Here is a 60,613-nt window from a genome sequence, read left to right as displayed (position 1 = left end):
GTGTATAATTGTCATTCATATTAATGCTAATTTACTCATATTTTTATGGTTGAGATATTAAATTAGTTATGATTTTGTCAATTTATTGATATTATATGCCTATATATGGAAAAGAATACCTTATAATTTTTTTCTTTGGTTTTGCAAAACTCTTTAGACACGTATTTATCTTAATAAGGATTGCAAAATTTCGTCATAAATTGAAGTATCATCCGTAAAGCTACACAGTAGGAGAAAATTTATTTTGTGATTTATACTCTTTGTTGAAAAATGTTAATGTCTGTGACATGCAACGTGTTTAAATACTTACTATGCCGTCTGCTGTAGAGACGCAAGTATTTACTACCTATGAGCTAACCTACTAATACTAAATGTTATACTCCACGTGTTTACAGGGAAGACCACCGAGCACTCGTTCAAGGAAAGCAAATAAAAAATGCTCTAGTCGAATGCAAGCAAATAGTACTATGCTTCTCCTCTTGACGGACGACAATAAATGTTGGTACTACAGAGATACCGAGCAATCCTCTCTGGTTCAACTAGAATTAAAGTCAGTCAAAAGTCAAATTAATTAATTAGCAGTACAGTAGTATTATTTATATTTATACTCCCTCCGTCCCACTTTGATAGTCCTGTTTCTTTTTTCACACAGTTTAAGAAAAAGTAGTTAACTTTGTTGGAAAAGTAAATTTAGATTGCTATTTTCTTAAAATACCCTCATATTAAATATGGTACAACTTTATGGGAACTTGAATTGATGATAAAAAAAAGAATCAACTCTCATTAAATGGGGTAGGTTTATAGTAACAACTACTTACATTGAATAAGGGTATTTTAGAAAAATTAAAATACAACTACATTTTTCAATTAGAAAGTGAACTATAATTTGGGACAGATGAAAAAGGAATACAGGACTATCAAAGTGGGACGGAGGGAGTATAATAAACGGAAGCCGATGTGACGAAAGGAAGATGATGCTCCCTTGGAACCATGACGATGACGCACTGCATTTGCTGCTTCTCGTTTAATTTCTTCAGCACAAGTCCAATCCAACTAATTTAAAACTAGCAGTGGTAGCGTTTCAATTTCACGGGCTTCGAGGCGCTGTCTGTAACATATCTTTAGCAAAAGGCTGTGCAGACTTTTCTTTTCTTTTTTTTTGGTGGCTTGAAAAGTCGTGCAGATTTGTTATGTGGATTCACACGTGAAAACGTAAGGATTTAGGACTTTGGGTAATTCTGTCGATTATCAAGAGCACAAATAGTAGAGTAATACTACTCATGATCTTCTTTTCTTGATTCTATTCCTTCTCCCTTTTTGTATTGTATTGATTGCCCTCTTTATTCCTTTGATCGATTGGTGACAGAGTCTAGGACCTGCTTTGCTGGAAACTGGCGGTGGATAGATCGTAGAAGAGGGGAGGGGAGGGAGCTTCTTGCCGTCTTGGTGGTGGTGGTGGGAATGGGATGACTACTGTTTGAGTCTTCTTCTTTCTTTATTCGCTTTCCGTCGAAGCTTCGTACTGCGTTAATGGACATGAAAGCGAGTTACGCACTGAGTTTTGGGCACGTAGCTGTCTAACAAAAGTAAAAAGGGACCCGGATCAATTACAGTACAATGGGTTGTGGGGTCAAATGGTAGGGGGTGTTCAAGAGGCTTCTTGTAGATGTAGACGGAGAAGATAACGTCAGAGAAGAGCCGCGTCTGTAAAGGTGAAGAATTCAATTCAATGACTCGTCGAGGCCCGTCGCAGCCGCCAGTCAGAGAGAGAGAGAGAGAGAGAGCTTTACAGTTTACTTTACACCCCAAAGATAAAAAAGAACAGGAGGAATATTCCGGCTGCATGATGATCAGTCCTGTGAGATGTGCGTTATCAGTAAATATGCTTTTCCACAAAGCAAATTTGTGTCTAGATCTGCTTTTGGTTGCACCCATCAACGTTTGTTCTCACTACAACTTTCAAAACCCAAACGCGGAATATCGCACCTAACGCGATTTCATCTTATCGATTGACAACCTATAAATAATTCATAAATTCGTTTCTTCTTCGTCGATAAAAAAAAGGGATAATTTCAGAAACCTCAGGGGAGGTTTCTGACAATTTCACTGACCTCCCCTGAGGTTTCCACAATTACACTGACCTCCCCTGGCAGAACTTGGGACCCAATTGCTGACATCATATAATGCAAAATTACTATTATACCCAAGACATTTTGTGTTATTATAGGACTAAAATATGATAAGGCAGATGGTGTTTTGGATAGTATTGGATTGCATTTCTATTTATTTAATGTATGGTTATGAAATTTGTAATGATATTACTCTTGGATTGCAGTTTTGGTTTGCACCTTATTACTGTTAAGGTTTTATAAATGACTGTTTTAGTTCTTGGATTACACCTTACCTCCAAAATTTGGGAATTTACCCAAATTTTCCATTTTCTAATATTCCTACAAATATGCAAAATTATGCATATCCCTCAAATCTACCTAATATTAATGTTTTGTTAAACTCTAAATAACAAAAATATGAAATATAATATTTAAATATATTTTAATACACACAAGTTGGACGGGTAACTAGTGTGTCAGAGAGTTGCCATAATCTCCTTAAACCCGCATGCGGGTTTAAAGAGTATTCGGATATTCTCATATGCACCTATGCAAATCGAACCAACCGGATATCTTATCCGTATCCCATTTTTTAAAATAAAAATCTTATAAATTTGAAAAATAAAATCAAATTTAGATGTATTAGGGTTTTAAAAATATTATATAAGTGATAAAAATTTTATAAATTGTAAAAATAAAATCAAATTTAAATAATTAAATGTTATATTTGCATAAGGAATAATACAATAATCATAATAATGATAATACAATAATATTGGTGTAATAAAACTGCCATTAATTTAAATATTTACTTATAATGCCCAAAGAGCCTAATTACCAATTTTTTCTTCTCGCGCTCAAATATAACATTAACCCGCATGCGAGCTAACCTTGAAATAGAAAAAACACAGAATCCCGCTTGCGGGTTTCAACGTTATTATGCAGGCGGGATTTTAACCTGCTTGCTTGTGAACATGTACCACATTGCTTTGAATTTTTGTGACAAGAGGAAAGCTTTGTCTGATGAATGTATTTGTGAAATGACCTGAGTGGTGGTAGATGGGTTAATTGGGTCGGTTGCGTTACCCAATTGTTTATATCCATAAGTAAAATTTTATGATTCCCATACCCATCCCTTCACTTTTTCTTATTTATTTCTGATTTTTATTAGTTTTCATTAATTCACTAATATAACTTGTACACCTGCCTTAAGGGCATTTATGGGAACAAAATTTCCTCTCTTTCCTGAAAACACTTTTTTATGTTTACTTTTGTGGTCATGGGCTGATTTTGTTACAAAATCAGAAACCTCAAGGGAGGTTAGTGTAATTGTGGAAACCTCAGGGGAGGTCAGTGAAATTGTCAGAAACCTCAGGGGAGGTTTCTGAAATTATCCCTAAAAAAAACAAAAACTTACTTGGCCCAGGCCAGAAATTATATCGGCGCAAATGGTGCATCAATTCGCCGCCAAGGTATGGTTGTCACAGCATTAACTCTTTGGTTGGGATAAATTCGTGGATTTCCAACAGTCTTCCAGCCTACCACGCATATATATATATATATATATATCTACCTTGTATATAAAAAAAAAGTCAAGTTACTGTAGCCAACCATTTTTTTGACACATGTATTGTATATATCTTTGACAAGTGGACTTTGATTATTTTACCAGAATTTTTCCTTCCCTTTTTTGATTCAATTGGGCTAAAGGATTAAAATATTTTTTCTCCTTGAGAAAATCAACTCCATCTCTTCTTTTTCTTCTTGCAGTAACTACTGTCATCCATTACCTTTTTTATTTTTTATTTTTTTAAAACTAATCTAACTAAAATTGTTGCCATGTTCTTTTTTTTTTTTTTTTGTCAAGTTGATAACTACTTAGCAAAAAGAATTCTTTATTATTTTTTATCCCATTTTACATTTTCTTTTCTTTCTTTTTTTTTCATCTCTAATCTCGCATGTTTGCTCTATTTTTTATCATAATGTTATAGCCAACTAGCATTTGTTTGGTAAATTTATAGGATGATGTTTTATTTGGTAGTTCTTCGTGGATAAAAGGTAAAATTTAAAATATGTAAAAAAAATTTAGAATTCATTTTATACCAATGATCATTTTCTATGAATAATAGAACAAAAATTCATTCTTTTATTTTCTTCTCCTACGATTTGATTTCTTACTTCACATTTTGTTTCCTTTTCTTTGTTTTTTGGTTACATTTTGTAATTATCTACAATTTTGTGTATTTATTTAGAATAAAGATATATCATGTGACGTTTTCACTAAGATAAATCTAGTTAGACATTCTTGTACCTCCGTTTTTCTCCATTTCTTTCTTTTTGCAATTACTTTATGGCCTATTAAATTTAATTGAAGGATCCAATAATATTTTGTATATATTTAAACTAAAGCTAATTTTTTTGTTTTTTAATTACTCAAGTGTTGTAGTATGCATTGGGTTGGTATACAAGAATTGCAGTCGATGGTGGAAGTCACAATTGAGGCTTTCGGCCTAGAGTGTGACTTGACAAAAAATTGTTAGAAATTTCAATTTTGATTAGGAAGATGTTTTTGCAATAAAAAAATAGTTCAATTCTAATTTGTATATGTAGACCAGGAAACATGGCAATTCATATTTTTATCTAACTTTGCTATTTATATCCAGGAACTGCAAGATAATGTTGTCACCTTTAAACAGAATTTAAATAGATGAACTGGATTCTTCTATCAAAAGAAAGAAAAATATGAAAGTTTATAGTAAGTTATATTGATGTTGAAGATTGTGCTATGTTTTAGTAGCTTTCTAAACATTTTCTCATTATTAAAGTACTAAAAGTATTACGACTGCTTTTGATTTAGTTTTAACTAAAACTATACTACTATTAATACACCAATGCACTTATAGTGTATTAAGTTTCTCTCCTTTTTGGGTATCATCATCATAGTGGTTCAAAAATATTTATTCAAATCACAATAAATAGAGAGGTTGACTTCATAGATGGAATTTTTCTTCACAACAAATTTTGAGAGAAATTTTATTTATACTCCATATTGTGTTAATTGTGTTCCTACAATAAACAAAAACTATACGATAAAAATAATAACGAAAGTATGATTAACAAAAATGAGAGTTCAAATAATATTTGTCAAATTTAATTGCTTTAATGCTCAAATTTTCTCCTATATTTCTATTCATTCATCATGTGTTAAAATAATTTGATGCTATGCATTCGACGGACAGTGGGCATTTTGGTCATTTTACACAGCGCGTAACTTTGATTGCACACGGCGTAACTTTGTTTGCACAGCGTGTAACTTTAGTACAAAAATTTACGGGCCCCACACACGTTGTGAAAATTGATATACAACTTGTATCTGGACCGCACATTTTTTTGGCCAAAATTTGGCCGTTGACTGTTCAGGTCCCTGCCCCTTGTCCGCATTCGACTAAATTTCTAGGGGGCCCAAACTGTGCTTTGCACAGTTCAAGTACCTCTAGTATATATATAATAATGCTGATAACGAAGGACTTTCTTTTTTTTTTTCATATAGTAATTGGAATCGATAGCTATGTGGTGTGGAATTAGCAGGTCATCGGGCACTTGAGATTCTCGGTGACATGTTTTCTATGTCAATCCAATGCCACCAATAATATTGCGCCAAGTGTCATGTATTGGGTGCCTGTCGACCCTACATACATCTGTTCTACAAACATGAAACGTTTTTCGAAATATATAGACTGGAAACTAGATGAATCCGTGAAGAAATATGACATGGGTTTTGGCTTCTAGAAGTAGAACTGACTTGTACAAGAATCGATGGTACTCACGATTTCTTCTGAAAATGGCAAATTCATACTAAAGGCAAATAACTAATTATTCAAAGTCTTTTTTTATTAATTTTATTTTTTTCCCCGGGGATCACTGAATTAACAGTATCGATTATTAAATTAGCAATACAAATAGCCTTCCTATCACTTCTTGTTTGCGTCGCCAGTTAATTTTTAGCATCAAACTTAACAAGTATTATCAGTTTGCAAATTAAATTAAAATTACTAATTTAAGGATTTAACACACACACACACACACTCACATACTTTATTAGTGTTGCGCCTTCTATTACACGAACTGGCTAAATGCACCTCATGTGCATATGACAAAATCCTACGAAGAACCACCTGTATGAATATATTTTAAATCATCCAATATGACGGACCTTTATAATTAAAGAACTCCTTATGGAGGAGTATGTACAATTTAAATATGCTTGATTAACTACAAGTAGTTTTTCTTTTTTTGGTCTTTGAACGAATGTTGCTGTTGGCGTTTCATTTCATTAGGACGTCATGCAGAGGACGGTTTAAGATAAGGATATGGGGCACTACCGCCCTTCTTTATTACGGACATCAAAAGCAAAAGGAGACATGAAAGATTCTGCTTTCCTCTTCATTCCTAATTGCCTTTTATGTTCCTCATCCCCATGTTATCATCTTCGGGCCTTTCAACAAACACTACTGACTATGAAATTTATGTGCACTACTCGTGCATGCATATATATATATATGTACACCATTTAGCTACTAGGCCCATTCAGGGAGTAGTTTTCTGAGCTTTGAATTTCTTGAGGAAGGTGCCAGCAGGGGCAGTGCTTTTCAAGTTGATGTGTTCCTTTAGAGGCATTTGACTGGAGGACCTATGAATTCTTAGTATTGATAATTTTTTAGAGCGTTCTTTAAGTCAATTTCTTGTCCATCCTAAAATGACAATACTTAGAACATCAACATTACTTTCATGTGTCCGTGAAATTTTGATAAATTTAATTTCTGACATTGCATTTGACAAAAATTGAAATCATTTTATGTGTAGGGCATTATTAGAAGAACCGAAGAAAGGCAAAATAAAAAAAAATAAAAAAAAAGGAGAAGGAAGAAGAAGAATGTAACATCGAATACAAGATCAATGTCTTCCTACCATCATAAGATATGAATTTATGCATTAAAAATTTACATTCAGTAGCCTCGTGGCATGCGCCTAAGATACTTGCTAGGTTTTGACATAAAATCCACCATCTCAGTCGGATAATGATTATGCGTAGATACTAGAGAAGAAGATTTGAGGGTGTAAAATGATGGACGCAGGCATTAAGTTAATCAGAATTCATAAGACGTTATCATTGCGGGAGTACATGAATAGATTAAAAGTCTTGGGGCTTCGCGAAAGTTTTTTGGTTTCCAGCCAAAAAACGAGATTAAAAATAGTGGGATCTTCCATTTTCTACCAAAACTTGCAGGAGATTTTTTCTTTTCAATTTTTTTTTTTTTTTTTTTTTTTTTTTGGTTGCAGGAGGATCAAACAAACGATAGCGATCGCAATGGTCTAATGTCTGCAATGATGTGGCATGGCAGGCAGCCAGGCAACGTTGAACAAGAGTTACCTATTTATTAGTTACTTGCATCTATTTAACAAATAAATAGGTAAAGTCAGTGAAATTTTACACAATTTCAGATGAATCTGTTTGCCTATAGTTACTCAAGGAGTATAACTATGATTGAGCGATTGAAAACTACAAATTAAAAAAGAGAAATTCTAAAATCAAATACCAATATTTAACGTTTATTCTACCTCTTGTTTTTTTTGGCACTAGTTTTATTAGTAAGTGTGGTCGATGTTGCTTTTGTCTAAATCCATGACTTTCTTATAAGATTTGGATCCACGTAAGATTTGTTCTTAAAATTTAGACGCAAATTTTGTGAAACTATCATCATGGGTGTGGATAAAATCGAGATAAAGTGAAAGGTTTAATTTAAAACTTGGACTCAAATTGTAAACAATATCATGGGTACGGTCTAGATTACATTCGGTTGACAACTTGGCATGCCTGCTTGATGATTGCGTAGGCATTGCTCAGAAAAGGCTTCACCTATCAAATTTTGGGTTTAAACAATAATAGTATGAAAATAACAAAAAAGTTAGTTTATAACTGCAATTAATCCTATCAAAATGTAACACAACAAAGAGTTTCGATAATGAAAGGTAAGCAAAGGGGAGGCAGCGACCGCGAAGTAGACTCAACAGTGCATAAATGTTAAAAGGATAGAAACAAACTAGAGGTTGTTTAGAATGCTAAGAGTACGCAATAGTACGTACTGCTTACCAAACTTGTGGATGAGACATGGATAGCATAAGATATGTAGTATTAATCTATATATATATATATATATATATATATATGTAGTGTATATATTATTATGACTAGATGCATGACAAATATATAAAATTTGAGCATCAAATTTAAGTTTAAATTAATTAGCATGCATTCAACAATAATAGTGTATACAATGTATTAATTCATGTTTTTTGGCATAAACTCATAATATTTGGTGATTGTATTTGGCCTGACTAATTTGCAGTCGAGCATTGTTGGATGGCTTTTAGCTCCGTGAACGTTATTTTCTCTGTTTATAAGATTCGAATTCAAAACCCTACTTAAAAAATAGGGTTAATTTTAAAAACCTTCCTCGAGTTTTTTGATAATTTCACCTAATATTCTTGAAATTTTTAATATTATCCTAACCTTCCTTGACCCTATAAAATGACCATAATAACCTTAACATATTAATATTTTTTTCATGCAATTACACAATCTGCTCCTAATCTTATGCTTAAGAATGTATTTCACACAATTAGACATTCAATGAAAGCAAAAATAGGATTCACTTATGGAATAACCAATTATGTCCTAAACACAATTTTTAACATATTACAAATTAATTTTAGTTTGACTTAGAGAGCCTGGGGATGAATAAAAGAAAATGCAAGCCAAAAGTTTAAGAAAGACTAGTCTAGTTTCAGTACTCCAATATTTGAGAGATATGGTGTTATATTAATGCAATTGGTAAAATTTTCTTGAGTTTAACGGTGTTGAATTTTTTTTTTTTTTTTTTTTAGATTGAGGCTTTAGAATTGAGGAACCGAAGGTGATAGTGGTCATGGAAATAGTGGTATCGATTTGGGATGTGAAAATATGAAAGGTTTAGAATAATAGATATGATGGTTAGAAAGTGAGTTTGTGATGTTGTGCATGTTTCCACTTTTTTAAAAAGAATTTTATGAGAAAAATAAAATGAACTTCACAATTTTAAGATGGCACTTTAAAATTTTGACCATTGAATAGTTTTTGTTACGAAAATGATAATTTTATGGGAGATATATATAATTTTTGAAACCTCAAAGGAACTAGGTGCAAATATAAAAAATCTCAAGATAGGTTTCTGAAATTATCCATAAAAAAAAAAAAAATATACGTTTCGTGGATGGAACGACGAAGGAGATGAGATGAGCGGCGAGCAATGTGCCAATTTAACCAATGAGTCAACGTCCAATCCAGTCGACACGCGGTCTTCAACATCTACTCCCTTTCTCTGAACGTATTTACAAGTTTGCCATTTGATCCTTCCTGCCGCCTTCACGTACGGATGGCGCCCACGGTTTCATGGAAAATCCGGGGAGTCAGCACAGATTTTCTTGGCCAGCCAGCTTACCTGTCTGAATTTTTTTTTTTTTGTTTGGGGGAGAAGTGGATGAATTTTTCTGGTCAAATAAAATCTTTTGTCATAAGGTCTCAGCTGCATATTTTGGAGTGCAGCTAGTAGCACTTCATTCTTAACAATTAATCACTTTGTCAAAAACAGTCTGGTAAGCACGTTTTAGTCATTATAGTATCCGTGTACAGCTTTTCTGGATCAGTAAAGTCTAATTCATTTCATAACAAAAATTATTGATTTGATGAAAACAAAATCACCAAATGTAATCTCAATAAGCCGTAAGACCATTTTAATACTCTTTTGCCTCTTTTTCAGTCATAATTTTACCTTTTAAAATCAGTTTCTGTGTAGATGTGAAACTTGTCATTCAGCTACAATAACAAAGAATCAAACTTGGAGAAAAGAGAAGCTTAAAGTATATAGTCTCGTCAACAAAATCTTTAATGAAATCAAGGCCTGGTTTTGCAAGCAAGTTTTTGATCAAGTTTGTCTGTTACAAGTTTTTTAATAACTTTGGCTACAATAATCTCAAAAAAACTTCTCAAAATTTTTAAACTATACATTTCAAAATATCCAAAAATTTATGTACTTCAAAAATTTTATCTATAATTTCTACAGTAAAATTTTAGACAAACACCAAAAAAATCCACTTGTTAAACGGGGCCAAGTTAGTATGTGACACAGGTTATTGAAAGTATTTGACATTTTCTTAATATGGCTGGTGTTGTATCTGGTCTAGTGTATGAGAAACAAATAATAATATATTCATTAATACTGGAATTCTAAAATGAAGTTTGAACTATTTTTGAAGAAAACTAAAACAACTGACCCATTTTGTTGAATCGTACCATTATTTGTGAAACCTTTTTAAGTAAATAACTTGAATACATGTTGAGATTTTCTTTAAGTTAGTAATTATCCACAGATATAACTGTCTTCAAATGTAAAACTTTCCTCCTTAAACATTTTGATACCTCTTATACTACGATTCTATTCCAAGCACCCAGCACTTTGTTGCATAAAATTAGAAGATTAATTCGGTACCTGGCATATGTATGGTCTTATCTGTAATACTTAATCATGAAATGCGCACACACGACAAAAAGTACAGAACTTGAAACACGGACAAATTAGGTAATAAACATGATGATACTGTGATAAAAAATTCAATGCTTGCATTAGAAAAGACATTTTTTTGGCCCACTATAAATCATAAAAATGTCAAAACCAAATGCAGCATACGAATGGGTCGAAAGTCAAGGTTCAACTCGTGTCTCTTTTTCAACTACTCAGCATGACTTTCTCTTAGATCAAATAATGTGCATGTATTTATGCGATGGTGATTTAATATCTCGAATTTTTTATGATCCAGTTGAATATGCACCTTCCATGTAGATTAATAGTACATGTACATAAATGACGATTCAGTTGGATCAGTGAATTAGTAGTTGTTTTAAATAAGCGGGGTGATTGATAAAAAAGAAAAAAAAAAAAGTGAGTGGTACCTGGGGTTGCAAACGAATCGAGCCGCTTGCGATTGGTCGAGCTCGAACTCGAGCACAAAATATTATGCTCGTTAGCTCGTGAGCCGGCTCGCGAGCTCGAGTATATATATATATATATATATATATATATATATATAATATTTTTTTTATTTTTTTATTTTCAGCATATATATATTTTTATTTTATGTATATATATATTTTTTATTTTTTTATTTTAATAGTAAAATTACATATATATTCTTAATATTTTATTATTTATTAAGAAAAAAATATTATTTTATTTATTTTTTAAAAAATAAAATAATTATTTTTTATTTTTTTCGAGGTCGAGTTTTAAATTACTGGCTCGCTGAGCTCGAGTTCGAACTTGATAAAATTTAGTCGAGACTCGATTGAATTAGCCCAAAATTCGATTCGATTCGCCTCATTTGCAGCCTCAGTGGTACTAGAGCTCAATAGCAGCGCCAGGGGTTTTTTTTTAAAAAAAAAAATTTTAGAAACTACCACCATTTCCCTTGTTCCGCACCGGAATGCCTAATCATACATACTCAGTCACTCACTCCCACGTTGAATATCGAATATTCCATATCGTAACGCGCACCTGCAGAGGAGCTTTTAAAAATAAAAAGTCGGTCTCCTCTGTACCTGCCCAATTCCCGTACTGTTTTACTGCTACTTTTTACCGCCACTACTGCTGCTTAGAAGTCTTGGAAGTTGGGGCTGGAAATTGTGGCAGTGTGCAATTTGGCCTGGATGGAACCCAACCAAATAAATAGCACCCAGATTTGCTGGAGTTTATTATACTAACACTACAAGTACTAATATACCAGTAGTAGCGCTTGAGTACTAGAGTTTGACCTGGATTTGAGAATTACTCAATTCAATTAAATACTTCGAATACATGCATGATCAATCGAAAAAAGAACGGAGAATAACCTTTGGTTATCTCAAGACTATGTATACAAGAACAAGATCTTCAACTCTACTAAATAAAAGCAGCAAGATGAGGAGGAAAATTGGAAAGAAATCCAAAGGGAAGAGAGAAAACGGAGTTTGGATAGAGTATTATTTAAAATATTATTTGAAATAAAAGCACTTTTTATGATGTGATGTATGTGAGATAAAATTGTATATTTTTTCAAAACAAGATTATTTTGAAAATAAACTCAAAAAAGAGATCAATATAGTTATATTTTTTCAAAATAGGATTATTTTGAAAATAAACTCAAAAAAGCATCACTGTGGGCAAAATTTTTTGGGATTGAATTTTGGAAATATGTATACATATATTTTGAAAAGATTGGAAAAAAAAAACCTCGTGCTTTCGTAGTTATTAATCTATAAACTGAAAAAATTCTAGTTTCGGTCCGGTCTACACGTTTGCGCTGTGCGGTTAGCCAATAAATGACCGGTATCTGGTACTTGATGATTACTAATTCTAGCATTTCCTCTCGCCTTCCTACCACTACTAACTACTAAGTACAAAGCCCACCTCCACTCTGCTGCAGCGTCATGTATACTGCATCAACACCTCCCTGATTCTTTGTTTCTTTCTTCTAGCTGCATCGAAGTCCAACGTCAAGGGGTCGCTCTCTTTCGATTGCTTCTTGAAACAAACAACCCCCACAAAAATAAAAGGCCAAAAGGAAAACAGAAGCGTAAACCATTGGCCTTTCATCAATCTTAGATACATATCACAAGACCCGTACAACTTGAAGCCTCTCAAAGGTACAGAATGGTTTCTTTCATTTGTGATTGCTCCTTCTTGCATCATATCATATCCAAAAGGGATCCTTTTGCTTATTCTTTGCATGCGTTTGACTTTATTGAGAGCTTAAGCATTAGTCTTATTCGTTATCTGGGTTGATGATTGATCTCAGGAAATTCAGTCTAAAGATGTGGATTTTTTTCCTTCTTTTTTTGGTGTTTTTGGTTTTGGGTTTTGTTTGCTTCTGTTGATTTGTCTTTTCTACTTGCTCGTATTAGTCAGTGAATGAAGACCTAACCACTGTGAAGTCTTGGTTCTTCATTTTGTTTCTATAAAGGCTATAAAATTCTTCTCCTTCTTGTTATTACCAAGCACGGCCTCTGATTTTTTGCTGGTAAAATAGAGTTCTGTGTTTGACTTTGGATCCATCTTGCCCTATTTCCTTCCTTGCTTTCGTTCCTGAATCTTTTTCTCATTTCTTTTATGTCAAAATTATCTTCTTCCAACTTTTGAATTCGGACTGAATTTATGGGATTTCTCACAGGTTTGGTCTTGATTTCTATCTTAGAATGCTCCGAAGAGTACAAAGCGAAAGGGTTGTTGGTTCTTGCGGGGTTTCTTCTCTGTAAATTGGTTAATTGCATGTCCTAAAGGTACTTTATTTTCCTTTCATGAATTTTTGGTTTCCAATTTTCCGCTTGTATGTTATTTTTACTATCAAAATGGATTACTTGTTTCCTTTTTCTTATTACTTCCTGGAAAATACTATTCTTTTGTGGTTAGATCGGTAGTAATCCAAATTAGGATTATTGAGGGCTGACTGGAAGGTTAACAGGATGGAATGGAAATCGGTTGGTTGGTGAGGAGTCTCAGCTTTTTGAGGAAAAGGTGAAAGGAGAACTTTTGGACGTCATATGCCTACTTTTTTGGAAGATTCCTACTCATTTTCATCAAAGCATCTTAATAAAGAAGGCCTTGGGAATTTCTAATGGCAAAGAGAAATTATAAGGCATCTAGAATGATTGAACTCCGAGCCACTCAATTGCTGGCTGTTTGCGGATTTCTAGTTCTTTGACCTTATTGCTAACATATTCAATGATCTCAAGTTTAATGAGCTTGTCAAATACTATTTGAATTTCCCCTGCTTCAGAGCCTGTGATCAGTTCTGCGTATCTTAGTTTGATAGTTCACAAAAATTTTTCAAGATGTCCTAAGAGTGATTTTTATCTCGGTTTGGTGGTAATGCTACTCTTGTTATAGGGAATTGTTTCTCAAATTTGAAGTAGTAATTATCCTTGTTTGGTCGTTTGTCATAGAATCCTATATTTCTTGCGCCAGTAGATAAGTCAACCACATATTCCACTTTGGGATGTGATGCTTCTACATCAAACATATCGGGTTGCCTAATAAGGTGCATAGTGGAAAGATTCCAGAATCAGAGGCTTGACTACTTCACCTTTCGAAGTTAAGGTTGAGCTAGAAGCATTTTTTCAAATTGAATTTCTTTAGGAGTCTGAGCTTAGTTGGAGTTGGGTGAATTGTATGTTCCCCTTTAAACTTGTTATCTTATGGTGTGCCTTTGAGAAGATAATGGGAAATTCATGTTACCTGCAAGAGCGGCAATCATAAGACATCTCTAATGGGCATGGTAGTATCAGCTGGATTGTCAAACTCTTTATTTGTCCTTTCATCTCTTTCTCTGATATAGCAGAACAGCCGCAAATGTCACCGCAGATAAACAAAAAGGCCCTCTTTTGTTTCTTCAGATGATTAGACAAGGGGCATTTGTAATGTACCTTGCATTTATATTTTCATCTTCAAATGGTAGAAAAGTCAAATCTGATAAAGGAACAAGTCCTTGTTTAAAACCAAAAAAACAGGTTGGTAAAACTGGTTACAGTATTGTCTGCGCTTTATGGGGCTTATGCTAAGTGGTCTTATTAGCTTTCAGTTTATTGTGGAAATACTTTCTATGAGAGTTATGAGCCTTATGAGGCTGAAGTTCTTACTGTTGTTTCTTGCAAGCTGAAGGTGGATTATCCCAGCAGACATTTTATCTCCTTGTAAGAGAGACATATGTATTCCCTTTCCTGTGGTTAGGATGAAACGAATGCTGAGTTAGAATGACAGATGAGGTTATTCAGGAGACTGGAGGGAACATTTGATTTGTTATTTGCATCATATGTTGCATCTTATATTTACTAAGATTTAATAGCTTGCTGTTTACTTTGCTTGCCAAGTCTTGATTGTGACTTTTGTTGAGCAAGTTGTTTGACAAATTGGTCGCTTTTCTTTTTCAATAGGTTACCTTTGCCTGTGATTACCCTACCCTGACTTGTCATAGCTGAGCCAATTCATTCACTTACTCTCAGATGCAAGCATCACAGGCTTCTCAGACTTCAGAAGCCATCCACATGTTGTACCATCAACCCTTTCAGCAGATCGAGTCATATAACTTGTCCCCTTTCCAGGTATTGAACAGCAATGTCTGTGCTGATAATAGCAGCCAAGGGGCCCAGGTGTCATTTCAAGCTTGCAACGAACAATTTGCCACCTTGGAATCCTTACCAATGACTGATTATGTTAACAGCGATTCACCTTCTACTGTGAGCATCTCATCTAATAGAAGTCCTTTCTCACCACAATGTTCGCAGTCCTATATGTCAGATGTCCATCACTCTTCTGATAATACTTATGGTTCACCATTAAGTGGGTCCTCTGGTGTTGATGATAGCAATGAATTGAGGAATGTGCTGAGAGAGTTGGAGATCAAATTAATGGAAGAGTCTGAAATTGATGACAGCAGCTCTTGCTCCGTCAACAATGTAGTGGGTCAACCTGTTTTCTCAACAAGGGGGAACCGAGTGGTGCAAATGGCCCATACCATGGACTTGAAACAATTACTTCTTGCCTGTGCTGAAGCAGTATCAAATGCTGAGATTTCCACTGCACAAGGTTTGATGAATGAGTTAGAACAGAGGGTTTCAATCTCTGGGGATCCTATTCAGCGATTAAGTGCATATATGATGGAAGGGCTTAGAGCACGGTTGTTGTCCTCAGGAAGCATAATATACAAAAAACTGAAATGCAAAGAACCAACAGGTCCAGAATTAATGTCATATATGCATTTTCTCTATCAAATCTGCCCATACTTCAAGTTTGCCTACATGTCTGCCAATGTTGTGATTGGTGAAGCTATGGAACATGAAAACAGAATACACGTCATTGATTTTTGTCTTGCTCAGGGAAGCCAGTGGGTTTCGTTTATTCAGGCGCTTGCACATCGTCCTGGTGGACCTCCATACATTCGTGTGACAGGTGTTGATGACTCCCAGTCTGTTCATGCCCGAGGCGGAGGACTTGATGTTGTGGGTCAGAGGTTAGCCAACGTTGCGGCATCTTGTGGGGTGCCATTTGAATTCCATGGTGCGGCTATCTCAGGATGTGAGGTAGAGCTGGAAAATCTTAAGGTTCGACATGGAGAAGCTCTGGCTGTTAATTTTCCTTACATGCTGCACCACATGCCTGACGAGAGCGTAAACACAATGAATCATCGAGACCGCTTACTGAGACTAATAAAGAGCTTGTCACCCAAGGTAGTCACTCTTGTTGAGCAGGAGTCAAACACGAATACAGCCCCATTCTATCCTCGGTTCTGTGAAACGCTGGAGTACTACACAGCTATGTTTGAGTCGATAGATGCTACCCGACCGAGGAATGATAAACAGCGGATAAGCGCGGAGGAGCATTGCATTGCAAGGGACATTGTCAACATTGTAGCATGTGAAGGAGCTGACCGGGTAGAAAGGCACGAACTTTTTGGTAAGTGGAGGTTGAGACTTACGATGGCGGGATTTGTGCCTTGCCCTTTGAGTTTCTCAGTAGGCAATGCCATCAGGGACATGTTGAAGGAGTACAGCCCCAATTACAGGCTTGTTGACAGGGATGGTGCACTCTATCTTGGATGGAAGAACAGAGCCCTCGCAACTTGTTCCGCTTGGAGATAGATCTCACCAGCAATTGCTGCGTGAAATGTATAAAAATTTTGCCTATCAATTCGTGCCACTTTGTACTGCCATTGTTGCTGTCACTTGTACTTATTCTCTAGCTAAGACTAGCTATATTTCTTTAGGACCTTCCTCTTGAGAGTCGACGACTACTTTGTACATGTAAACTAGCCAGCATAGGGATTAAAACTTGAAATTGTGAGCTCAGAACCTGCACTTCTTGGTAAAGGAAGAGACGTTAGTGTTTCTTTTACCTGCTTCGGGCGTGCGTTAGTCCTAATAGTTAGGTTGTTTGACCAGGCATAATCTCTGTTAGCCATTTCTTTTCTTCTTTTTTTTCCCCTTTTTGCAGACTTTGGCAGTTTGTGAATTACCGAGGATTAGGCCCAATTTTATCTTGTTCGTCACATGTTGCCATGGATTTTGAAAAAGTCTCTCATGTATGAGAAAATCCAATCACTTCCCCCCCCCCCCTCCCCGCCCGGGCCCAAGATTTGCTTCTTCAATACCTGAATCTCAGGAGTTATTCTGATATTGAAATAGAAGTTTGAATCTAAGTCTAATACAAACTCATATTCACGTTCACAGGGGTTGTTTGGATTGTAGTTTTTTAGAAAAGGATTTTTCACATTTTCTATGAACACATTTTTCAATCATTTTTTTATCTAATATATATCAAATTGCTATAATACATTTTTCTTCAAAAATTTCAAAAGATAGCAACCCAAATGGGAATATCATGAAAACGTTTCCAATTATCAAATTTTTTTCCTTAAAAACAAAAATTTCAATCATAGACAAGTTTTATGAGTTTTGTCAGTTGCCACTGCCACGCCATCCGGGGACATAAAATTTATTTAGGACGGAACATGAAAAAATTCATCTTTGGGGATTCCATTAAATTTTATGGCACGAAATGGAGGAAATATGATGAACCATTTTAAGTCAAAAAGAGCACCGGTGTCACCTGCGCTTATTCTGTTTGACCTTCCCTGAAACCAGACGGCTAAATTGCTTCCGAGTCCCAAGAAAAACGACAGAAATGATGACATGAATTAATAAGATACCATATTTGGTAAATCCCCTCGAATTTGCTCCATGATAGTGCGAGGTGCCAAACAAGAACTAATGGTCTGTTTGTTCAAATGAACCCCCTTTTCCCAAATACGAGCAGCGTGGCCAATTAGAAAATTGAGCTTGGGGCAGCACCGGGACAGTTGCGTCACTGGATCAATCTGACATTCTGGCTTCTCTGCCACCAGAGATTAATAATGCCCCCAAGGTCAAGGTGAAGGGTCCGTTCCAAGAAAAAACCATACTTAGGATAGTCATATCAGCCATCAGCATCATTTCATTCCAGTCTGACACCGCTCGCTGATTTGTCTCCCTGTGAAACCTCGTACCAACCCTCTATTAGGTATGTCACACATTGGCGCGTTTATTCATTTTTGCCTTTTTCTTCTTGTTTTTCTTTTTTTTTTTTAATTCATATCTTCCAAATTTTAGAAGATGGCTAATGAAGGTTATCCATATTCAGTAAAATGTCGCGGCCTAACCTGCATATCTAGTCTAGTATCCACGCGCGGGTTTGGCATATCTGTTTATATATTTGAGGGCCGCCAGCAAAGCTGATATGGCTTTTCCCCCAAAATTCATGAAATTTTCTGGCTCGAAAATGAAGATGAACTTTTGGTTTTCTCTGGCTTTTGCCTGTTTTCTGATTTTACCAATGTGATTCTTTGTATAAGTTGTTTCAATTGTAATTATAGCTTCCAAGGAATAAGGCTGAAAATTGGTGCAAAGCTATACATATGGTGTGTAATGAAATTCAAGTAGATATACATGTGCCAGTGTATTCTTCCTACCCTGAAAAGCAATTTTTTTTTAAAGGGGGTTTTTTTTTTTTCAGGCAAAAGATTGTGTGACTGTGTGTGTTGTTTATGAGTGGGCGTGGATGATAGTGCAGGACTAAAAATAGTGCCTGAGTGTGCGTTTCTACTCGCCAATGTCAGTCGGGCTGTTTTTTGTTCTTTTCTACAGATCAGCCTGATACATCAAATTCAAGAAAAATTGATATTCTTGTCCAAATTATTTCGTATATTGAACTATTGTATTTTTTCAGTATTATTCCGCACAATGCCTTTAAAGCTCTGAGGGAACAGAAAAGTTCCTTTTAGTTTTGCAGGTGAGGCCTGACCGTCTTGAATATTTCATGACAGATTATGATATCTTTTTGTATGGAGCATTACAAACATTATAGAATTGGGAAACCTCATCTACAATATTTGCTACCGAAAGCAGTAAGTTTATACTTGCAGATTATCAAAAACGTGATGAGCTGATGGAGGGATAGTTGCAGGATATTGTAAGAACGTTAAGGTGAACTTTTGGATGAGTTGACCTTCAAGAAGCCGTTCAAATTAATGGCGACTGACGAGTCACAAGAGTATGCAGACTGGCGTGCTAGACAAAAAGAACGAGAGAGGGAACGTCGCCGAATGCGAGACAGACAAAGGAGGCAGTCTATGAGTCTTGAAGAGAGGGAGAGACACTTGGCTAGACGGCGTAGAAACTATCAGTTGCGAAGACAAAGAGCAGCCAACGCTCAATTGGGCTTTCAGCAAACACATGTTAACTTGAGCAATGCGAGTAGTGAAGTTGAATCGGACGTGCAAAATGATAATCTTGCCCTGGTTTCCCTTCCAGAATTTACTGTCCAATCTAATTGTGGAACATTTGAAGATGGATTTGGTGGAGCATATGAAAAGCATGCTTCTGTCATCAAGTTTGATGGTAAATGTTCTGTTACTTATTGCGTCTAAACATACATGTATGACAAGTTAAAGGGGTAAAAAGCAGACTGTTAGTAGTATATCGGCATATGATAAATGTTTATTCTCTGTATCTTTCTGTATTGGCGCATCACATAGTTATGCTACTTGCTTGTGAATCCAATAGGCGAAACAACTCTACATGAATCACACAAGTATCCAAGAATTCTGCGCTTCAACCGAATAAAACAACTCGCGCGAAGACTGAATTCTCCTGTAGATAAAACCGGTACAGACGGAGACAGTCGACAAATTGGAGCAGCTGTGATAAACGAGGAAATAGTAAATCCACATTGTAAGTGCAGAATCAAACTTTTTTAGCATTTTTTTGACCTGCCATTCCATGTCAGGATAAGTATAGTTTAATGTACAAAGATCAAGGCCTGAACGTGTTTTTCACGGTTTATGGACTAGTTTATGTTTGTCGTCCAGGCGTTACTGGAAGAAAGATACGGTTGATTCATGTTAAACATCTTGCACGAGCTCTACATTCCAATGTGGGAAAAACTCTTCAGCAAAACTAATTTTATGCAGACCGCAAGGTATTGTTGTTAAATAGATTTTCTGTTGCACTGACACAATTTCCCAAAACTTTTTTGCAATATTTTTGCTGACTCACTCACTGTATTGAAATTTCTTCCCAGGACAAGACAATGTCATAGAAATGGAGATTGATGAGATGACAGCAGGTATTATTACATTTTGGAATGGGCATTATTCAAAGGATTCCATCTAAAGGGAATATTAGATTTTAAAATTACCGTGCATGCAACTTTTAGCTTAGACTTGTCTCAGCAAAAACTGATGTAATCACTGATGAGGCATCCTTCTTGGATATCAAAGGAGTCCTGTCATATTGACAACTCACACAATAAACTTCGGGATGTGCCTCCATTTTGCTCATACTTGGTTACTTTCTGCAATCAAACCTCAAAATCAGAGATTTGTTTGGTTGAATTCGATGCTTGTACATTTATGTAACTGTTTTTTTGCGTTTCTGAGTTACATGGCATGCAGAACGATGACATAGGATATATGACACAGGGACTTTTCTTTTCTGGACTGTAATATTTCCAAGTTTTGTTAATTCATCTGCTGTTGCCCTCTCCCTTGCCAACAGTCTATTCAGATTGTTCATTTTAGTGATGGTGTTGTTGTATGTTAGAACCTCTGGGGCAAGCAAAGAGAGAAGTGATGGTTAGTCAAACCCCCGTCTTCCTAATTAATTTCAAGAGAAGATGCTACGGTAGAATTAAGTAGTGACAGTGCAAAGTCTTGTGGCCACTGGGGATCCAACTTGTAAAAACGAGCTTGTGAAATTTTCTTTTGGCTTCTCCAGACATTTTCATTACTAGATTTTAACATTGTCCACAAGACTTAAACCAAGGGACCCTGCCTGCTATACAGTATAGATTTGTGCCTTCTTGTTCTAAATTTGAGTGCTTAACCAGCAGTGCACAAATGACGAAATGAAAAAAGATCTACAAGTCATAATTAATACATAACAATTACTATTTGGTTTTATCCTTTCTTGATAACAGTTTGTCCCTTTTTTTTAATAATCAATTCGAGCAATCTTGTTTAGGCTAGGGATGTTAAATGTTGGAAGAGCAGAGATTAGAAAAACATTTTCATCGTACTTTTTACATGTGCCAGATTCTAGGTAACCGTGCACAATGGCTAGGATGTTTGGCATCGGATACAAGGTGTTTGCTTTGATTAAATATAGGAAAATCTTCATCGCCCATCATGGAGGATTTAAGCCGATCCCAACACATACTAGCTAGCAGAGGAGATTCAATTTTTTTTTTTCCCTCATGAATCAGCCAATAAACAACCAGTGGCAGATTCCGGCTAACACTCGCACCATTAATTACTGGGCAGTTTACCTTGCCTAAATCTTAGTGTTGGTAGTTTTTCCGGTAGATGGAGATCCCAAACCATCTTCAGGTCAGAAAGCTGTAGGGTCTTGGAATCGAACAACATGATTGATTTTCACCAAAATTGTGGTAACAGTTAAAGAAATGTAACATTAAATTTAAATTATGACATGATAAATAATGATGGTTATTAGTCCAATAATGATATTTATTGTCTTTTTTTTTTTTTTTTGTTACTTGTCATCATCTACATCTACACCTACTCCTAGTCCTAGTCCTAATCTAGGAGGTGATCCAACAAGGTCACGAGAAACCGACGGGAACTAAACCACCATCGGACCATACGGGTGCACAGCACCCACATGGATCTTAAGCAAAGCCACATTAAGTGGCACTTTTTGATGGGAGGCAAGGGTTGAACCCTTGACCTCCCACCCCAACAATGGCCAGATAAGGGCTCTTAAGTCTTTCTCGAGTTCAAATCGTGCGCCTAGCGGTTGAGGGTGGGATAGATATAGGAAAGGGTGGGACTTGGGAGGATTAAAAAAGTTATCCTAACAGTTACAAAATAGAACGTCAAGTATAAATTATTAAAAGTAATAATATAAAACCCTTTGATTACCTTGCAATCCATCTCAAGGTTCACTTTGTATAGACATAGCGGTGTCCTTTGTACTTTTTTAAGGGGCCTGCCAAAAAGACTAAAATATAAATGAAGTAAAAACCAAAAAATAAAGAAAACGAGAAATGGAATTTGCAACTATCTCTTCAAACAAGTTTTCAATTTACAAGAGTGAGTAGGAATAAAGAATTAATTAAATATGGTGTCACATTATTAACAAAAACAACACTACAAAGAATGCAAAGAGTCATGTACAAAGACTTCACATCTATTCAATTTAAAAAAAAACATGCATCTGATTTCATATTGAATCATTTCATGCATAATTAGCAAATCCAATTCACATACATAATGGTAGAATATGCAAACATCTATGCAAGATTGAAGTTTTATTATGAGAGTTCAGACTGCCCAACTCAAAAGAAAAAATAAAGCCTATTCATATACTATAACAATTTATTTTTCTTAGCCAAAAAGAAAAAAAAAAAGGTAAGCAATGATGTATGTTGATGCTCATATCAAAGTCCACAAATTAATTAACTCATTTTAACTCTATTATTACAATTTATTTGTATTAGACAGGGAAAAAAAAAAAAAAAAAAAAGGAAACCCATAAGCAAAGATGTGAATATTGGCATATTGTTCAAAATATTGATACTTATGTTAAAGTCTTTGGCATCTTAGTCATATCTTTTTCCTTTTTTTTAAGAGTCACAGTTCGATGGCTTTAATTTACACTTTGATTGGAAAGTGAGTTTGTTGGAGAACAGGAAGAGGATGGAACTGGGATAAATATACAATATGCCTCTACATAATTAATATGAACGCCCTTTTAGAAATTGATGTTACATTTTTACCTTTTATGTTACAAATATTTATAAGCCCCATTTGTTGTGCTCATGCTTGCAAAGCACATGAAGTATTTATTGCTTGGGGCATTTTAATTAGAATCCTTTGGAAGGTAGGCCAGAACTTCAGAGAAATGGATCTGACTTCAGAGAAATGGATTAGGCTAACTGAATAAGGATACTATTATTATCAGATGAGAGACACAATGATGAAGGTCTGCTCCTGTCTTAAATGGTTGGTCATGAGCGACCCTCACGGCCAACCATTTCTTCAGAAGTTAATTGAAAGGTCCCAAATGGATGCCTCAGTGAAATTGTCATAGAAGCAGTAAGAGAGAAGCAATCCTTCTTGAATGTTTCGTTTTGCAAGCCAAGATTAGAAACTTTTACCACTCACTGTACTAAGAAATTCACTTCCTATTAAATATCCTACTCTATGCTAACTGCATGCCTGCCTGCTTATTTCCAACAGTTAAATTGGCAATTAAGAGCCGCGATTGACAAGCTGATTGGGACTGGAATGGATACGGCCTTCTTAATCTAATTGCAGACCGCGCAAATCGCCTTTCATTTGATTTTTTTTTTTTGAGTAGTATATGCCTAAACTCTTTCTAGTGAAATGTAAATTTGCGGGATTATTCTAGCTTACCCGTGTTTAATTGGAACAAAACCAGAATCAATGATCATGCCCGTATTTCTGTACAAGTATGGAACTTACTTTACATCAGGCAAAGGTGCTGACAATCCCCCCCAAGCAGGTCTTTCACTTTCACTTTCACTTTCACTTGTTTTGGAGGAGATTACAGCCGGTAACAGTCACCAACAGTAGTGTTACAGCTTGCTGAACATAAGTGCGGGAACTATATGATTCAGATGGCTTTAGCACTCGCGAACGCAACTCTTTCCCAAAGCTTGGTTGCTAAAGGTTATGGGCTCGTGGAATCCTCCAACTCATTTTTGTTTCTGTGGGTTTTACGTTCATGCCAAAGGTTCCTTCCAACTTCCAAGCAATCATTAATGCTCTTCGACCACAGTGTATTTTTTCCTAAACTCCTTGTTAGCCGCTGGGAAGATATGAAGCCCACGCACTTTGCACTTGCATGAAGCGCAGCAGCTGCATTGGGATAAACACCATCTATCGTTCTTGGTCCATTTTTAGGATGGCATCTGGAAGGCTGGTGTTGCGTGGAAGTTGTACTCAGATAAACGTCATTCATTCTACATTAGAAGCCTTTCGTATTGATGAGGTCTCTTCGTACGTAAATCCGTTTTCTTTCCTTTTATTAGTTTATTTTTAGGTGCTGGGATGGTATTTGGAAGGAAGTGGTGATGATTTGGAGGGAAGAAAAAAAAAAGGAACGAAAACAGATATGCAACTCCACAGAAAAAAAGGTGCAACTAACAAGTCCATTTTGTCTTGAACCCAAACTGCACAGGAGCCTTCCTCCACCATTTTCTGAACTCCCATGCTCAATATATCATCGTTTTGGATGGAAATACAACTGCAACCTTTGACCGTCAATCATAGTGGAAAAGTACTGATTGAAAACAAAAAGAAATTCAAAGAGCAAAGGGCAACAAGCACCCCAAGCATAGGGGGATAATTCAGCCTATAATCTTTTGAAGCTAATTTATAAGCTGTTTACATCAGAAATAAGGTCATGCACACATCCTAACACCATATACCATTTCAACCGAATTTATCTCCTTATATTATATATATATATATATATATATATATATATATATATATAAACGGTTGATAATGCAGAATTTCACTAGCTTGCCACCATGAGTGAAAAAACCATCATGTCTCGTGCAATATTTGTGATCCGTGTATGCATATTACACGATTCTGATCGAAGGCGAATGCACAGATAAAAGGCTATAGCGTGTACCCAGGATTCCCTGGTCCAAACTTGGAACATATTTGAGCATCAAGCAAATAGGGCAGCTGGAGGACAGCTTAAATTGCTATTGATCTGATGGTTAATGATTGGGCTTTCCCAGCATATTTAGAATAGTAGTTTACTATATCTATATTTTTTCGAGTTTTACCGTTTACCGTCCCAATATTCGGATTCACCACGAGGATGAGTACCTAACACTGCAAGTAAACAAAACACAAACGAATTTCAAATGAAGAAAGAACTCCCAACAATACTGAAATAAAGCTTAAACTGGCAAGTTCACAGAAACTGAATCAGCATTTAGTAATTCCTGTCCCCAGGAATGGAATAGCCAATCTTCCTCTCCAGATACTCCACTAATAATGAACGAAACGTTTCTTACAGTCTGCGTATAGCAAAACCCATGAAGGGAAGCCGGCTATAACAAATAAGAACTTTGACAAAAACCAGAGATTTAGTTCGAATATTACAGCAGAAAAGGGAAAAAGAATCTGAGGGAAACGAAAAATCTGCCTTTTTTGTTCTTTTCTTTTTATCTCTCACCATGTCACTACACATGCATGACACAACATTTCACTGTATATCCCGCAATCCAATTTTACAACTCAACCAAAATGCCTAGAACCAAAACCTATATTGAGAAACTCAAAGTTCAAATCTTACACGAAATCCCTTGCAGATGCTCATCTTGGCGCGTCCTATAGAACCCGTATAGTCATACTTCAATTGAACCTAACTAAATGCATTGCTAGCCAGATATCTTCCTTCCACATAAACAAGTAATTCACCATCTGTCATTGTAGTTCAGCTTGTACTTTCACCTACAACTTTACGAAATCCACATGGCAGACTCCTAGGCAGCAATTCCTGCAGCAAATTAATAAAGCATGTAATTAAGCCAAAAAAACAAACAAACGATGACAGTCAAAATGTAAACAGCAAATGAACAAAAATAATGAATGATGCATGGTCTAATACAACCTATTTGAATAACCAGTCATCATACAGAGCCAACCTAATATTTTCATACTGCAAGAGAACTATTAAAAACAGCTTTCACCATTAAAACAACAGAACATAGAATAAACCAACATCAAGAAGATAGAAAATCTACTCCACTTGTCAAAGATAAAACCAATATTAACTCATTAAGCATGTGTTAAAAATGCATTGAAAATCTTGAGACACTAATTGCAAATACTCCAGTGCTCAATAGAAGAGAAAAAAGTATCAACGACGCCGTATAACTAGCACATCATTTCTCTCATAAAAGGAGTCTCTAATTTGAATCTATACATGGTTCATTACCATCACATGAAGTACAATATATGCAATATAATGAAGTGCACAAAACCTTTAACTTGTGAACAGTATAAGTATTAACCCTGGGACTTGGAACATAAAATTGGGAGACGTAATTAGCTGTATTGCATCTTATCTACTACGCCATTCATTTGTAAAAGGCCTCTAAGAGAGGGTTGCCTTGTCTCTTGTCTAAGCTTTAAATGATTATTCTTCTGTATGAACAAGAATGATCGTAGGTCTTCAATGGGTAGGTTGGCAGTAAACAAAATTCTGTCACTCGCATCAAATGCATTCTAAATAAACAAAATAACTACTTCCGATGGACTCTCAGGCAACAATAGTTGGGCAGTAATATAACCTGCGTGGCTAAAAAGAACTAATATCCAAATGAAGAACATGCTTTAATATTTAGAGCATTGGATAATACAAAATAAATAGCTCTAAAAATCTTCTCCATCCACAACACTCAAACAAGAGGAATTGACCCCAATGCAGCCTTTAAATCTCCTAGGACTGACAAGATGCTCAAACCTCAAGAGTGTAATTAGCCCCCGCTGCCCATTTATTCAACTAAATTCTATAGACAGACTCGTAAGCACATTAGTAGGTACTTGGTTCCTATTTTGCTTATCCTGATTACTCTTTTGCTTTTTTTATTTTTTATTTTTTCCAGCAAGAGAGGTGTGAGATTTAAGAAGCGGGAAGGGGAAAGGGGAACTAGAACCCAGGAGCTCTAAGTCTTGGAGCCTCAACCTCGGCCACTGGACCTAGGCCTCCTCGGCTACTTACTCTTTTGCTCACATGTTTGTTTTCGTACACCAATTTAACTTGCTGGACAGATTTTGTTTACCCTTTTTTATGCCATTGAAGAGTTTATTTGACTCATAATCCATGTTTGGTTCATTAAGAATTTTATTAATTATTCTATTTTTATTGTCCATTTCCATAGTATTAATTAATAACCATATGTTAAGACAGTTTTTAAATTTTGTTATGACTATGAAGATAGAAAAACCATGTTGAAGTTTAATATATCCACAATATAGATGTGATTTTTTATGTTTCATTTATAAAGAAAACACCATGATGTCATATGTCAAAGGAAGTTTACCACATTTTCCCTTTACAAGTTTTGCCCCCCACTAAACAAAGTTAGGTACCTGCCCCTTTTCAAGCCCAAATTATTTTCAATCTTTTGATGTCGTTCTCAAACCCCATGGAAAACGCAATGAAAGCATTGGTTTATGGTACTTGAGAAGAAACTATCTCCCAATTTTTCTGGGCTTTTTAATGTATTATAAAGCAGAAATTGACCCTACAAAGGAAACAAAGCCTATCTTTGCGAAATCAGTGTCATCATAGCAATATTTTGCTAAATACAAGCATCAAACTAACATCATGCAAGTGATGCATTGCAAACCCAAGAAAACCACATGAACCAAATGAACCTATGACATGCATGCTCTCCTTGAATGCACGAAAAAACTTCAGACCAGACTTACACCAATTTCATGTCTGTCAACTAGGCTGTCTTCATGCCAATGATTTTCACCAATTCCATGTTGTACTTATTTTACAAGGCACAAAGTAGAACCATTATATAAATTGCATAGTATTTCCCCTGAGATAAATGTCCGGTGAAGATTTACTAAGAACTTGCAAGGAAATGCATCTCAAGCAAAGCTACTACAATTTTTGTGGAGACAATGTACCTAACATGTCTCCACAAGTTATCCAGCTTGACTATAGCACATATTGAGAAAGTTGAATATCAAAACTTCACCACTTACCACAGCAAAAGCTTGAAGGAAAAAGGAATAGGGGGGAAAAAGTAATATTTACCTCTATTAGATCTACTTGCAACACTATAACCACCAACATAACCAACAGAGTTGCTGGGTGTAACATTTGAAGTGGTATCCCCAAGCCTATAACTAAAGGTTCCAGAGCTTGCCAACTCTGGCGATGATGATGGCCATGCGGGCTCATCATATATTGAACCACTACCATACAAGTTTCCAAAAGCCATATCATGTGTATCACTTCTTGCAGCATATGATGCATTCGTGTCAACATTGCTTCCACTGACTTTTCCATACCCTGCCCCAGCCATAAAGCTGTCTTCTCCATTGCCATAATTAATGCTACTGCTGCTAAAAGAACCATTTCCTCCACCTTGACCTGAGCCAGGAGAGGAACCCCAAATTGCTCCAATAGTTCCAAAAGCACCAAGCAATTCGGTATTCCCACTTCCAGATCCAACGAAATCATTTGAATTTACAGTCTTGCTATCATAATTTATACCCCCGTTAGCCCACATGTTTCGACTGGCTGAGTTCACCAGAGAACCACTTCCACCAATGCCTACACCATACCCAACTGGACCACTAAACCTGTTTGAATACACACTCTGAATAGGGTTCAAACCACGTCCATAACCTATGTTAGGACTATAACTCCCACTTCCCCCAAAATCAGAACTCAAGCCTGAATCCAAATTTGGTCCCATAGCATAATTAGAGGAACTAAAGGGTAGATATCCACTCCGACCAACAGTAACTGGACTAAATCTTCCATCCATTCTCATTCCAAAACCAGCCATCGAGCTCGGGCTATATCCTTGAGGGTAGGCATTAGGAAAGTTGTTGACTCTATTCAAACCATGACCATAGCCACTTAAGTTGCTTCTTATTGGCCCTGGAGATAGCTCCTTGGGTACAGCCCGCTTGACCTCAACCATTTTGCCATTAAGCTCATGGAAAGTTTTGTGCAAAACCCTATCTACTGCTTCCTCTGAATTGTAAGTGATAAAACCAAAACCTCTAGGCCTTTTCGTGTTATGATCATACATCACCACAACATCCGTGATTGTACCAAACTGCTCAAAGTACTTCTTGAAGTCACTCTCATTGACTGTGGATGGTAAACCTCCTACAAAAATCTTCTTTGTGCGAGCAGGACTGGGTGATCCCTGAATACTGCCATTGCTCCTGCTTAGATTCTGTTGATCATCTCTGGGAACAGCTTTCTTTGCCTCCACCTGAATAATTAAAAATAAATTTTGAAAGGACATCACCCAGTCTCTAATCAAAATCATGAACAGTGCACTTTGTTATTTAACACACTGTTAAATATAAATTCAAAATGATGCGCGAAACCGGTAGAAGATGTAGAAACACGAGGACTTCCAAAAAGGTATACCCAGGCCCTCATTTTTTTTCCTTTTTGGGTGCGGAGGGGAACTGCTGACAAGAAGTTTGAGATAAAGTCCAAAATGTCCTGACTTGCTCCTTTTCCCATTCTGCTCTGGTTTCAGAATTCTTAACTTAAAAAGATATGAAAGAGAGAAACATTTTCGCTTTTTGCTATACAAGGTATTGAACGAGAGAACATAAAGAAGAGATGCAAAATGACCATTATATGGCAATCCTTTCCTATTGTCCTGCCATTTTATTTTTTTGTAAAGCATTAAGAAGATTGGCACAAATGTAAGCATAACACCATCATATGTCATTTCCACTAAGTCTTCATATGTTACTGAGGGACATTTCTTCTTTCAAATTAACATATGCCATTACCACTTTCACAGTGGTGAGACTATGAACTATCAGAAGACACTCCAAAATTGCTATCATTCCTTAATTAGAGGCATTTCTAAAGACGCATCATCCTTGAACATTCTTTTAGTTCAATCAGGAAAAGTCACATGCTGCATCAATCCAAAACAGAACAAGCAAAAGAGCCTTTTTAAGACACGTCAAATCCAAATTCTGTAATTAATCAGGCTCACTGTTACAAGATGACAGAACTCTGGGGTCACAGAAATGCGTCACTAATTTCAAACCACAAAGTTCAGTAAGATTTTGACGAGCATTGTAGGATTGAAAATTATTGCCAGGGTACACGTAATCAGATATTTAACGAGCCTCAATCAGAATGTCATTAAATACCAAAAGAAAGTCAATTAGAAAATCATCTGCAACCAGTTACTTACAGTTCTGCCATCTATAACGTGCTTTTCCTTGACAACTCTTTCTGCAACATAAGCGTTGGCAAAAACAACAAAACCGAAACCACGGGCGCGGCCCGTGTTCCGATCCTTCATGATCACAGCTTCCACCACGTCGCCAAAAGCTTCGAAATACTCTCTCAAGCGTTTTTCATCGGTGTCCCAAGAAATCCCACCAATGAACAACTTGCCAGACTCCATTTCCATTCTGCACATCCCAATAGAAACCATCTGATTACTCAATTTCCACAGATTCTAAATTTTTACCCACTAAGACAGAATAAGGGTACATCATCTGCTTAAAATCCAATCAATTAGATAAAAATCTAGACTTTACACAGATCTACAAAGTGATACAAAATTTGTCCAAATACATTAGCAGATAGATAGTTGAGTTTCCATTTTTCGGAGTAGTCTCCAAGATACTATCCAATGCTTAATAAAAAAAAAAAGCATCCAGTACAAAGCATCAGAATGCAGATTGAGTTAAAAAGAAACTTCTGTTTATCTAGGAAATTACTAGAAACGTGAAGATTGTATCAGTCAACTAAAAAAAATCAATAATATGATGGTAAACAGCAGATCATGTGATAATAAACAGATCAAAAACAGATTGACCCACAATCAAAAATTTCCTTAAAACCAATAAAGATTCAAACTTTATCCGAAAAGATACATATGAAAAAAGAAATTAAAAAAGGGACCATACTAACAGTCGATGAAAAATCATGAGCTTAAATTTACCAAATGAGAAAGACCCAGATGATATTTGAATAAAAATCAAGATCCGAGAGGAAGCATATAGATAGAAAAGTTAAGGAAGTAAAGGCCTCTGTTCCTCTTTTGCTCTCCCCTTTTGTTTGTGTGTTTTGTTTAATTTTTTTTTTTTTTTCACAATTTCAGTTCTTTAGACAGAAGATACGTTTGTGGGGAGACGATTTATATATAATACTAGTATTTAGATATCTATGGAGACGGGAGGGAGGAGAGAAAGAGAGCGTGGTCTGAGACTGAGAGAAAATTTATTTCACGAAATTGGAAATACAACTGGTACAATTGCACCAACCAATAATCTTGCTACCTTTTCTATTTTCAAACACAAAAACAAAAAAAAAATTGATAATATATAAAAATAAAAAAGCAAAATGATGAATATTATTTTCCAAAAACAAAAGAAAAAATCAAATTCAACCTATTTGTAAAAGATGAATAACAAAATAAGCAGCTAATATGATCACCCGCACAGTTACTTACTTGTACTCAAAGTTATTTTGTGAATTTGTCAATAACTACTTTTGATATATATTCTTGTAAAAATTTCAATTAGAACTGCTGCTGTTATCCCTTTAATTCTAATTATTAAAAAGACAGCAGTGACAATGAAAATATTTTTTAAGTTTTTCAATTGTCAAAATACACACAACTTTTGTGTGTTGTGTTTAAGTCCATAATCTGGAAAAGAAGTATAGCATCAAAGGAGTAAAAATGGTACAAAGATAAAACAGGCCGAGAGAGATTAAAATTGTTGTGGCAAAATTAGGTGAATGGTAGCAGCAGCCTCTCATGGCCTTCTTGAAGCACACACATGACACAACACAAGAGTAGTTTCTTTTATTAAATTAACAAATGGATTGGAGGGTAGGAAAAAGAAGGCACAATTCTGCTAAGTTCATCTGTGCCGATTTCGAGAAAAATGCTTTTGCTTACTTGTAACTCTCATATATATATATATATATATACTATATAGTAATATAATCACTAAAACCTGCCCTTTCGGTCGTAGCGTAGGATGCCTATTGACTAGCAACTAGCTAGCCACCCCCTCAAGGTTTCGTCATTTGTTTTCCACCGCATCTGACTGCTGCCAAGCCCCGTCGACAAATAAAAACGTAAAAATTTTAAAAAAATTACTACTAAAAACGAAGGCCATCTTGGAAGTAAACAGACACCTTCGCTTCCTTGTTAATTTTTTGGTATTGTATAGAAACTTTAGAACGTGTTTGAATTCATTTTTCATGAAAAAATTATTGTAGCGATTTGATATATGTGATGAAAAAAGGTGATAGGGAAATGTGATCACGGAAAACGATAATATTCTTCGACAGAAACAAGCAATCCAAATAAGGCCCAGCCTTGTTAATTTTAATTTTGAACGAGAAATCACTTCCAACAAAATAAATACATCTTCTCACCAAAACAAATAAATACTCATTTTCTTGATTTCAAATCATCACAACAATTTTGTCACAGCATATTTTTTTTCCCCTTTTGTAGGAGGAGTTTACTGTTAAAATGAGCAAGAAATATATAATCATTTACCAACAACTACACCGAAATTCCACTTCTTCCATCGAGAATTCCCTGTTCACTTTAGCCTGCCTTGCTAGCAAATGCCTGCCAGATCTCTAATCTCTCTGCGACCTGGTTACAAGAAGTTGTACGGGTCCATCCACATTACATTAGTCGTCGCATCCAACAGCCCATATGAGTCTTAACTAACATCATTATTATTGTCCAGCGGCAGTGGACAAATCTTCTTCTTCTTCTTCTTCATCTGCCATTGCCTGAATGATAACCGAGGCTCAGTCACCTTCAATTCTCTAACACGAGCGGCGCCCAGTTTTGTGAAAGTCAAGCAAGAGTCATTTTTTTCAATTACCTTTTTTGCTACCTCAAGCAAGAGTCATTATTATTATTACATCGTTACTATATATACCCTTTTTTTTTTCCAGAAATTCCAAAAAACTTGCAACCCAAACGGGTTAAGACATATGAACGCTAATGAGAGTCGATGACGACGACATGTATTTTGTAATTAATGAGGAGTATTTCAATCCATAAGAATGTAATTAATGGCCCCATTTTTAATCAAGATTGATGGAGTTGATCTAGAAAAGGTAGGATGGAGTGAGTATGATGAACCTCAACTAATGAGAATGATAATAAAATGTTTTCGTCTTCGTAGGTCTACAAGAAGTTAGCCATCTATGCTTGCTTCATGTACAGGCAAGGGATGAACCGTAAGATTTAACGGACGGCGTGGCACTCTGTCATCACATGATGACCTCTTAAAGATGAAATGTTCTCATCTCGCGCACACACAGAACTACATGTGCAGTTTTTTCCACATATGTGCCTTACATTTTGCTTTTGAAAAAGATTAATTTTTTAACCTAGAATCAAGTCCAGAGGGGAAAAACTGAAATACGGACATAGTTAGTTCCTTGATCCAACTTTTGATCAGTATATAAAATTGAAGTAAAGGTGGTGGGATATGCATGAAGGACAGAGGGGATTGCTTGTTTGCCTACTCATCTAAAGAATAGAATAGAACAGGTACGACTCATCAATCACAATTATATGTGTATACAATACAAAGAAAAGCACATGAATGACGCACCAGATGCGAAGGTTGATGACCACACCTAATTTGTGGTCATTTAGAGTGTATTAAAATGCCAACCGAAATTAGACATTTTCCAACCGTCCTTTGGCTTGGCGTAGAACCATTCTCCGCCAACAAGTCAACTATTTTAATTTCAAGATGGCCTTAGCAGTGGGTGCGTTGATAGTCAGACCTTGTTTGGTTCTAAGAAACCACCAACGAAGTAAAGGAAAGTAGTTCCATCAGAATTGGTGCCGTTTGGATTCACACAAATAGAAAGAGAAGAAGGGATTTGGGAAGAAAGTCAAAGCATCTCTCTTTTAGGCGTTGATGCAAGAAAGAAAAGAAGTAATGAGATGGGATTAAGGATAGGATCGGTGTTGTTAAATGAACCAAATTGTTGGTTAGTTTAGCTCGTTTATGTTCGTTTGTGTTCGATAACGGCTCGTTCGAAATTTTATATGAACTGAATTTGAACAAACATTTTGGCTAATGATAAATAATCGAACGAATACGAACTCGTTCGCGAATTTAAACAATCGATCGATCGTAAAGATGGACCTAATTGTCATTTCACAAAATATAGGGTTAGTATTGTATTCAAATTCAAACTAAGATTTTGCATATATAAACACATATTTAGAGCTCAAATATTATCGAACAAACATGAATCTTATTCGAGTAACTTAATAAATATAGTTCAAACATGAGATACTCGACTCGTTTACAACTCTAAATAGGATCCCTTCAAACCTACAAAAGTTTTGTTCCCAAAATTGGGAAGAAATGGATAGATTGAGAAAAGATCTTAGGCAGTACTCTACTATTTTTAACCTAGCCTTATTAGGTTGATTGGTTTTTTACTCGTCATTTTAAATCGATGAAGCCACGAGGCCAATGAAGTTAAAGGACACATTTGTAAAATATGTAATTTAAGGGGTCACTTGGTTCGTTCTTTGAAATTGGAATTGAACACTGAACGAATTATAAAGAATCAGAGGTATCATCGAAATCGTTAATGCTTGGTACAATTTTTTGTGAAACAGGTATCAAAATTATTATTGCATTTTTTCCCTCTCTTTTTCTTTGTTGGGTTCAATCTTACGAAGCTTTTAACAACAATCATCCCCACCAACCAGCACATCTGATGATGAAACAATTTCACCTTTTCCTTTTCTTGTCAATTGATACAATTCAAATTGAGAGCTTGTCAATAACTTGCAAACAGATCAATGGGAATTTCGAGTAGGGTGGCACCAGATTCAAGCGATGTGGGTAGTGATTCGGATTTGGGGAAGAGGTTGTGCAGGGGCTTGCTGTGATGGATGAAATTTGGGGTGTAGGATTAGGATTTTGAGGTTGAGGATTAGGATTGTCAATAGGGTCAGACTGGCCGAACTTAATTCATTGGGCCCAAAAGAAAAGCAAGTCTATTTTAATTCTGGGCTAGGCAGAATTGGGACCTAAATTTAAAATCCAATTAAAATGTGAATCGAATTTGGACCTCTATAGACTCGGTCCAATTAAAGTTCATTAAACAAATTATTGGTATTCTATTCTATTGTAAAACTAATAAAATAAACTACTATAATATCAAGTGAAATATTGGAGGTATTAGAGAAAGAAGCAGAGAAATAGAGAGTGATTATCTTATTATTCCAACTAATACAAAAGTCCTTACAAAGGGTGTCAATGTACCTCTATATATAGGTACTACAAGATCAAAGGTACATAAATCCTATTAAACACCCACTACTACAATAATATGAAGAAATTTATGAAACGGTTTCTCTACTACATGAATAGATTTATGGATTGTAATTTCTATACATAATGTAGCCATAAATCAAGAATTAATTCTCTTGGGAATACAAAGGGACATCCATACTTTTAATTGTTTCATAACACTTCCCCTTGGATGTCCATTACACAAAGAATATGCCTCGTTAAAACCTTACCAGGGAAAAATCCATCGGGACAAAAACCCTAGTGAAGGAAAAAGAGTACACTATTCTTGTGTATTAATTTCTCCCCCTGATGCAAACATTATTTGAGATCTTTTAATCATCGCATTTCAATATTCTTTGCCAATTGCACTGAAATATGGTACTTCAGGACCAAGTATTTCTTTCCTCTCGCGGTCTAAAAGGATCCTTATTAAGATCTAATGATCTGACGACCATTGGAGTACTTAATATATGTGCCTTATCCATATAAAACTGCTTTAATACCTTTTGGGTATATGCAGTTTGGTGGATAAAAATTCCACCTTTCAAATGCTCAATTTGTAAACCAAGACAAAATTTCGTTTTTCCAAAATGTTTGATCTCAAATTCTTTCTCAAATATTCAACATTATTTTGAATCTCTTCAGGAGTTCCAATTAAATTAACATATACAACAATTATCACAAAATTTGATCCATTTTTCTTGATAAAAACGCATGGACATATTGGATCATTGGTATAACCTTCTTTAGTTAGACATTCATTAAGGCGGTTATACCACATACGTCCAGATTGTTTAAACCCATACAAAGATCTTTGTAATTTAATAGAATAAATATTTTTAGAAGTTGATTTGCATGCTTCAGGCATGTTGAATCCTTCGGGGATTCTCATATAAATATCATTTTCAAAATTTTCATGCATATCTAATTTTTCATGTACTGCAAAACTCACAAGATATCTAAATGTGATAGCATCCACTACAGGTGAATACGTTTCATCATAATCAAATTCAGACCTTTGTGAAAATCCTTAAGCTATTAGCTTTACACATTTAGGTGTTTGGACTACAAGTCAAAAAACTTTTCTTTTAACCAATAAATCCAATTCAGATTGGATTGTATCTTTCCACTTTGAACAATCATTTCTATACCGACATTCATCAACCGATATAGATTCATGATCTTCATCAATTTCTATAATATCAAATGCTATATTTTATTAGGCTCAAATTAAATTTTTTTATGATTTCATTTTCTTCAGAAGTTGGCTCTTCAGGAGCAACCTCTTCAAGAAGTTGAATTTTGTCATGACATTTAATCTCCGGAGATATTTGAAATCAATTTATACCTTATTTAGGTAGGCCGGCCTTAAATTTATTTGTAGCACTTGTGCATGTCCTTCAGGGACATTAATTTTAATCAAGGTATTTCCTGCAGGAATAATTGATTTAATAACTCTTTTGGAGTTAATAATATATCTGACAACTGGTTTGCAATTTTCTGCAAATGAATAATTTTTTGAACTTCCAATTCACATTATTTTGTATGAGAATCGAGAAAATCCAATTTTTCAGATGATTTTCTTTCGATTGATTTTTTCCTCCCCTTAATGTCGAGAATCGTGGTTCATCAGCATAAATCATTCAATGTATCACCTATCAATATTTTACAATATTTAATCGTAAAAGGTGATTCATACATGCCATAAATTTTAAATTTCTTTTGGAGCCATATATAATATAAAGGGGGGTATGTATAAATATTTGTCGGCTCTCAAATATTCTCACTTTTGTCAAATCATATATCCGTTGGGATCAGTAAACTTCTGATTTACTGCAGGTGATGATTATAAATCAAATGAGAATAAAGACAACTATATCGATAACCATTTCTCTCTCGAATGGTTATTATGATATAATTAACCTTTATCTCATTTGATTTCTAAACATGATCTCTATTATTATCTCATTTAGTGTCTCAATTTGATATCCATTTCAACGGATATTCAAATTCAATAATTCTTTCGAGACATGATAAAAAGTAGTGCTTTATTTATAATAAACTTTTCTCCTACAGGGAGAAATATAGTAGTGGCTCTTCTGAAATTTTCAATCACTTAAACACCACCACTGATTATGTTTGTCTCTTTTGTTGGAATATAGTTTATATAGTAGCACTTATTAATGAGACACATATCATTATCACCATAATTCTTATGAGACAAATATCATCACTATAATCCTTTGATCCCAAATGTTTAACATCCATTTCTTCTTCAGGAAGAAAAACTAATTAAATCAATCATCATACACCTTCAGGGTGTTTAAAGAAATTGGCCATGTGAAGATGATATTATAATTTTTATTCGTCAAATGTACTTCGGGACATTTATCTTTAGGATTCTTATTTTCTTGTTCTCATCAATATTATCTCACTTCAAGTGGTAATTTTTTCTCTTGTCATGGTAAAATATATATTTACCAAAATTATAGTCATGGCAACAACTATAACTAATAAATTGAAATTTAGTCGCATTCACTTCTGGGAATGGACTAGAACTAGTATGCAATAAGTACAAAATACTTCTCAAATTTTCTCTCAATAATGCTACTACAAAAGCATATTTGAGAAATATGTAGAGAATATTATTTTCAACTAAGAAATAACTCTAAACATAGCAGAATTATGTTTTTGTAACCATAGGTAAATTTATCATACCAGGCTTTTGAAATAATGACCATCTTCTGGTGGCCAAATCTTTTTGTTAAAGAACGACCATTTTCAGGTGATCGAATCTTTTTCTTTAAGTATTTCAAAGGACAAGTGGATCTGCAAACATAATTGATTTTCTATAATAGCATCTCCAAAACTCGTTGCATCAGAATATAAGTATTTATAACAAATAATTTTAAAGATAAATAAGTAGAATTAAAAGATGAAATATTACCTCAAAGGTGTCAAACAGTATATGTTTGTGTTTAGTGATTGTTCAGCAATAGGCACTTGTATTTTTTGTGATAATTCAAATATTATCCATAAGAAATTGAAACAAGTTTGTGAGTTAGAAATTTACCTCAGAATTTACTTGAAGAAATGCGAGCAGAATTTCGACAAAATCTTGTGTTTCACTTTTGTTCAAGATAGAGCCTCCGTTTTCACCTTTTGCTCAAAAATAGAGACTCGTGCTGATAATGTATTGTAAAACTAATAAAATAAACTACTATAATATCAAGTGAAATATTGGAGATATTAGAGAAAGAAATAGAGAAATAGAGAGTGATTATCTTATTATTCCAACTAATACAAAAGTCCATACAAAGGGTGTCAATGTACCTCTATATATAGGTACTATAAGATCAAAAGTACATAAATCCTATTAAACACTCACTACTACAATAATATGAAAAAATTTATGAAACGATTTCTCCACTACATGAATAGATTTATGGATTGTATCTTCTATACATAATGTAACCATAAATCAAGAATTAATCCTCTTAGAAATACAAAGGGACATCCATACTTTTAATTGTTTCATAACATATTCATCTTTTATTATTTTTTTCATGTATTTTAAAAGAATTAGAGACAATTATTGTTGAAAATTTTTTTATTTATGTATTTTTAATGAACATTTATGGTTTGTGTGTAATTTTAATGTTGTTAATTTTAAATTAACTTTACTACTTAATGATTATAGTGATTGTATTAACAAAATTAAGGGGTAATAAATGAGTTTGAGTTGAACTCGAATTAGGCTTAAAACCCAAATGTATTATGAGTCAAATATGACCTTCATATATATTAGCTTGAAATTCATGAGTTGAAACTAGAGCTGTTAATCGAGCCGAATATTTGGTTGCCGAGTTCGACTCGAGTTTAATTCGAGCCGATATCGACTCAAGCTCGTTAGGCAAAAGAGCTTTAAAATGTGTTCGAACTTAACTCGTCAAATATACATGTGGATTGAGCTTGAACTCGTGCAAATTAACCTCAATGAAATCTATAATTTTCAATTTTTTTATTTTTGACTTCTAAAATGACAAATATGCCATTTATTAACGAAATCTAACGAGCTATTCGGATATCAAACGAACCGAACTTACTCGACTCGTTAACTAAACAAGCACATTTCTAACTCGAGTTTGGCTCATTTACCGCAACTAAAGAGCCGAGTTCGAGCCTTATCGAACCGAGCTCTAACGAACTTTCAAACTACTCGTGAAGTTTAACAGCTCTAGTTGAAACCCAAATGTCCCACAAACTAAGTGAGTCTTATCTAGGTCTATTAAAATCCGACTTAGATGATCCGATTGACAGCCCTAGTGAGAAAGGAGTGACACTAGTAAGGGCAAAGGCAGAAATTTATAAGATGCCATGGTGAGTGATAGCAGCAAGGGAAAAGTTTCTAAGATGCCATAGAGAAAGAGAGGAGTGGTAAGAAGAGATGGAATGGCAAAGAATGGAGAGATGGTGAGGGTAAAAAATGTGAGTTGATTAAAAAATGTTTAAAAAAAATTATCTTGGAAACAAATATAGGAATTAACAAAATCCACCAATTCACTTAGGAATTGAGAGTCACCAATCCGCGTTTGGATTGCAATTTTTAGAAATTTTTATAAAAAATGTACTGTAACGATTTGATATATATGAGATAAAAAAATGATTGAAAATGTGTTCGCAGCAAACGTAGAGATTTTTAGATAGAAAATCCCTTTCCAAACAAGGTTATTCCAACTTTTCAACGCCCTTTCCTATTTAGCAAAGGGAAAAGAATTCCAATGTCCCTCCAACTTTTTACCAGGTAAAGTTTTAGCCCTCCAACAATTAACGGTAAAGTTTTGGCTCTCGATCTAATAAAATAGCATATTCATGCCCCTTCTGTCAGATCCAGCGGTTAAAATTGACGGAAAGCATTATCTCGTGAGATGCACGACTAAATATCAAGGGCATTTTAGGCTCTAAAGGAGGGAACCTGCAAATCTAGAAAGGGAGAGCTTTGGCTGACCCGTCAAGATCGTAGATTTGAATTATAAATTTGAGGCTTGAAGTAGCAGAAGGGGTGAAAATTGGGGGGCAGCTGGCAAATTATGATTCATCAATTTTTGGAACAGTAGGGCAAGAACGTAAGTAGTATGTGCCTGCACCACAACCTGCCATGTCTGCAACAGCATTACTACAAAAAGCTGCTCAGATTGGAGCAGCAACAACTTATGTTTCGCTCCTGAAAGGGTTCGGGATTGTTTCGTCGGCGTCAGCTTCCATCGGGCAGCAGGAGTGGAGTGGGAGAGCAATTGAGTCTAATAGTGCATCATTGGCAGCAGGCCTAGGACTTGGGCTGCCATGTGATAGTGGGTCCCTTGGGTGGAATTCTTTTTGTCAACCATTAAAGACTTGCCAACAACGAAGGCAGAGGTACCTTTGGTTAATCCAGACACAAGGAAAAAGGTATGTCTGATGTTTGAGATTTATTGCAACACCAAGATACTCTGCCGCTTCCGCAAGTACTTTGGCAGAACCTTCAGAACCAGAACTCCATTTTATGTATTTACCTCCAACAGCCCAAGATGCAGATGGTGGGAAATTTGAGTTCTGTGAAGGCGTATAGACATTGAGATGCCCAAGCACTGCAGAATACTCAGATTGACTAAGAGCAAGCAATGAATTGTGACCATCTGGTTCCAGTTGATGCACCACAATTAGCACTTTCGCTGCAGCATCCGGATCGAATAGTTTGATTTTTTCGCACTAGGGTTTTGGAGCAAAAGGGGTGGAAATTGTTGGAAGGAAAATCAATGGTGAAAGTGTTTTTACCCTTTTTTTGTTTAGAGACTATAATACCTTTAATATTTGGCCATGCGTCTCGCAAGATGATGTTTCCCATCAAATTTAACTCCTAAATTTGATAGAAGAGTCACGAATATTCTATTTTATTAGATTGAGGGCCAAAACTTTATCATTAATTGTTGGAGGGTTAAAACTTTACCTGGTAAAAAGTTGGAGGGCCATTGGGACTTTTTTCCCTTTAGCAAACAAAGAGTATGCTAATTACTAAGCGGCCCCTTAAATATTTTCTGCTTATTTCTCTCCTACTTCCAAACAAAAGAGAGTTTTTTTCCCCTCTCCCAAACAGGATAGGAGGAAACTTATTTCCCTTATTGTCCTTACCTTTCTCTCTCATAACCTTTCATCTTCTCTCTCCTATACTTCCAAAGTAGGCTTAAGGAAAGAATTTCAAGGAAAATCCCTACTCATTTACACCAACGTCCATTTCGTCACAAAAAAGAAACTGCAGAAACAGAGGAAAAGAAACTCGAAATGGGCCGGTCAACACGGTGGATTCATAGCGGGTAAAACCTTGCATTCGGATGGGAAGTCCCTGAAGTGTGGTGCAAGTGCAACCATGGATGTTCACCATCACCTCTTCCTTCCATAATGGCCTTCGCTCGAACCCGATCTGTATTTTCCCACTCCATCCGACACCCGAATTTACTTCACCATGGTTGCCCCGTGAAAAGACAAAAGTGCAAACAAAAACGAGTGAGTCATCATAGTAGAAGGTTTTTATATGTGTATGTGGCAGCAAACTTTGGAATGGAAAGCTCGCTGCCAGCCCGAATTTCAGCTGCAGGTTTATATTTAGTGGAAGTATGGCGGCAGCGCAGGTTGAAAAAGACGGAGAAGATGATGAAGTTTACAAATTTTCAAATTTGGCCCAGATGTTCTAGTCAAAGTACTGAGAGCCCCTCCAAAAAGTGTGTGTGTGTGTATATATAATATATATATAAAATACAAATGGATAAAAGGAATGGCTGTGGGGTTAAGTTCCCACATCGCTTGGGGGGGTTTGGGGGGTTTAGTAGTTAAGTGCTGCGGAGCACTTCAAAAGTTGCCGGCTTTTGAAGTGTCTTCGCAGAGTCCATTTATCGAAACACTCATACAAAAAACTGTGAGTTATGAAAGGGAAAAACCTGTCTCGGGGAGTCTGGGGGGTCTTTATCTCTTAGCAGCGGGGCACCCTGTGGGGTTAAGTTCCCACATCGCTTGGGGGGGTTTGGGGGGTTTAGTAGTTAAGTGCTGCGGAGCACTTCAAAAGTTGCCGGCTTTTGAAGTGTCTTCGCAGAGTCCATTTATCGAAACACTCATACAAAAAACTGTGAGTTATGAAAGGGGATAAAAGGAATGGCCCACTGAATCCCTGGAATAGAGGGCAGGGACCCTGGGCAGCTGTCGTTGGCCACGTCGACTACCAACAAATGGATTAAAAAATGCAAGAACCAAAATGTGGTGCTTTGTATCAGCAAATGCTTCTTTGACACTTACCTACAGTCCATCCCCATCACTCTTGCACTCTCCAGTTGGCAGGTTTCAAATCGTTATCAATTTGTTGTCAAATCGTTATCTTCCTTCTTTTCTCATAACACACACACACACACACACAATATATATATATATATAAGCAAATAAAAAGAATTCCTCCATTGAACGGATGGATCTATATACGGAGCTCCACTTATTTAAAGGGAGAAAAAAAAGGAACAAGGTTAAGGATTATTTATGCCAAAAGTGGAAAACTTTTTGCGTAATTTTTTTAATAGTATTTTATTTAGTCAAACAATAACTTAATTGACTTCCAGATGATCCTTGGTTCCAAAAACACTAAAAAAATAATGGGTCTGTTTGAATTGTAAGTTATTTGGGATTATTTGAGATATTTTTACTGTAGCACTTTTTGTGATGTGATGTATGTGAGATAAAAAGATATTGGGAAGATAAAAAGGTGTATTGGAAATTGTAAAGATGATGTAAGCAAATAAAATTGGGAAAATATGAAGCAATCCAAACAAACCAATGATTTTGTTTGGACAAGCCAAATTTGGTTTACAAAATTTGTTTTCACAAATCCCAATCACCTTTTTATCTTCCTAATCACCTTTTTATCTCACATACATCACATCACAAAAAGTGCTACAGTAAATATCTCAAATAAATCATCCAAATAAACTCTTATCCAAACAAACTCAATAATGTCTTTCCGCGCCCTTGCTAACCGTCAAGAATAGGACTCCCCATGGCTAGGATTCGATCTCCTATAATATAGCTCTTCCATCCCTCCACTAGCTGACCATCAAGAATAGGACTCCCCATGGCTAGGATTCGTTGGTTGGTTGGTTTCGTTTTCGTAGAGTAGATATTATCGAGCCGTAGAGCTGGGATTTGCTACGTATAACTAGATTCTATTATAAACGAATATGACATGGAGAGGATCCATGAAATTAACATACTTTACAAGGATACATATAACCATACAAATTCAAACAAACCGGACAGCAGGCAAAAAAATCGGAGAACAAAAACAAAATCTTGTAACCTCTCACAGGTCATTTACACTCTTGTGGTACAGTTTCACCTATAGCCCCTGAACGGTATCAAAAGACACTTTCCCTGCTGTTTCAACACTAACAAGGAATTGGTTCACAATCAGGAAAGCGAACTACAACAGAATTTGCCAAAAGGGATTTGAGACATTCAGATCACAGAGAGAAGAATGTCTTTACAATGCCCAACTTCACGATGAACAGCACCGACCTTTTTTACTTTGCTCATCTGCATCTTGGTTCCCATCTGCCTGTAGAACCACAGTCTTTCCATTTCCAATCGAGCTAGGATCCTTTTGCTTGAGCTCTTGAGATTGAATAACCTTTCGGCTCAAGATGTTGTATATCTCTTTAACCACCGTCTGAAAAGCAGCAGCTACATTAGATGAATCCAAAGCTGAAGTTTCGATGAAAAAAAGGCCCTGTGCCTCGGCCAAGGCTTTGCCTTCAGCAGTGCTGACCTCCCTGGCATCTTTGAGATCAGATTTGTTCCCAACAAGTATTGTAACAACATTCATGTCAGAGTGCGCTGTTCAATAGGTTAAGACTCAAATTAAACCTTCGGACCAACTAGGGAGAAAATTGCTCAGCACTAATTACAAACAAGCTGCATCAAGAACATTCAACAAACATTTCACACTGTATAACTAAATCAGCACATAAGCATCATGCAGACTGGTAAAAGCCAGTTTTATGCACTGTCAATAGGTTTTAAGATTTTATACATAAGCAGAAAATCATTCCACCTGAAAGAAATCAAATTCATGACTTCAGATTAAAGAAATTGCAATACTCCACACAAGATACCAACTAGAGCAATATAATAGGAACATCAACCGTAGCTACAATTTTCATGGCAGATCTAATACTACCAACAGACAACCTAAAGATCCTCACTCTTTCTCTGAAATATTAAAATGGAATACCAGCCAAAAGTCACTGAAAACAACAGTCTGCAGTCCAATGAATAGGGAACAAGGACAAAAGAAGCTTTTTGTCAAGGCAACAGATATCCCAATCCTGGGAAGTTGATAACCTTCATATTTGCATATGTCAAATCAGATGGTTGCCTAATGCTTTGCACGACTCCTGCAAATCAGAATACTATACACCGTAATTATCTATATACTAGTTCTGGTATTGCTTACTGTGAAGTTCATTAAGCCATCTGCCAATGCTATCAAATGTCTGTCGCCTACTGATGTCATACACAAGAAGAGCTCCCACTGCACCTCTGTAATATGCAGATGTAACAGCCCTAAAACGCTCCTGACCAGCTGTATCCCATATCTGAGCTTTGACTTCCTTCCCATTAATTTCAACCTTCTGTGTCTGGAATTCTACTCCTATTGTTGATTTTGAGTTTGGATAAAATTCATCTCTGGCAAATCTAGCAAGCAAGTTTGATTTTCCAACAGCTGAATCACCAACTAAGACAATCTTGAAAAGGTAATCCTCTGTTTGTTCCTCCGCAGAATAGAAAGCCATCTTAAGCCCCTTGCGCTGTTGCACTAGACAGCCATTGTTACTGATTTATAGAGTAATATTCAGACTAAATTCCAAGAGAATTTAAAACCTAGCTTATTTCCAGATGTGGAAACAGGGCCCTGAAAGGAAACTTGGAAGGAAAGGCAGGCATTTCAAGGACAAAAGATATCACTTGCAGGCAGCAAGGAATCTCAGATGGAGTGACAACCAAGAATAAGACTAAACACTCCCACTCAAGCCAATTCCCCAACTCTGCTACTGAGTTTTATATAAATAGCAACCCTGTGCTACAGCTGGCATGTACCTGCAATGTCAAGAAAGTATTGGCAATCAAAACGTTCAAGAAATCATCCATGTTTAATGCTACGACTATTTCAAATAAATTTTCAGCACCTTAATCACAAAACAAAAGAAGAAAAACAAAAAACAAGGGATTGTCCATTAACGAAAATGTAAGCATATTTTTTAAGCCAAGATTTTCTTCACATGCATTGAAGCTAACTTTAGAAGCCAAACCATTAAGTTTTCAAATTTAACAATGGAACATTAGCTTACCTCCACATCCCCTCCTGGGCTGCTCAGTTTGGAATCCACCTACAAAAAGTGGACAAAGCATTATGCAACGTTCTATCAAATGAATCATCCATGTACAAGACAAATCAATATTAAATTAGTACAACAAATATAATTCCTAAAACACCTGAAATTTCATTTTCACTCCTGTTTTCTTCTCGAGGGGAAGAAGGTTGAAAATTGAAAGGAAGGATAAGAAAAAGTTCCTTTCGAGGACTAATTTTCAAAATCTTTTGAGAAGTTACAGATTTTATGACAAAAGTACCTGCATAAACTCTACAGTTCAGAACTTCAGATACACATACAGAGAACAAAAACCCAGTTGTATCTAGCATGAATCTTTGTATCAAGTCCTACAGGCCGAACATAAAGAACTCTACATGCCTGCTGCATCTCTAACTTTAACCTTCCATAGTCACAAATCTTAAAGAACATTAATTTTAAAACTAATATGTATCAAGTGTACCTAATTGAGGTCTGTAGAAATTCCAGAAATCTGATATCTCTATGACACTCACGGAAAGCATAGTTCCTTCAATGAGATGCACCACAAACACCCATTGAGCACCGAATTACTCATACCATAACTAATTCAAATATCTACTAGAAGCACAAGAGTGTAACACAATCCAGAATTCTTTCATGACAGAAGTTCAGTCACTGGGGTTTTCTATCTTCAGTCAACTAGCCAATAGATTGCCAACCACGATCTAAGAAAACATCACAACATTTAGAATACCTGACATAACCATTAGACATGCTCAGACACTTCAATTGACAAGCATAAAAGCCGACAATCAATGCACAGCTTTCAAAGAGGTAATGTCCAGAATACTTCCCGAGATATAAAAACAAGTAAAGAATCTCCATGACGAATGTATCACCCCATGTCTCTAGAATGCCAACAAAACCAAATGTTATAACATGCCAGAGCAGGGAACAAATAACAAATGTAATGCAGTAATAAATCCTACTCTTAGCTTCATCCTGCCAGCCAAAAGTGCATTTGCATTATGAACGGATGACAATTCCTACATAATCACCCGTATCCTTGTGTACTTCCCAGACAAATAAGGGACTTGGGCAATATTCCAATAAATTCATAAGGGGAAGAGTGGATGAAGTAATCAGCTGCTTAGTAATCCCCAATAAACCGAAATTTCTCATTCACTAAGGATCACAATGTTCCTTGCACGATTCTTAACTCATCTTGTCCAGAAATCAACCCACCCTTCCCCTCCACCCCACCCAGAATACACACGCACACAAAGGAAAAGAAATGAAGGGGCAAGAAGATATCCTGTTTTATTCCAATTTTACTATCCCCAATATTGTTCTCCAATTCAGTTAATTCACCCATAGATTTCATCAAGCTTGAATATCACCAACCGCAATTTCCAAACTGAACCAACAAAATGAACATATTTCTGGTTATACATGCTTTTGACAAATTTTACTGGGAGATGGTAAATAGCCCAGTTTCCCATGGCTCTATTTTGTCATTTCCACCCAACCAAACCCATAGGGTCTAAGGATTCCAATTCTAGCAAGAAAAAGACACAAAATTTGCATTGGCTTGTATATCTGATAAAAAGTTATTTAGAAATCATCAAAACACTCAGATCAAGAGGTATCGAAACGTTTCACCACAACTTCAAATTTACTAGACTCAAGCTCCAATCTACCAGTACAATTATTCTATAAATTCTCATGTACCAAGTTCATGTTATGTCCAAAAATACACTTCTCTAATACCCACAAATTTAAAGATAAACCCTTCATAAAGAGAATAGCAGAAGCGTACTCCATCTTATGGACAGTGTACAAAACATATTTGGATGCCAATTTAAAGTACTCTTTTACTTTTTTCACATACAATAGGTATATCAATAAATGACAACATGACTACCAAAAAAAAATCGATTTCAATGTAATGAGTTGAAGTTGTATTATTCTAATTTCTAAACATATTAAAAGCTATTTTTTAGCATGTAAATTTTGGTATGGATAGCAGAAAGTAATTGAAGCAATAACCTCAACAGATATCATGACAAAGCATTACAAATTTAGGGAAAAAATTCATTTTTTATCTGTCAATCAAATGCAGAATTAACTGAAATCAAAATAAAGTCAATTTATTGATACTTCTACCAACTAATGAATTTTCAGTCCTCTTCAATTATTGACTCCAGAGGAGTCAATCTCACATGAAACAGTCACCACAGCCCCATCTTTAACCCTCAAATCATGAGATTGGGAAAAGCATAATTCCACAACTGGGACCCGCAAATAAACACTCAATCAACGCTCCATAGTACATTTCCAGGACGCTATATCATAAGAAACATCGACAAAAAGAATCTGCTGAATACATACCTACAGCAAACAAAGGACACTGGAATAAAGTTGATGCAAGTACATAATTCATAATAGCCCGGCCAGAATGATAACGAAGTTATAAAAGGATATTATTTCCATCAAGGTACAACTCAAACAAGACATCAAACGATTAAAAAGTAAAACTAACAGTTCACTGACCATAGTCTATACTGTTTCTAGCACACGTTTATAATGTGCTACTGGTATAACCGTGCCCAGAATATCTCAAAAAATTACTGAACCGTTTTCGTGGAATTTGACTAGAATCATCAAAAAACACAGTAAACTAACAAATAACATTGCCCTCAATGACAAGCAACAAAGGGGAAAAACCCGTAAAAATTTAAATTTTGCATTACTAATTCGAACCTAGAAATCGGAATAAAACAAGCCACTTGGACTAAAGAAAAAAAAAATCAAGAAAATGAGGTAAAACTTATGATAATAAAGGGAAAAAAAAGGATATCAAATAGGAAAGGAAGAAATAATGAAATGGTTTTAAGGAAATACCCACTCCTTTAGAGATTGAAAGAAACCTTCCCCTGTATATCTTCTCTCTCTTTTATCACGAGTCTTTGTCTGTGATCAAATCAGAACCGTTCGCGTCCAATGCAGATCAAAAGAAACCAAAGTTTCTGGTAATGGAATGATCTTCTGAACATGGGCTGTTATAAAAGGCTCAAAATCGTGAAGAAGATGGGGAAAGAAGGAATGGTTTTAGGACGGTTCTGAGTTTGTGCACAATGGAGAGAGAATAGGGTTAGGTTTCTAAGTTTCAAGATTCAATGAGGGGAGATTAATAAAGAAGTGGGGAAGAGAAACCAGAATAGGAAGCGGAGAGAGAGAGAGAGAGATAACGACAAAGCCAGATTTAGTCACTCGTCAAATCCAGTCGAATACATCGATTTTCGACGGTTGCTTCAACTGGGCCTCATATTGGGCCTAATCTTTTGTTTTCTCATTCGAGTCTTTCGTGTCCATCAAACGACAACCTCAACAGGTTAAGTCGCCCACTCTCTGATGCCACCAGGCATTTGAGCTGATGAGTGATATCTGACGGAAGCTTTTGAGGAGGAGTGAAATCTTGTGGGATTCTGATTTCATGGCCTTGTGGGGGTTTTTTTTTTGTGCCTTGTTTAATCTTTAATTTTGTTTTTTGGATTTTTATTTTAATCGATTTTGATTATAGTGACTAAGTTTCTCAGCTCGATTAATCGGTTAATTAATTACACATGGTTCGAGTTGGGTTGTTTCAGGATTTGATTTATAAAAGAACACTTGGCAAGTTTAGAAGGGGAGAATAGGATGTGAGACAGGGTATGGTACAGAGAATCCGTTACGCTCTTCGACAAATAAATAATTAAGTTAATGCCTCATCAATATGGCCGAAAGATAACCAAATGATTCCGTGCTCGAATTTGAGCTCAATTTCGTAAGAGTTCGTTTGACTTTGGTTCGCCAACTAGTGAAGTTAAATTCAAACTAAATAAAAAATCCATTCAACTTCAATAAACGAGCCAAGGTTAAATAAAATAACTCATTAAAATAATCAAATAAGTTTTAAACATTAGAGTGTTGAATTTGATTAGATTCATTTGCACGCATACTTTTTCAAGGAAAGAATGAATTGGATAGTAAGGTGTGACGGTTAGTCAACAGGATCAGTCGAAATAAAAGAATTTATCATTCAATTATCGAAGAATATTTTGAATTTATTTTTAAAAAATAATAGCATTTCTTCTATTTTAATGTATGTAAGTTAAACAAATGATTGAAAAAATTGAAAAGTGTCTGAAAAATATGTTTATAGTGGAATAAAATTTTTTTCCCTAAAATATAACTATCCAGACACACTCATCATTTTCCTGCGTCTTATAAGGAATAACATGCAACCTTTATATTTTGAGTTAATCTTATATACACTGACAATGTATATACACTATCGATGTTGGATGTATGACACATATACAAAATTTTGGTTTCAAATTTGATTATATATTATGTACCTAATCATGAAAAAGTGTATATATCGTTAATGTATAGAAGATTAATTCTTATATTTTTATTAACAACTTGCATAATATATTGGTTGCCTATATTTCCTTGTAGGTGGACATTACAAAATTAAGTATATTTGCATGATGTTTTTAGCATTTTTTCAAAGTGTATAAGTATTGAGAGGGGGAAGAATGGGTTAGGTGCTGTGGAAAGGAGAAGTGCAAGTAAGAGATTTTAAATTCGAGACCTTCCACTTACACTTACACTAAAAAAAAAAGTGTATAGGTATTGAAATATTCATTTAAAAGTTTACAAACTTATTTCAGGACCCATAGACAATATGATCAATGAAATAGTATCATCAAAATTTTGATATAAGAATTCTTTCGGACAAATTACGCACGTCGAGTATTCTTTCAGTGAGTACGAGGCTTAAATTTTACTCTGCTAAAGACAAATTACGCACGTCAAGTATGAGATTTATAGGTAAAAGAAAAATCAAAAGATGATGTTATCAAACAAGATAAATTCATATGCTACAATATACCTGCATCACTTTTTTTTTTTTTTTTTTTTTTGTCAACATAAGGAGTATCTCAACTTTTGCCAGACTAATTTTCCTGCGCCCGTGCATCTCGCCCCCATGAATACACGAGACGGTAGGAGAACCAGAATCAACCACACGACCTGGGCCTAATGCGGCTATCCCATAGCCAGCCGATCTGCGCCGAGGGGCAATAAACCCGCATCACGTGCTTTGTATGATTGTTGCTCATTCTATACTAGTATAATTTGTTTGAACCAGGACTCATCAGCTTAATTGATGGTAGGGGGATTATGTATGACAAAAGTTTGGGTCTGTGCCAAATTGGATACGTTGTTTGCGACCCCACAGAACCATATTTTGATCAATCACTTAAAGTCTGCAAGAACCAGCGTCAGATGGAGGCATCCAGTTTTGCTGTTCATGCAAGCTTTTGCTTCTGGTAAAAACATTGAAAGGAGAATGTGACGAGTCATGCTTTTTTATGGACTAGCGAGGCAAATTCCTTAATTACAGCTTCTGCAACGGAGTGATGATACCAATTTAGCAGCAAATTAAGTGCCGGCTTTTGCAATTTCAAGCAATTATTGTCTCAAGAATTGGTCCCCCGGGGGCCAGCAGGTCGCAACAGCAGGCTACGAGTCACTAGTACTATCTACATGCCTATATGGTTCGTAGATGCATGCATGGTGATTGGTGCAACCAACCTTAGCTGGTGGGTTCTGTCTTGAATACTGAATAGTACCAAGGTTGTCGCTTCGCAATCGACCTCATCCATCCATCCGTTTCTCTCCAGTCTCTATACGCATAACGCCGATACACATTTATAAATATAAGTTGACATATATTGCCTGTTACGTACAGCTTCAGTGCATATCCTTTTCTTTTATTGTGCAGTACGTCCATCGAGTACAGTACCGATAGTTCATTATTGTGCAGTACTAAAGAGTACCGATAGTTAAGTTTGTTCATTATTATCTTTTTTGGATAAAAAAACAAAAGTTTCTGAAATTTCCATTCTGTTCACGAGGACTAAAATCGCTTATAGAAGTACTTATAGGTAGGTTATTTGCTAATACAATTTTCACGTGGAGATTTGAACTGAACATGCACTTTTTTTTTTTTTTGGGTAAAGAGTCGACCGATTCAGTCAACATGTAATAGCCAACACTAGTGATTCGTTCTGTTCAATACTACTGGTATCCAGGTGAAGTGCAGTGCTAGAATCGAAACAAGCTGATGATCTCAGCGACTCTGCTGGCTCCTGCAGGCGGGCGGTGAGCAGATGTTGCAAGACTTTACTAGCTGTCTGCAATCCAAGTGTAAATGCCCATCCCCCCCGAGTCTTGTCTAAATCAAGCATTGAAGGGAGGGAGGATTGCAACTAGGCCAGGCTCCATCCTGACTTTTGTTTGCCCGATTGATTGCCAGGCACTCTCTCGTTTTTTTTTTTTTTGTTTGTGTTGTCCATTCGCGCGCGGCTCCAAAAATTAACAGCTGCATCTGGTAGAACTGCATAGATGTGAACTACAGTTGGACAGAATGAATCCACGTCTATCAATTAGGTAGGCGCATAACCAGTTTTTCGGCCACACGATCATTCCATTGTAACATGTAGACATTCGTTTAAGACCCACGATGATCATCTTATCTGTGTTCCTATAAAACAGTTTATAATGCTGCGATGAAGCATGGTCGAAATTACTTACTCGTTCAATTAAGAAGAGAAAAGTTGAATGCAAAGGTTGCCGGCATGAATTTTATTTCGTCCTTGTTAAACTTGAACATTAATTAAACACCACTCAACTTCATTTACTTAAGTTGGGAGTTACACTACTATTACCCTTCTATTCTTTTTGTTCAAGGCAGTTCCCGATAAATGATTTTCTTGACAAATCAAGTGTATGAGAAACTGTCGCGTATGTACCTGAGACCGAGTACATGTTCTTTGATGTTAGTAATACCCAAACAATCAAAATGGTTGATTTTTTACCTATTTAGGTGAAGCTCAAATTGACTTATGCTTCCTTCTGAGCCATGTTAATTAAGAGGATAATTTCGCCACAGACTCGGAATCTAGATGTTTGTACAGCGAATTTGTTTTTCCAATTTTTTGAAAAGCGTTACAAAAAGTCAAGATGGCCGAGTTGGTCTAAGGCGCCAGTTTCAGGTACTGGTCCGAAAGGGCATGGGTTCGAATCCCATTCTTGACATCTAATTTTTTTCCCCTTCAGAATTGGTCCTTTAATTTAAGTAATCAAGCCCATAGCTTGGGCCAACGGCAACAAGCGGGCAGCTTCAATACTTGAACTACCATCAATTGTCCAAAACTTTTCTCAACCCCCGTCACAAAGATGACCTGCCCTTGTGGTGGAACGGATGCTGCTGCTGATTTCTATTGGCCCAAAAATAATTGCTTCTCACAAATAAATATTTGGAAATGTTCAATTAATGCGGGATAACATATGGAGATTAGGGATAATAAATTTGAAAGTATGCACCTTAAATCGAAAGTGTTTTAATTGTAAATAGAATAGCCTCTCAATATTACCAAAACACCTTTTTTTTTTTTTTTTGCTGCCAAAAACACCCCATCCCCCTTCTTCCTACCTCCCTATCAAATTTAATATTTGTCTTATAATTAGTATATTAAATTTTATAAAATAGTATATTAAGTTCTTTTATAACAATTTTTGTTCAAGAAAATAAAAATTATAGAATATAAAAAAGTGCATGTGCAAATGCACAGGAAAGAAACTAGTTAATATGTATATATATATATATATATATATATATATATATATTAAGTATTGGTTTGATTATTTATTGCTATTACTAAATTTGAATAAAGTACGCTGCATTAATGTTCATGTGGATAGTTTTTTACTAAACCTTCCTCTTTAAAAGATTCATGTACTTGCAAGCATGCATGCATGCATACATACATGTACACTTATGTACGTGAAAATTAAACCTTCATCTTTAAAAGATTCATGTACTTGCAAGCATGCATGCATGCATACATACATATATACTTATGTACATGAAAATTAAATTAGGGAAAAACTATCCACATGAACATTAATGTGGCGTGCTGTATTTAAATTTTAGTAATAGCAATAAATAATCAAACCAATATTAGGAATAAAAGCATGTGATTGAAGATGATTAGAAAAGGAAACATATGAGTTGATTGACAAAAAACAAATAATGTAGAATTAATACAGATTTGTATAAGGTAGGTCATTAATAAATTTGTTGACATTGATTATAAATAAGGAACCATGTTACGAATGAAGTAAAAAAAGATGAGAATTAATGGTTACAAAGAATAGAAAACAAAAAATATATATATAAACATGAAAAGCCCTCCACGTGGCGAAAAGATAGATAGCCTATTCAATGACCTACCAAAACCAGAACTGATCATTGTGCAAAAATTCTAGTATTATTTGAAATATTATTTGAAATAATTATTATATCACTTTTTATGATGTGATGTATGTGAGATAAAAAGATAATTGAGAATATAAAAAGATGGGTTAGGAAATGTGTTTATGATGCAAGCGAAATATAATTTCCCACAAGATTTAAAAAATTCCAAATCCTTACCAAAAGAAATTCTACCAAGATTTATGTGCAAAAAATTTACATATTTGGGCAAAGAGTGTAGGCAGGGTGCGGGGGAAAATGTCACGGTGGATCCACCTCTTCTTAAATGAGACAAGGCTATTACGATGGAAGATGAAAGGTTGTACCAAGTGTGGAAACTGGAAATGCTACCTACCTTCTAAGATGAGCATCGCAATATTAATATTTGGAGGTACAACTGTACCCCCCCCCCCCCCCAGTAAAACAATGGCTGCCTACCTCACATCACCTCCCTCCATCACCATGTCCTTTCTGCCCCTCTCTGTCAGCCCCATTGGACCACTACATACATCAGATGATTGTGACTAACTAAGAAGATAAAATGAAAAATCGTTTGAAAACGGATAACTGAGAAAAGGGGTAGGGAAATCATCTGCTCTGCGGTATAAATAAAGCTATCTCCCCTACATATATATACAACTAAGCGACTGAAAACACAAGCTGCTGTGTTCTGCAACCAAGAAAGAAATTAAGAGACAGAAAAAGGCACTAGAATTAATCAAGTTATCCGTCGTCGACGCATTAAACTTGAAGGCAAGCATTTCTACAACATATCTATCTCCTTGATTTATTGAGCTTTGTTTGTTTGTTTGGATGCTGGAAGGATAAGGGCTTCATGCAAGAACTAGCTGCATTCATTTATGATTTTGACATTATGTTTGAGAAAATATTCGAAACTTTTTTGAGTTTCAGCTCTATCTATCTGCCATTTTTCGTTTCGTAGCAAGTATCTGTTGCCATCTTCCACCCACCGCACCCACCGCCGCTGTATATTTATAATCCAGATCAAGCTGTTTTTCACGTTAAAACTTCTTTCTTTTTCATGAATAACTGATCTTTTATTTGCCAATTTTTATACCTTTTGAGTTGGCGCATGACATATTCTTACATTTAACAGCGAATTTATGTAACATGATGTTATTTTTTTTAGGTATTTATTAGCGCAATCCATTTTATTTCTCTTTGCCTTTTCAACCATTTGGATTAGTTTTATACTTCTTTTTTACCCCACTCTTTTGAGGGGAAACAAAATTACTCCTACTATTTTTGTCGACTATATATATTGCAATTATTACACGATATATTACCACAATTATAGGCAACAGAATTGCATTGACCGGATCATAAAATTATCCGTTTTTAATCCGCAATTAATTTGCGTCGCTGTAGAACTGGCAAATATAGGAAGGAGGATTGGATGATGAAGCGTGCCTTAGCTGCTTTCTTTTCCATACTGGATTTTTAGGCAATCTTAACTGTGATTCTGGTACGAATTAACCTTATCCATAAAAATGAAATCATCATTCATGGAATCTATTCTGTCGTGGCTACAATTTGGTCGCAAGATGGTAAGTCTGTCACATGCAGGAATATCTTGAACATTATTGCCCATATCAATTTTCCTCCTACTTTCCACGGCTCTCCAGTCCCGTCAAATTCCATAAGTACCCTATAGAATAAACCAACAAAGATACAACAGTCTAATTTAGCAGAAAGTCTTTTGGACAGGTTGAGAAGAAAGTTTTGAGGTACGTAATGTTCATGAGTAGTGGTAGTTTCGTACAACAACACGTACTTTCACATGTGAGGGGGACGTGCGTCCTTCATGCATTTGTCCCTTTTTTTTTTTTGGGATGTTTTGTCCATGTAGCTGGATAAACGCAAGATTCATCTAGTCCCCGGCCGATGTTTTTGGGATTTTTTTTTTGGGATGTTATATCTGCGATTCAGCAGGTAGTCAAAAGTGCGGAAGAAGTTGAATTCATTCATAATTTGTGAGAAGAGAATGATACAGAGAATCAGGACAAAAAGATTGAAAGTTTTTAAGTTGTTGAAGTGTCCATCTTCCTCCTCCTTCCCTGTATTTTCTCGTCTAATTCCAGCTTTAAGTTGTTAAGTATTATGTGCCCATCTTCCTCCTCCTTCCCAATAATTTCTCATCTAATTACAGCGTTGCCCGATTGGCTTCCGCAATATTTGGAAGGGGTTTTATTTAATCAGACTTCCCCATCCCCCTTCCTTAAATCCAACACGCCCGCCTCATTCCTCTTTGTATTCCCAACTCCCGTTCCCAAACTACTCCATCGAAGATCCCAACTCTTATCTTAAAAAAAAAGAAAAGAAAAAAAGAGCAGCCATATTCTCTTCCTCCGCCTCCGCCTCCGCCTGGAAAGATAATAAAAAAACTACATCGAGGGAGTGCAACAAGAAGGAGGACTTTGTCTGGCCCATTTTTTTTTTGGTCCAATTGATGCGTATCCTTCTGATCAGAAGGAAGCTGTGCATGGGCGCTTTCTTTGTAGTTGATAACGAACCCTTCGGCTAAGAAAACTGCTCTATTCATATTTTATTTTTAAAAGGAAAAGCAAAAGGTAATTATTCTCGCGTTCTGAAATTATTTCTGATTTTCTCGTGGCAAATATGATTTTGTTTGGCGTTCATCTTTCTTTTTTTGCCGGATTTCCCTAATTAGAATCAAAGGAAAATCCTTCCTTCCTGAATCCTGATGCTTTTGGACCACTGGAGGAGAAAAAAAAAAGTGGAGGGCTGGTTAGGTCCGAGTCGTTTGCAGTCACGTTCCACCGTCTCTTCTTTGTCCAACATTTGCACCGTCATCCGTCAACTGTGATATCATGAGCCCAATATTGTCGCGTTCTTTTCTCTCTTTTCTCCTTCCGAGTCAAATATATAAGTTGTTTGACATTGAAAGGTATTTTCGAGGTTGCACCTGATCCAATTAAAGAGTTCGTAACCTTCTGAATTAAAAATGGGGTTCATTCGGGCAGTTTTTTCTTGATGTTGTCTCATGGGAATCATGGCTTGTGTTCATTTATTTAAGTTTCCATGAAAGCTGAAGGCCTGAATCCTTGTAACAAATTAAATTATATTGACATCCTGGACTAAATGTCTTAATTGAATCTGGGCACAAAGTAAAAGATTTCAAAGACAGCGACGGAACACATGACCACCTTTTCAGTTCCACTTATCTATCCAGTGACATTGCTGGCAGTCTTTGATTCGTCTGGCCATTTCTGAATCGTGCCTATACATGGTTGAAATATGACGAGTACAATTGACCAGGGACTACAGTCATCATTTCTGCACTCTGTCACGTTACGATTCTATTGAGTAGAATGATTAACTCTCAAATGCTGTTTTCCCTGCAGGTTTTCTTGATCTCGGAAGCATCTATCGAAACTTTCTTCCATTTTTTTATCCATTTGGATTTTTTTTTGCTGTAGTTACTACCCAGTTGGAATCAAGATGGTGGAGGGGGGTGTTACTGCTGTGAGCAGAACAGAGCTCACGGAATTCTGGCGGACGATATGGAGAACGCCTTATATTATGCGCCTTGCCTTATCAGCTGGAATTGGAGGGCTTCTGTTTGGCTATGACACTGGTAAGTAGACCTCGCTCCTTACTAATTTCGAACGATCACTTCATCATTTGTACGGTCTGATAATGATGAAATGCTGCTGCTGCTGAATGCATCAATGAAGCAAAAATATTTCTTTGCATTCAAGCTCTTACTTTTGCAGCTTTAGCTCGTCAATCAATCCATCCGGGGAGGGGCCAGAATGTAGAACAGTGCATGAGCTTCAAATTATCAAAAGTAGTAGTTGATCAAATAGTAGTACGCGTTCTGTTCAAGTTTATTGAAATCGTTGTTTTGATGCAGGTGTTATTTCTGGTGCCTTGCTCTACATCCGGGATGACTTTGATTCCGTTAAAAACAACACATTTCTGCGAGTAAGTTACTTGCAAATGCCTTTTGTTTGCACGATGAAACGACTGGTTAATTAATATCAGACAAGATGGTTTATTATGATACTTTCTCTGTCACGTGAAGGAAACTATTGTTAGCATGGCAGTAGCAGGAGCTGTGATTGGTGCTGCATTTGGTGGTTGGCTCAATGACAAGTGTGGTCGGAAGAAATCAATTCTTTTAGCTGATATGCTGTTCGTTGCAGGTGCCATACTTATGGCTGCTGCTCCTGGTCCCTGGATGATCATTATTGGGAGAATATTTGTGGGATTGGGAGTTGGAATGGCGTCCATGACAGCACCTCTCTATATTTCGGAAGCTTCTCCTGCTAGAGTTAGAGGTGCGTTAGTTAGTACCAATGGTTTGCTGATTACCGGAGGAGCTTTTCTGTCTTATGTGATCAACTATGCATTCACCAAGGTATAAGATAAGATTGAATCCCCAAAGCAACGTTCTTGAAACATAACATACTACCGGTACAAGTTTCCTCTAAAACAGGAAAAAAAAAAAAATAGGAGTGAAGAAGTTCTGACTTGTATTTATTTCATGTGCCCTAGACGCCTGGGACGTGGCGTTGGATGCTTGGAGTAGCAGGTTTTCCGGCTCTGATCCAATTTCTTTTGATGCTTTGGCTTCCTGAGTCTCCTAGATGGCTCTATATGGAGGTAAATACATATGTAGTGGTAGTACTGCGAATTTTCTGTTGTGGTGTGGTGTGGTGTTTCAATAATACCAATTCTCGGTTAATTTTCATCAAAGTTTGATGTTGGCGACCTTGAATTCTGTTGATTAGAATAAAACGGACGAAGCTAGGAAGATTCTGGAGAAGATTTATCCTGCCGAGGAAGTTGAGGAAGAAGTCCAGGCCTTAAAAGCCTCCATCGAAGCTGAGAAAGCTCAGGAAGGGCCTGTAAATGAAAACTTTTTCGCGAAGCTTAAAGCGGCCTGGGGTAATGTAGTGGTCCGGAGGGGACTGTATGCCGGAATCACCGTCCAAGTAGCTCAACAGTTTGTTGGTATCAACACCGTTATGTACTATAGTCCTACCATAGTACAATTTGCGGGATTTGCTTCAAATTCGACCGCTTTGGCACTATCTCTGATTACCTCTGGGCTTAATGTTGTGGGTACCATCATCAGTATGCTTTTTGTTGACAGATATGGCAGGAGGAGATTGATGATAGTCTCCATGTTTGGGATCATAGTTTGTCTGGTGGTGTTGTCCGTCATGTTTTTTGAAGCTGCCTCTCATGCCCCACGAGTCAGTCACTCTGAATCCTTCAATTTTAGCGTCAATTCTACCTGTCCCAGCTTCGTCCAAGCCTCAAATCCTGCATCTTGGAATTGCATGACATGCTTGAACGCATCTCCTAAGTGTGCCTTTTGTTCTAATGGAGCTAGCCAAGTGAGTTTTAATTTTACATGCTCTTATTAAACGCTGTTCTTTCGAGGTTTCCACGAATCTGTGATTGATACTTTTATTATTATTATTTTTTTTTTCAGTAAATTGATTGATGATTCGTTTGAATATGTGATTCTTTCATCAGTATCAACCTGGGGCATGCTTAGTGGTGGACGATGCTCTGAAGGCTAAATGCCACAGCGAACATCATCGCGTATGGTTCACCGAAGGCTGTCCGAGCAAATTCGGAATTTTCACCGTCCTGCTCCTAGGATTGTACATCATTTCGTACGCTCCTGGGATGGGGACTGCACCTTGGATCGTGAACTCTGAGATATATCCATTGAGATACAGAGGGTTAGGCGGTGGAACTGCGGCAGTCTCCAACTGGGTAGCTAATCTGATTGTCAGCGAGACATTCTTGACGCTGACAGAGGCACTTGGGTCTGCCGGCACTTTCCTTTTGTTTGCTGGATTCTCCTTTCTTGGACTGGTGGCCATTTTCTTCGTCGTACCTGAAACCAAAGGTTTGCAATTGGAGGAGATTGAGAGCGTGCTCCAAGAGGGTTACAAGCCAACCTTGTTCTGCTGCAAGGGAAAAGCAGAGGAAAAGGACAGTGGCAGGTGAACATCCAAACCAGTGCTGCAGCTGCTGCGTAAATAAATTTTTTTAAAAAAAAAGGGTCTTGCCTGCCTAAGTTTAATGTTGATCAACTTTTTTTAAGTTTAATTTCCAACTGCGCTTGGGCTTGTTTTATTTAATCAACTAGTTTTGGACCCGTTCGTTGAACGGGAATCGTCGAAAAATAATAAACTATTTAGTCAATTTATAAAAATGTCGATATAAAATACATATTTAATGTATAATCTATTATAATTTGTTTTAAATATATTACTATGAGCGCATTATAATGTAAAGTATTCTTATAATATAAATTTGAACATCTAATTCAGTGAATAATAATTCAAAAATAGAAAAAATAATATTCAACAATATCATAGCATTCAAAAACTTGAAAATAAATAAAAAGTGCAGTAAATAGT

General features: G+C 36.0%; 5 protein-coding genes, 1 long non-coding RNA gene and 1 other non-coding gene across 21 annotated transcripts; 5 read left to right on the top strand and 2 right to left on the bottom strand.

Moving 5' to 3' along the window:
* Positions 1-934: 934 nt before the first annotated feature.
* Positions 935-2,005, top strand: LOC140014053 (uncharacterized). Its single transcript, XR_011820935.1, has 2 exons — positions 935-1,212; positions 1,367-2,005. It is a non-coding gene; the product is annotated as an uncharacterized lncRNA (long non-coding RNA).
* Positions 2,006-12,738: 10,733 nt separating this feature from the next.
* On the top strand, positions 12,739-17,125 carry LOC113708956 (scarecrow-like protein 13). Of its 5 annotated transcripts, none has more exons than XM_027231700.2 (3): positions 12,739-12,885; positions 13,410-13,518; positions 15,238-17,125. In XM_027231700.2, the coding sequence occupies exon 3, from the start codon at positions 15,238-15,240 to the stop codon at positions 16,870-16,872; it is 1,635 nt and encodes a 544-aa protein (XP_027087501.1). In that variant the 5' UTR covers positions 12,739-12,885; positions 13,410-13,518; the 3' UTR covers positions 16,873-17,125. The 5 variants fall into 5 exon arrangements, 4 of the variants coding, with proteins under 4 accessions (XP_027087501.1, XP_027087503.1, XP_027087500.1 ...); XM_027231702.2 differs by having other exon boundaries at positions 12,745-12,885; positions 13,434-13,518; XM_027231699.2 differs by having other exon boundaries at positions 12,745-12,885; positions 13,434-13,518; positions 15,169-17,125.
* A 1,987-nt stretch (positions 17,126-19,112) lies between these two features.
* LOC113707843 (uncharacterized) lies at positions 19,113-20,534 on the top strand. The gene is made up of 4 exons (XM_027230183.2): positions 19,113-19,665; positions 19,831-19,998; positions 20,136-20,245; positions 20,348-20,534. The coding sequence occupies exons 1-3, from the start codon at positions 19,296-19,298 to the stop codon at positions 20,225-20,227; spliced, it is 630 nt and encodes a 209-aa protein (XP_027085984.2). The 5' UTR covers positions 19,113-19,295; the 3' UTR covers positions 20,228-20,245; positions 20,348-20,534.
* Positions 20,535-25,241: 4,707 nt separating this feature from the next.
* Positions 25,242-31,337, bottom strand: LOC113708605 (heterogeneous nuclear ribonucleoprotein 1-like). Its single transcript, XM_027231114.2, has 4 exons — positions 31,022-31,337; positions 30,263-30,485; positions 28,111-29,308; positions 25,242-25,830 (listed from the first exon to the last, which is right to left on the bottom strand). The coding sequence occupies exons 2-4, from the start codon at positions 30,482-30,484 to the stop codon at positions 25,817-25,819; spliced, it is 1,434 nt and encodes a 477-aa protein (XP_027086915.1). The 5' UTR covers position 30,485; positions 31,022-31,337; the 3' UTR covers positions 25,242-25,816.
* Positions 31,338-43,661: 12,324 nt separating this feature from the next.
* On the bottom strand, positions 43,662-49,090 carry LOC113708580 (ras-related protein RABA5a). 7 transcript variants are annotated; one of them, XM_072064424.1, is made up of 6 exons: positions 48,719-49,090; positions 48,037-48,205; positions 46,296-46,539; positions 45,812-45,850; positions 44,917-45,560; positions 43,662-44,240 (listed from the first exon to the last, which is right to left on the bottom strand). In XM_072064424.1, the coding sequence occupies exons 5-6, from the start codon at positions 45,254-45,256 to the stop codon at positions 43,960-43,962; spliced, it is 621 nt and encodes a 206-aa protein (XP_071920525.1). In that variant the 5' UTR covers positions 45,257-45,560; positions 45,812-45,850; positions 46,296-46,539; positions 48,037-48,205; positions 48,719-49,090; the 3' UTR covers positions 43,662-43,959. The 7 variants fall into 7 exon arrangements, with proteins under 7 accessions (XP_071920525.1, XP_027086870.1, XP_071920523.1 ...); XM_027231069.2 differs by lacking the exons at positions 46,296-46,539; positions 48,037-48,205 and adding an exon at positions 46,569-46,722 and having other exon boundaries at positions 43,662-44,297; positions 48,719-49,088; XM_072064422.1 differs by lacking the exons at positions 46,296-46,539; positions 48,037-48,205 and adding an exon at positions 46,569-46,722 and having other exon boundaries at positions 43,662-44,297; positions 48,723-49,088.
* Positions 49,091-52,882: 3,792 nt separating this feature from the next.
* TRNAL-CAG (transfer RNA leucine (anticodon CAG)) lies at positions 52,883-52,963 on the top strand. The gene has a single exon. It is a non-coding gene; the product is annotated as a tRNA-Leu (tRNA).
* A 1,812-nt stretch (positions 52,964-54,775) lies between these two features.
* LOC113707958 (inositol transporter 4) lies at positions 54,776-60,395 on the top strand. Of its 5 annotated transcripts, none has more exons than XM_027230367.2 (7): positions 54,776-54,935; positions 57,569-57,801; positions 58,081-58,151; positions 58,252-58,587; positions 58,725-58,832; positions 58,961-59,572; positions 59,715-60,395. In XM_027230367.2, exons 2-7 carry the CDS (start codon positions 57,666-57,668, stop codon positions 60,195-60,197), a joined length of 1,746 nt encoding a protein of 581 aa, XP_027086168.1. In that variant the 5' UTR covers positions 54,776-54,935; positions 57,569-57,665; the 3' UTR covers positions 60,198-60,395. The 5 variants fall into 5 exon arrangements, with proteins under 5 accessions (XP_027086168.1, XP_071921304.1, XP_071921306.1 ...); XM_072065203.1 differs by lacking the exon at positions 54,776-54,935 and adding an exon at positions 55,797-55,930; XM_072065205.1 differs by lacking the exon at positions 54,776-54,935 and adding an exon at positions 56,072-56,773 and having other exon boundaries at positions 57,644-57,801.
* The last annotated feature ends 218 nt before the right edge of the window (positions 60,396-60,613 follow it).

This window comes from Coffea arabica, chromosome 9c, assembly GCF_036785885.1.
Source record: "Coffea arabica cultivar ET-39 chromosome 9c, Coffea Arabica ET-39 HiFi, whole genome shotgun sequence".
In the NCBI taxonomy this organism is placed as follows: Eukaryota; Viridiplantae; Streptophyta; class Magnoliopsida; order Gentianales; family Rubiaceae; genus Coffea; species Coffea arabica.
Note: the sequence above shows the minus strand (reverse complement) of the source record. Positions and strands in the feature narration are given on the sequence as shown.

Bases quoted from the DNA above. Each gene is read 5' to 3' on its own strand.
- LOC113708956 (XM_027231700.2), top strand. From the start codon at position 15,238: ATGCAAGCATCACAGGCTTCTCAGACTTCAGAAGCCATCCACATGTTG.
- LOC113707843 (XM_027230183.2), top strand. From the start codon at position 19,296: ATGGCGACTGACGAGTCACAAGAGTATGCAGACTGGCGTGCTAGACAA. The intron at 19,666-19,830 runs GTAAATGTTCTG...TGAATCCAATAG, and splicing joins TTCTGTCATCAAGTTTGATG to GCGAAACAACTCTACATGAA. The intron at 19,999-20,135 runs GTAAGTGCAGAA...TTTGTCGTCCAG, and splicing joins GGAAATAGTAAATCCACATT to GCGTTACTGGAAGAAAGATA.
- LOC113708605 (XM_027231114.2), bottom strand. From the start codon at position 30,484: ATGGAAATGGAGTCTGGCAAGTTGTTCATTGGTGGGATTTCTTGGGAC. The intron at 29,309-30,262 runs GTAAGTAACTGG...TTAATTATTCAG, and splicing joins ACGTTATAGATGGCAGAACT to GTGGAGGCAAAGAAAGCTGT.
- LOC113708580 (XM_027231069.2), bottom strand. From the start codon at position 45,256: ATGGCTTTCTATTCTGCGGAGGAACAAACAGAGGATTACCTTTTCAAG. The intron at 44,298-44,916 runs GTAAGCAATACC...CCTATTGAACAG, and splicing joins ATGGCTTAATGAACTTCACA to CGCACTCTGACATGAATGTT.
- LOC113707958 (XM_027230367.2), top strand. From the start codon at position 57,666: ATGGTGGAGGGGGGTGTTACTGCTGTGAGCAGAACAGAGCTCACGGAA. The intron at 58,588-58,724 runs GTATAAGATAAG...CATGTGCCCTAG, and splicing joins TCAACTATGCATTCACCAAG to ACGCCTGGGACGTGGCGTTG. The intron at 58,833-58,960 runs GTAAATACATAT...TCTGTTGATTAG, and splicing joins CTAGATGGCTCTATATGGAG to AATAAAACGGACGAAGCTAG.